The 72,089-nt window shown below is 38.6% G+C and overlaps 1 long non-coding RNA gene across 1 annotated transcript; it reads right to left on the bottom strand.

Annotated features, from left to right (window-relative positions):
- Positions 1-42,870: 42,870 nt before the first annotated feature.
- On the bottom strand, positions 42,871-61,743 carry LOC139828362 (uncharacterized). The gene is made up of 4 exons (XR_011739876.1): positions 61,697-61,743; positions 48,665-48,797; positions 44,137-44,264; positions 42,871-43,121 (listed from the first exon to the last, which is right to left on the bottom strand). It is a non-coding gene; the product is annotated as an uncharacterized lncRNA (long non-coding RNA).
- Between the last annotated feature and the right edge of the window lie 10,346 nt (positions 61,744-72,089).

Here is a 72,089-nt window from a genome sequence, read left to right as displayed (position 1 = left end):
CCCATTCCCCACTTACTGTTTATTTTAAAGAATTTTTATAGTCTACAAAAGACTTTTTGCTGGTGTTCAGATATTTTTTTTTTCCTGTTTCTACAAACAAATGTGAGATTTTACAGCTCTTTTATCACGTTACAGAAGTCCCCCATGCTGTGCATCATGATCATGCAGACACAAGGAAATGAAGCTTACCAGGTTACCCAAGCACAGCTGAAAGAACTAAAAATACATGTAGACACTCTACAGTTACATACATGTACACGATATTATGTTGTTTTGCAAGATGGAAAAGAAAAATCTTTTCACCAAATGAAAACACTGAAAATGAAATGACAACAGCAACAGATGCTAAAGCAAATCATCTAATTAAGATGATTTCATCAACCATTTAAAAAGACATTTTAAAAAGCAATATAATCCCAAGTCACCAGAAGAAATGTTGATTATGCTTGCATATACAGGCACAATAGTACTCTATCTGAAGCTGCCCTTTCAAGCATGAAAACAAATGATACTTTCAAAACGGTTTTTTAGGTTTTGTTTTTGGTTTTTTTTTTTTTTTTTTATAATTCAGCTGTGCTTCACATCCTGCCAAGGAAAAGTATACACATTAAAAAAATTCTTAACAACTGTAACCCACAGCCAGTAAGACACAATTCAAATCAACAGAAGTTTTGCCTGGATCAGGACTACAGAATGTCTCCCATGCAGCTTGGAGAAAGCTTCATTCTGGCAGCAGGAAGAATTTTCAAACCAATTTGTAAACACGTGGAACCTCATTTTCACCTTGTATTCCTTGCATGGATGGGCCAAATTCTGTATCAACAAAATCTGGATCAAAAAGCCAGGATGAAGGCTGAACAATACAGTAAGAGTCTGCATTTTTAGTCTAATGTTGACTGAAAATCAAAATCAAAAGGCAGAACATTGTCCTGATCCCTTAGCATAAGTTTATTCTGACATATCTTCCCCACGTCTTACGTTTGCTCTTCCTTTCATATACACTGTAGAGCGCAGTATTGGGTGTTTACTGTTCAGTGCCATTCTTACTATAAACCACTTAGTGTGGGAGAGGTGCACGGGCTGCCTCCATACTGCACCATCACACATATTCAGCTTTCCCTTTCAACTGAAATTTACAGCAAGGAGCACTCATGCCATCACACCACTTGTTGAAATTTTGTTCCCTGCTGTTTCATTCTTTATTTTAAAATGGCTTCTGGATAAAACAGTGGGCATTCAGTAAAAAAGTTGAATACATACCTTCACTCTCTCCTTTCTGTCCTCCACGAGATCCTGCTCCTGCTGGACTTCATACTGGGCAGTTTCATTTCTCAAAGCCCTCTCCTTCCTCTTGTTTTCACTGCTTACTGTAATTGCTTCTTAAGAATGTATCTTTACTGCTTCTAAAGAGGTCTACAAAAGCATATTATGCTCTGGAAGAAAAGAAAGAAAATGTTTAATGTAGATGTTACATTGAAGGGTAATAACTCTGAGTGTTCTCTGTTTTCTTTTACCCCACCTTCATGCCCTGTTTGTCAGTTTTTCTTTTATTTAGATCCTCCTTCCCAAAGCAGGACATTACAACTCATCCCTCTAGAGGAAGATGACTAGACTCTTTCTAGCACTGGAGTCTTTTCTAAAGATTTCAGAAGGAGGGTTTTCTCTTTCATCTTGATCTCTGTGTTTGACTACTGGCACAAAAGACTTCTTTTTCTTCATCTTTGTAGAATAGCTAGTCATAGCATAAGCAGGTAAGCAGGCTCTTCCTAACACCCTCCATAGGTGGTAGTTTACAGACAGTGCTGTGGAAGAAGAGCAGGGACAGAATTAACTGAATTAACTGGAGTAATGAAAGAAATGCGATGCTTAATGTTATAGAGTAAAGCCGGGCTTCAGGAACAGAAATAGGTTTTCACGAATGGTATTCTCTGACCGTAAAACTCCTCTGGAAGAAGCTCCAACTGAGCTTCTCAACAGGTTTGCCACGTGGTCAGGGCTCACTTGCATGATTTTGTATGGATGTATTTAGATGGAAATAAAACCATGTTACGAAAGTTTTTATTTATCCCTCTTCCTTCCTGAATCAGTTTGACAGCAAATGTGTTAGGCACTAATAATCCTTGAATGGAAAGACACTAAAATGATGTTGCAACAGTGGATGCTACTTAGAAGCGTTACTAATATCAGTTATTTTCAGAGGGTACCTCAGCAACCATGTGGAACCAACAAGCAGATGCTGACAACATTAGAGCTCAAGCTACATGTTTCCTCTTCCTGTAGACAAATAGTCGCTTTGACACTTTCATGCCCAGTGACACTACAGTAGCTTTTTCTTAAGAGCCTGAGGGCAGTCACTGGACTTACAAGGACTGGCAAACCTGAAAACATCCTGTAAATCAGAAAAGCTTACAGAGATAAGTTCTTAGACCAACTTCACCACTCTTTGGTGAAGGTGGTTAGATTTTGTCAGAGGAAGCCATCTCCAAAGCTATTCTCGTTTCCATCAACAGGGAAGTGGAAAATACAGTAAACCCTCTTGGTGCTGAGAATGACAAGGACTATAACTGTTATCAAATACTTAAATTGGTGTTCAAGGCTACCATAAAAAAAAAAAAAAAAAAAATCACTAAATAGTTGTTTTGTCCTTAGGAAAACACAAGTAGATCAAGGGTCAAGATAAGTTATTTCCTTCAAAATAAATCAGAGGCAAGGAACACCTGAATATTTAAATAGCCTGAGTCAATTCACTTGAAACAGCGACATCAAAAGTACTAAATATTTCTATCAGATGGAGGGAAAGAAGTTGTGACTGGGGGTTTGTACACAATAGACGCGTCGTGGCAGAGCGTCACAGATGTGTGGCAGGGCTTCTTCTCTGACTCAGGGCTCCCTTGCATTTTTCAGCTGATTAACAAAAGCCAGTCTACAGTAGAAAAACATAAGAACCAGATGCTGTGTCTGCCATTTATTGTGAGTGGGTATTTTAGTATGCTGGTGCGCAGCAGTGGTGGATGGCTTCTCACAGAGAGGAAGAACCCTTGTCTAAAAGTAGGTGTTGGTAGATGTTGTGAGGGGAATTTCCTAGGTCAGGAGGAGAGTTAAAAGCTTTCTCTACTATTGTAAGAGAGCATACTAACAACATCCCTAACTGCAATTAATTTGTTTCAGTAAGGAAAAATTCAGCTGCTAATACTGAAATTGAAATTTTGACAAAGCATTGTGTTTCAGATAAGCTATGTTTTTCATTGTTTCTTCTTCATATTTCAGCCAAGCCCTGTCATTTATATTAAAATTCAAAATTAACATTTGAAAATCCTGTTTTCATCCACATATTATCTCAGAATTTCTTAAACAAACCCTACGCCTTCTACAGAAAAAAAAAATGCAGTCCTGTATCTTCATGGTGAATAGATGTTTTGCTGTTAATTTTGAGCTACTGTCATTAAGTTGGAGTTTCTGGATGACTGTGCTAGTCCTCATTTAAATGGATTGTGAGGTCACAGCACAAAAATGAAACTGGTTAAAATGACTAAAATCTCTGAGTGATTAGCATATTTCTCACAGAAATGGTCTATCAGACCTTCAGATTGCCTCAATGCCAGTTGATACAAGCTACCTTTTTACAGGCTTGAAAAACCCAGCAAAGCAGAACTGTTGCGGTGTAACCTTTAGTGCTGATCTGAAAGGTGAGAGGGTGAAACTTGTCCCCTGTGCTTTGTTCTTCACAAGTGTCTTCAAAGCGCCTGACATCTCATAGACCTTTCATTGTATGTCAGCTGGATCACAGACCAGGCCTGCTCAGGCATTTACAGCCAGAAAGAGGAATCTCTTCAGTAATTACAATGACTTCATGACTTGGTTGGTCAGTAGCTTGGCAGTATCTATTGTGGGTCCTACAGCATTAGGAGTTTATGTTGAACTCTCCATGAGAACCTGAAGCTGAGCACAAAATAAGGGTGAGATGTTAGAGGAGGAAAAACTAGTCTGGAAAGAGAAGAGATAATGTGCTAAAGCTCCTTTTTCATTTAGTGGTGAAGGAGGTGTTTGTGGTCTGTGGTGAGAAGTGTTTTGGCGTTGTGTGCGCATGTAGCAAGGTTTTTTATCTCTATGAACACATGCGACAGTCGAAGCCCTGTGTATTTGTTGCAGCAGAGGTAGAAAGGCACAAGCCTTACCATTTCCTCTCCTATAGTGCTGGCATTTGTGTGGTTTTGTCTGATGGAGGCACTTGAGTGGGGACAGTCTGCTGTAAAGATGCTCACGGCACTGCTGAAAGGTCAAAAGAAAGTTTGTTCTCCTTTTTGCTCACATATGCTGCTTCCCATAAAATGTCCTATAAAAGTTTTCTTAAACATCTTTCACCCAGAAATACAAAGACCTGTTGCCTGCTTGCCCTCTTTGTATAAGATTGCATGAAGGTAATCTTTGCTTTCTCTGTTAGCCAACTGTAGATCTGCTGTGGTTAACATTATGCCACACCTCAACTGAAAGGTTCTGTTGAGAGGCAGGCTGTTTTGCCATGTGTCCATGGTTTGCTACCAGTTGCTTGGAGCTCTGGTAGTGTACACATAGTCTGAGAAAAACTGCAGCGAAAAGGTAAAGAAGAAAATGTTGCAGGGGTCACCCACAACTACAGAGCAAAATGAGCTGGAAGTCATCTTTGTCATTCCACAAGCTGTTAGCACACTGAGACTTTCTCACAGCCCTCAGGAGCTTCTACATCTCTTGTCCAACTCACTGGAGAATGACACCACTGAAATTGCATAGCCTGGTTCCTGTAAAGCTTTTCTTAAACAGGACAATTTTGGCACTGAAGTTGTAGAATTAGAAAACAAAGCCAATTTGCTTTATATATTTAAGACAATGTATCCAAACCTGGCTTGCATATTTTACCTTTTTCTCAATCATTCCTCTCCTACCTATACCTTTTGGCTCAAATAAATCCATAAGCCATGGAGTGCAAACTGCATGCTGATAGACAGATGGACATTCTGAGTCCTCTAGGACCCAATGAGGGGTGACTAATGTATGAGATGCAGGGAAGACATGCTGACCCTTTTGCAGACTCTTTCAGCATTCATAGAGGTAGTGGGTACTTAGCAATGCAGCCTTAGCAGGCTCAGGATTACAACTGGGTGAATAAAGACTAAAAGTTCAAAAGTCTGCCCAAACATCACATGAGGCAGCCATGTTCCTCTCCATTATATTATAAGACTTTCCATAAGACTTGCATAAATGTCAGCAGAAAGTCTACTTGTCTAACATGTGCTCAAATACTTATCTACTGAGAACGAAGTACTACTTCTCTAACTGCGCTGTTTCTCAAACTGAATGAAGTACCTTCATTCACTATTTTTGTGGACCACAGCAAATGGACAGGAGTCTTTAAGCCTCAAGCATGTCAGAAATTTCTCATAAACTTTCAGTGTAATTTAGATTTGGTCTGTCTTTGCAGTTTGACATATTAAAACTCAAACAATTCCCACCAAGATTCTGAGATGAAAGTGATGTTTGGCAAATTTGCTTATTGTGGAAGAAGTAAAGGTTGAAATAATAATTTCTATATAATTCATCTGCAAATGAAATTATCTTCCCTAGGTATAGACCTCTTATTTACTGCTTCAAGTGCACGCTGATTTTTTTATTGTCTCTATCAGAAGAAACACCTAGCAACAAAACATACCAGCTTGCGCTCTGTAATGCTCAAGAAAAAACAAATTCATCAAACACAAACCTTTTCAAAACAAGTAGCTCTATAAAACACACCTCCCTCTAGTGAGAATATGGGACAAGAAAGCAAACTGAGAGATGTTATTCACATCACTTAATGTTTTGCTAGAAGTGGCTGCTAAGGTGGTCACGGGAGATCTATACAGAATATGGTTTTGGTATCCACAATGTATTGTTTGAAAACATCTGCCTAATGTGTTTAACTAGTGAATAAGTTTGAGGAAACAATACGAAGAGGCCAAAATAATCTACTAGGTTAAGTGAAAAATGATTCATTTAGCAACATGTAAAAGCTGGTCACAGTTAACATTCTTGTTAAATCCTCCTAACCTATATGGCTACGTAGTAATCTAACACAAAGGATATATGTACTTTAAGTTAAGATCATCTTGGTATTGTTAAACACAACATAGGATGGGTTCAGGGAATTCAAGCACATAAGAAAAATATTAATTAAAACCAGTTTTAGTCATGTCCAAAAGCCAAAGCTATTTTATTAAAATTGAGCAACTTCTTCAAATGCACCCGGAACCTTGTGTGTCTTCCCTGAGTTTCAGTGGGTAACTTCACTTAACCACAGCTGCCCTGAAGAGGGGGCAATAAAGATTTCAGTCTTATTCTTTGTAATGCAATGGTAACATAAACTAGTCCTGCCACAACATATTTGCACCACTAAGAAGAGCTGTTTGACAGCTGCAGGCCAGTAAATCTACTGATTCATGTTTTAGGACAGTGTGTGACCTCTTGGAGTGCCAGATTCCAGACACAGGGCAGTGCTTCCCACAAAAGTGTGTTAGTAGATCAACTACAACCTCAGAAAGGATTCAGCTCACATGATTTCTTCAAAACTTTCCAAAACCAGAGAAAATAAGTCAGTCAGTTATGGTCAGCACTGAAATAATAGCTGCAGTCTTCACCTCAGAAGGCATTTCTTGATGTTACTATTCAGAGATCCTATTTCTTCCAAGGTATTCTCACTTTCCATTTTCAATTATATCCACGTGGCCCCCATTTCCCTCAGCATGGAGTAACCCAATTTGTCTTTGTAATACCAAAGTCAATTATCTCAACTCAAGGCACTTGAAACACACTGTACCTATTCGGAAATGTAATTGAACAAAATCAGACCAATATAAAGCCTCAACTTGAGGCTGGAGATAAATTCTGGTATCATAGGACACAAGTCAATTTTACTGATTATACTAAATGAAAAGGAGAGGGTGATTTACCACAATACTTGCAGTGAGTCAGTGGTAAGGAAAGAAATATTTCTGCACTTGGCATTTGATTTAAATTCCTATAAATAATAGCTGCAATGTTGACAACTTATTCTCGAGACTGAAGACAAAAAAGAAAGGAGGAAAGAAAACAAATGTTGCTGTTTCCTGATGAATATCCATTCTCAGTAGTCTAACTATACCATCTGCAACACTGGCACAAAAAGCTTCAGTCTTTCCAAGCTCCCGGGGACTGCTGGGATTCTTTCTTGGCTCTCTGTACCGATCAAGTAACTGTGATACCTTAAGCACCTCTTCAGGCTCTGATTCATTTTCACTCTGATTTTCATTTGACAAAGCATGATTGGCTGATACGAAGTTATTTTCTACTCGGGTTATTAACCGCATTAGAGACATGGCTAAACCTATATTACCCTGCTAGGTCAGGTTGAAATTTTTGTTTCACTTCACTTTACGTCTGCTGTAGCTCAGCACATGGCAGCTGTGTGCTAGTAGTGAAACTTGGGCTTGGGAGTGGAAAATCCCTCAAGAAAGATAAAAGTGACCAGCAGCCACCTGGTTCAGGCCAGATCATCCAGACTCCTCCATAAGCGTCCCTGAGACCTGTCCCCAGCCCCCTGTTTCTTTCCACGTAATCAGAACACATCAAACCTGGCAAAAGCAACACAAGGTGAGATGCAAAGCTGTCCTCTCATTTTTGGAGGACTTCTGTGTACATCATATCAGGTTTTCCCCACTTCGTGTGGGTGAGCACCACTGCTTTGCCTGCTGAATCAGAGCTGGCACTGAGCTCTCCACTGTGCAGTCGCAGGGTGGGAGATGGTCACTGCCAGGCCTGCTCTGCAGTGCAGGGAGGGGAAACAGGGAGGCCTTGCTTTTCTCAGCCTTTGGGTCACTGCCACGAGGCAGAATCAGATAGAGATGTGGCACAAGGCAGTCATCAAATACTCAGAAAGTGACAGCACAGCATTAGGGACAGAAATTAAATTTTTGCGTGGTCCTAAGTCACCATGGGCATATCATAGCGACTATTTGTTTTCCCAGGAAGACATCACACCTTTGTGTGGCTGGGAAAAAGTATTGTGTGAAACCTCTGCCTGTGCACATACACCTAACAGCCAGCTAGCTTGGCTTCACAACGCTACTTCCAGCAAGTCTTTTGCATTAACATGAAATTCTGGCTACATTTTACACTTGCATTTCACACATGCCTCAAGGCACAAGCACATTGGATCTGCAGAAATTGTCCACGGTTTCTTGACTCGGTACCATTTTTCTGCCATTTCATTTGCCTAGCAGCTCTGATGTGATTCACCTCACCAGGATTTCAGGGAAGGAATAGGTGAGCTCTAACCATGATGGCCAGAGCATTTATCGCACCCCACTGTCCCAGCCCAATAGCTGCAGCTGAACATGAGCTAGGGAACTGATCCTCACACTTCTTGCTACATGTAGCCTTTAGGTGGATATCCCATCCCCTCTCATTGCGACCTCTGCTGCAGCCAGCAGCATGGTTGCTCAGAGTGCTTGATGCAGTTGCTGGGGAGCTTATGGGTAATTTACTTTACTGGTATTATATTTTAAGATGTTTGTCAGCCTGACTTTATTCTCTGCTGAATAAGGTGTGCACAAAGCTGGCATAAGGCAGAAGAGCTCACAGCTACAGTGTGGATGCAACAATTTTAGGTCACACACATGAGCAAATTCTCATCTGGAGCAGGTCACTGCTTCCACAGTAGGTGTATGTGGCTGCTGCAGGATTTGATGACCTGCACATTTAAGGATGCCCAGTCCTTGTTAGCACTACCCCACACTCTCAGAAACACCTTGATTTGTTTCTGGGGGGATCCAAAACCTCTTATTTTCCCATCAAAAAGAGCAAGAGGTTATGAAATTGACAGTGTGCTTTGGCTTTGACAGTCTATGTTGTAACTATATATTGCTGTCGCCTTCTTAAAGCAACTTCTTAGGAGTATTTAATTTTTTTTATAATTAGATATGCAATAGAAACTAAACTGAAGTGGAGCAGTGTTTCCTAGAAACAAGTTACGCAGAAATCGGTGCAGTGGGATTGCTGCCTTACACAGCTGAAACATGACAACATGTTTTTTCTTCCTCTCCAATGCACTGCCCAGTGTGTCTTATCTTCATTACTGGCTACATAAACTGCCACAAAATGTTCAAGCCTCTACTCCTTTAAGGCTGGATTTTTTTTTATCACCTTGATGAGAGTTTATTCTTATAAGACTTTAAATATATTTTAATTCATTATGAGAGGGAATGTATTACTTTTTTTCTTTCCAATGAAAAACGTTAGAGGCACCAACTGGCTGCCTAGAGATATTTTACAATCCTTCCACCATTTTTTTTTTCCAGAGACAAAGCCATGGGGCTTGCTTCAGAACTTATTTTTGTAGGAGAGAAGGTATTTGAGACATTCCTCTTTGGACTGTTGTGGCGTAACTTCTAAGTTGTGTGATTTGGTGACTTTTTGGCTCACTTAAGCTCAGTCGTGGTCACAGAGGGATCAAAGGGATGCAGTGCCCTAGGACAGATGAGGCAGATTGCAATCGTGGAGCTCTTGGGTTTACATGGCAGCTGTGGCAGACATACGGAAAATCTACTGATGTGCTGCAAAGTGACTGGTAATTGTAAACTGTTTGGTGGGTCATCTGTCTGCTTCAGTCTGCAAACACAGGAGTTACACAGGGAAAATAAACCCAGTAACATCTCAGTGAAACACTACTCACTGCAACATAAGGGGTGGGGGGGTGGGGGTTTCTTCTTCCTGCAACTCAACTTTCACAGACATTGATATGATTAACTGTTTGTGACTGACAGTGATATCACTCCTAATTTGGGAAAACTGAGAGCTGTCTCAGATGAGTGCCAAACCATATGCATCTCAGGAAGAACTAATGAAGGATTTAATTGTACTTTGTCCAAGAATGGCCTCATGTGGGTGCTGGGTTCTCCCCATCCTGCTGTCCTTGGCTGCCAGGCTCCCACAGGCAGAATTCACACCTACAGACTATGTCTGTGTTTTACAGTCTTCAAACAAACTAACAGGAAGGACCTAATTGCTGCTGAAAACCTTGGTCTGCTTTTTCTCTACCATGTCTCCCTTGTGAACAGAAGGCAGCCTTGATTCAAAACTACCGGATTCACTAGATGTGAAAGAAGGGCAGGCAGCTTGTGTGCTGTGTGCTGCTGCTGCCATGTACAGCACACTCCGTCTTTGGTTGGTGGTGTTTGTGGCTTACCTGTAGGACTCCTGCTGAGGAGTAGATCCCAAGCCAGAGTTGTCCTCACCTTGCTGCACCTTCTCCAGCTCTGTCTCAGGGCATGAAAAGCTGTGATCTCCTCCCCAAACTGGAGGTGTTCCCTGATGTTAAACTGAGATAGAAACAGATTTGCACTGGTATAAAGTGTAGTTGTCCTCTGGGATGTGGGCATGCCAGTTGCCTTTCCTCCTGCCCCTGGCTGCTCTGCCACGCAGAGGATATCAGTGCCCACTTGGAGGAATTAAATCCTTTGGGAGCCTTGAGTAGTCCCCCATGACTGGGACTCATGCTCAGCACTGGTGAGCCTGTGACCACGCCGCTTCCAGCCCCAAGTGCTGCTTACAGCACTGAGAGCACCCCATGTGCATGGGCACTGAGAGTCCTTGCGCGCTCTGGGCAGCTCACTTGGTACCCTGGGAATGGGCAGTGGGAGAATGGACAGCACACCAACAACATCAGAAGAACCAGCAAAGGTGCCTCTGTGGATTTAGGCCCTGAGGGTTTGGTCTGCATGTTACAATGTGAATGGTCAAAGGCCCTGATATAAAACACTCCCTCATGGGCACTGTGCTGTGCTTAGCAGGGAAGCTCTCTTTAACAGCATGAACCAGTGACTGATTCCACTTTTAATCATACATTACATAGAATATATATGTAAAAAAAATTTAAAACATATGTATATAAGATACATGTATACATATGTAGATAGAAATACATATAATATGTATATATATGTACTTATACACATATAACGTACACACTTTTAATACATATCTACTGACTTTTAATTATATATTTACTTACAGAAGCTACTGTAGGAAGCCATCCTATGGGAATCGGCCTGGCATTTTTCACCTTATCATTCAGAGGTAAATGCATGTGGGCTCCCTCTACACAGACTTGCAGTAAAAATAGTTTCAAGGAAAAGAATTCTGAAGCAAAATGACTTCAACATCCCTTATCAGGCCCAAAACCCTTTTAGCAGTTGGCTAACAGTTGCAGATATTGACAGAATAGTTTGATGCCACACAAGAGGTAACACAAGACTTCTGATAATGACATTATCCTGACAAAAAGGGGGCTATAAATGCAATTTGTGGTACTGTTGTTCAGGGGACTAGAATTGCGCATCCTAGACCACAGGGCACATGTGTATTAGAATGAAAGGGTGAAGCATCTGGAGGAAAGAACAAAGAACTGTTGTCATTTAACCTGATTATAAATCAGGGGCATGGCAATTCTTTAGCCTGCTTTTCTTAATGTAGCTAAAAATACTGGAGGCTGGATTACGCTCCCCCCTCTCTATTCCCCTTGCCATGCAGGAGAGGGGTCTGCGGGCTCACTCTTTGCACAGCCCACCTGAGGGCGGTCCCCAACATCTGTCCTCACTTGTAGGGAGCACAGAGGCTGCAGTCAAGTTGTCCATTTGGACCAGTGGTGTGAAAAACAGGGTCAGACTGAAGAGGATGACAAGGTAGCTAACAAGAAGGACTTCACACCCCATCAGGCTTTCCAGCAGTTGACTCTACCCAACCCAACCCAAACCGATGAATCAAGTAACCTCTAGAGTTAAAAGCACTGAGTTACCCCATGAGCCGTCAGCCTCATTTGAATGTGCTATGCTATTGAAATTTAAGTGTGAACTATAGTATATCTCATTAAGTTAAAAGTGCTGTTTTAATATTAGCATGTGGGTTGGGTTGGAGGAGAATTTTCAGGATTTTTGGCAGGGGGGATTATTTTGAGGTTTTTACTTCTAAAACTTGTTTGGGGGAAAATTTGGCTCTGAAACCAAAGTGTTTGATTTTAGAAATATTGAAGTAAACCACATGAATGTCATCACAGGAGAAGCCCTGTGGACCTAAAGCTAAGTGTGTGCAAAAGTGTGTCCAGCCCCTGCATTAAGTCTTTCTCTCAAAGCTATCCAACTAGCAAAACTTCACAGTGAAAATCTTCTGTGACAATAAAATCATCAAATGGTCCTTCCCCTGCTTTTTCTTTCTCCCACATCTGTAGGAAACACTTTATGCTATTTATTCTAGGGAGGCTTCTTCCTCCATCCTCTCCATAGCAGGAACCTTAAGTCATACTTTTCTTGTTGGAATTCTTGGAATCATCTGTCCAATGATTCAGGAATAGATCTGAACACAAGTCTTTGTATGACTGGTTTTTTATTGTTGTTGTGATTTCTGGAAACAATTTTTTCCTGGGAAAGAATTGTCGTGAATCCATATCCCACTCAAGATTTTTTCAAAAGAGCTTCAGAGAGCCCTAATGCCATTTCACTATGTTTGAAATATCTGAAGTTTTCATTTTAAAATTAATTTTTAAAAGTAATTTAATCCTTCCTTCCCCACATTCCCAGTCCAGTTGTTCAGATTTGACTGTTGATTCAAATGCTGAAAATCTTTCTCTAGGGAAAATGCTGTTTAATCTGACCAATGCCACTTACAAAGTAAAATTCAGACTTGGAAACTTGCTTGACTTCCAAAAAGATCAGCTTTTCATAATATGGCAATGGCTTGCATAAATAATGTACATACTATTATATATAAGAAAATAAAGATAACACTATATAAGGGTAATGCTTGTTCTTACATGATACAGGTCTTAGATTTATCTTTTTTGACTCTGATAAGCATCCTCAGGCTGAGGTTCCTATAATAAAAGGATGAACACAAAAATATCTGCATGAAATTTGAAATCCTGAAACAGGCAGGAAGTTGAAAACAAACAATACATATATGACTTGGTCTCAAATTCATGAAGTTTTGAGGAACTGTAAAGGCCACATATAAAAGTCAATGTTCCATGGCATATCACAGGTTCAGAGTTTACAGCTGTGGCTCCAGCAGCACATTTTCTTAATCCCACTCCACCTTTATCAATAATTCTTTCTGAACTACAAGTACAAGCACAACATTCTTTGAAGTCTGAAAACAAAGTTCAGCCAAATTGTCTCTGGGCAAATTTCTGTCATCAGAAAGCCCTGTGGAACTGATTTGAAGTCAATGGGAGCTTTTAATGAACAAGAGAATTGGAGTGGCAGAGGGGTCACGCAGGAGCAGTCTGCACTACCCTTGTTTCTCATTGCACGTTACACAATACTGGGTTTGTGCAGTGGGCAGGAAGGAAAAGAAGCAGGTAACAAAGAACACCCACCAAATGAAGGTTGGCAGAAGAGGAAGAAGTGAGAAAACTGCTTGTCCAACTCTGGTTGTGGATAGGACTGTAACATGAGAGCAGACATGCTGGGTTAGACCAGCATCCATTTTGCCTCTTACATTCTTCAATATTAGTCATTCATGGGTGTTAATGTAAGAAGTATATGAAAGAGGCATATACTGAAGGCAGTTTCATGGATGTGAAATGAAAACGACCAAAACAGTCCACCACCTTCATTCCTAAATGTGTTGAGCAGAATATTGCACATGCTGCTGGCATACTCAGGCAGGCTGAATAATAATGATGCCTTTGCTTTCTCTGAGCTTCTGTTTGTGTTTCTTTTCTGTCACAACTGAAACTGAGCTAACAGTGCTGCGGCAGACTGGGAGGATATTGTGTCCACAACAGAAGTAGTAATGGTGATATAATAGCCTAGAACTTCTCATGCAATGACATAAGCATATTATAGGCTGTATATGGCAGAGACAACATCTATCACACAATTGTGATTACCTCTATGGCAGAAGAGAGGAGAGGAGACATTTAAAGAGACATAACACTACCCAAAGACTGAGGACAAAAAGCTAAGATTATCTACCAAACTGAAATTATGCAGGAACTGTTGGGTGTATAATGGTTTCTAATTTCATTTTACTTCCACTAAAGTTGGTTTGACTATTTCAATATGGGCAGAATTAGGCCTGCTGTAATTGTTCAATGGAAGTTTGATTAAGGTGTGACAGCTAATATCCCAACGATAACGAAGAGTACTGCAGGAGCAGTAGAGACTACAAGCTGTCAAGATCTTGCAACGGGAAGTTCTATTTACCAGCCCTTGCTGAGAGGCAGCTGTGGGGTGTGAGTCTCGTATGCTGGATCTCCACAACCTGCTCTGTGTCAGGTTTCTTGGAATTTGCCCATCCAAGTACTGATTAGGCCTGACCTTTCTTGAGATCTGAAATCCGTAAAAAATGGTACTAGAGTATCTATAAGGCAACCTTTGAGCACATAAATTTGTAGAGATCTGACCTGTCTCAGGAAAAAGAAGGATTACTCCTTCGCAATTTGTCACTGAAAATTGTAACTTTTAAACCTATTATTTGTTGAATATACTTACAGAGTGACCAATAAGCTCCAAATTACAGCTGAAAATTCTGTAATGAAGTGTTGATAAAAAAAATATACTTCTTTCTCCAAAGATGTTGAGTCACTGAAACCAAAACTTCTGCTAGACAGTGTCATTTTCCATGGATTAGACAGGGCATGTATTCGTTCCAAACAATCCAAACTCAAGTCTCAGACTGAATCAGAAAAAGATTCCAACCTGACATTTTCCCATAGATATGTGTGCAATCACTAGTTGCTTGCTTCTTGTATCTTACTGAGTAAGTCTTTAGGTCTTGCATCCAAGCAATTATTCACCACTTTGACATGAAAATTTTTGGAGATATCTATCAACCAATACCACTTTTCAAGCTTTTCCTTAAAAGCTTCCTTTCTTGCAAAGACTATCAAGCATTTGAGAGTAGGCAGTCAGCTGCCAGATTTTGTACTGGATATTTGTGTATAGAGAGGTTCCTGGCTGGCCCACACTGCCATGCAAACAAACTAGCAGGAAAACCATACCTGAGTAGGTAGAGTTTACTTCCATTTTAAGCAGTTGTGCCTCCTCAAAGCAAATCAATGTTTGTTCTGTCTGCATTATTAGTTTTCAGTGTTTCGTTTAAGCCACAATACAGCTGAGACACATCAATAGAACAGACCACAGTTTCTTATCACTGGAATGGTTTTGGTTTTTTATGCTACTCTTTAAGGCAACCAAGGCCTGCTGGAGAGGTCTTAATTGCTGCATCTCAAAAGAGATCCTACTGAGGGAAGGGTAGCAAATTAAATAGCTGTTTCCACTGCTTTATCACTAAATCCCTTGATATAGTTGTCCTGTGTCCTAGTCGTCAGCTAGTTAAATATCAGAGTGCCACCTGAAAAATCAATAGGTAAGAAAACAGCTTGCAGACAAAAAACCTACCAGAAATCTGCTTTCCTGACATTTCCAGCTCACTTCTGAGGCCAAAAGCTGCAGAATATATGTCGGCTTTTGGCTGCCTCTCTGAACCCAATAATAACTATTAATATCTTAGCAAGTTTGCTTTCAGTAGTGTGCCTGAGTGCCTGCAAGTTAAAATAATACTAGGTATGTATTCACATAAATTCTGCAGTTCCTTGCTTTGTATGTTTTTTCTTATATTCTCCTCTACAATTCAAGCCATCAAGTCTCAGACATGGCTGAAACCAGGCTGTAGGACAGCTATTACAGGTTATACTACTTACAGAAACATTTTATCTGATGCAGCCCTCTTCCCATTTTCACAACAGCCTAAATTTTTCAGTTGTTTGGAGTGCCAAACGCCCATTCAGAGCACATATCTACTCATATGGTATTCCTCAACTGTTAATTCCACTATATCTTTGCCTATTCACAACTCGTTATATAAGATTAGTGACCTAAATCACATGGCACTGTTCCTACTCCTTGACTGGATGATGGTGAGTGCCCTGTTGGGGCACCAATACCTTATTTGCAAATAAAATAAGTTGTCACTTAGTGAAGAGCCAAACATTTGTGTGGGCAGATGTCCATTAGCACAAATGTTCATGGATTAATCACCAAAAGGGGTGTGAACACTTTTGAATAGAAAAGCAATTTAGAATTCATGCAAACATTTGTGAATAATTTCCCTAGCTTTTCTTTAGCTTGGCAAAGGCCTAATGTTTTGATGTGAGACTTGCTGATTATTTCAGTGCAAAATGAAGTATTAGAACTGAGATATGAATTCAAGTTTCACTGAGACATTTACAAGTAAATTTGCTTCTCTGTACATGTAGGTTGCACTTACTATTGTATTGACTGTAAGAAGAAAGCATTTTACAAAGCATGGCCATACACTGTACAGCACTGTTGCAGCTCAGTGCAGAAATTAAGGACTGTTCTGGGACTCCTGAAACTGATCAAACAACTTCTGTTTTCAAATCAGCCTGTTCCTTCAAATACTGTATGTTTTAGTGGTATATTCCCATTACTTATTATCTGCAGATGGTTGTATTCTCCATGGTGCTTCATAAGATGATCACCATTTTCAGCTACTCTTAGCATGCTTATCAAGCATGTATTGCCTCAAAGATATAATCTGTATATCATTAAATGCAGCTTTCTTACAGAAGTGGAGACCTCTACCTTTGATTTATGGACTAAATAAAATGTTTCCTAAAGATGCAGCCTTGTGGAAACAGGACATTCACACTTGCAAGACATAAAATGTGACAAGGACCCTGCAAATTTTAACTGTTGTATTAGTTGTTTGGTTTTGATTAAATAGCTTCTCAGAGGTGGTTGTCTCCCTGCTGCAGCCAGAGCAAGTTAGAAAGATAAAACTTACTGCACATAATTTTGACAAAAACAGATGAGTAGAAAAGCTGCTTGATTGATTGTGAACATCAATAAAGGAGCTTTGGAAAAGCCTAGATTTGTATGAGGGCCTGTGAGTTGCAGAAAACCATTTACTTGGATTCTGACACTAATATTTTGAAAGGCAGTTTGTGAGTATTAAGTGCTTGATCTTTGAAACAGCAAAGATTTACTTAGAACTGAAGGTATGGAATTAGATCCCTAGCACTGGAGATGTACTTTTAAAGAAAAACTACTGCAGTTACATTTTAAGCACATATCTTACTATAATAAAATATCCATTAGTTATAAACACCAACTGCTGTTCAAGCACAGCTGTTTGCAATGATGACATATGACCTGAAGTTTGTAACAAATCCATGTAACTTCATGAAGACTTGATGCTACAAACACAAAATATAAATGAGAAAAGGAATCATGAGGTCTGTCAGATACTAGGAATGTCTCTTTTTTTTAGCATATTACTCTCTCTTTCTCTCTCCCTCTGTTTTTTTTTGTCTGTTTGTTGTTTTGTTTTGTTTTCTGTTGCATTATCTTAATGATTAAAAAAGAGAGCAGAAGTATTTTTATAAAGTTCCTGAAGTCTTGTGTTTTGTGCATGTCTTTCCCTTGCTCGTGGGTATCATCAGCATGAACTTGAATTTTCTCAGCAATAAAATGCATTACATCCTGTCAGTACCATTTCCTATGATAACAATTTCTGTTGCAGTGAATAAATTGTGGTCCTTTCTTAAGAAAAAACTGACTCCTGCTAAATCATAGGCAGGAAACCACGAGTGAGAAAAACCCACAGCCAAACACACACTTCTTGGATCATGTAGCTGAGGCGATCATCCTGCACCATGATCAGAATCTAGGGACAACTGCCCTGTGGAGAAAACAGAGGGAACAGCCACGTGGCAAAAACCTTTGTTACTGATTAAAACCAGAGAAACAAACAACCTCTCCACACCATGAAGGTGCAGTTCATGGGCAGAAACAAATGAGAGTGAGATAAGGCACACCAGAGTTGCTTTGAGAGATGCAGCCCTGACAGCTGGCCAAAAACACATTAAAGAAGAAATCAGGTTGTGGGATGTGACTGACATCCCCATCTTCCACCCTCATGTTAGTTCTGGCATAATGGTTTTGTTTCTTACTGGTGAAGCCCATTTATGATAAGATATACCTAGCAGTTATCACTTCCCCTTGTGTTCACCCCTCCTTCCCCCACCAAATCCCACTGTCAGCAAAGAAATAACCACGAGCTTCTTCACATCTGACCTTCCCCTGTGAGATACTTTCCTTGGTAGGAAAAGGGCTAAAAGGAGGGAAAATAATGCACTCTCAGGAAATAAAAAATACAAAGCCATCTTGGGCTGGATGAAACAACTTCCTATTCCTACAAACAACGAGAACAGAAAAAAGTTGGACCTGCAGAGGAATGAGGGATGGGAGAGAACAGAAGGTAAAACGGGTTAAGTATATATGGCCTTTTAAAGCCTTACTGAATTGAAATATCACACCCTAGTTTATCTAATTAGCTAGTCGGACTCATTTTAATAACCTAACAGGCAGAGATGCAGCTTTCCCTTTTGTTCCCTGTAGCAGCAGCTAGCTTAGCTGATGCTAGTAAGAGCCAGGAGTTTCTGGGTTACCAACTGCCAGGTAAGAGCAGAGCGGCAGTGCTGTGCTTTCTACTGAAAGCACTGGGGACATTTTTACCTCCTGAGGACAGGATTAGCAGGAGCCTCCCAGAGCCATGTTCTGCAAACCAACAGCTGCAGTCTCTCACGAAGGATCAGAGTGCTCACAGCCAGCCAGCTCCTGCAGGCAGCGGTACCTCCAAGGGTCCCCAGCACCAGCCAGCTGGAACCAGTTATGTTAAGATGGGAGCTTGTGCTTAGCAGAGCTGTCGGGTTAGGGCACAGGCACTGAATGAAACACAATCTGACTCTGAATGATTACTGAAAACACATGGTACTGGGAATGAAATGAGCTAAGGAAATATTCTGAGTGGAAAATCAGAGGAGATAAGAGCAGATAAAATGCTATAGTTGAAACTGTTGAGGAACATTGAGGATAACTGGGGGTGGTTTGGTTTAAACCATCCTGTGTGCTGAATCTGCTTGTAATGAATAGAGTCTAGGTAACTTTGATAAAAACTGCTTCTGAAGCTTATTTTTTGCAACAGTTTTAAAGCCACAAATGGGAAGGGGTACAAGGACTTTTCAAGAATGAAATTGTCCTCATTTAGTTGCATGAATGAGGAGCATGAGAATGTAATTTTGCCAAATTATCTGGTGGATATGGGAGGAAAATTTTAACACATTTGAAGGATCTCACAGTATTAAAAAGCAGGTCCTTTTACAAGATGCAATCAAAGGGCAGAATTATATTGTTCACAGGCAGTTCCTTCACTCTTCCTAATTTTAAGACAACTATATTTACTAAGTCTTCTTCAAATCACAGAAAAGCAGAAGGATACATTAGGGTTGCAGACAGCAGGGAAGGCGGCTTTGCTGTGCTCCTGTGGTAGATATACTTCTTCTATCCAGCTTGCGCATTTCTTTAAAATAGCAAACTGCACAGAGAACAACACTCAAAAGAGTTGGTTGTAGGTCTACAGAGAGCTACACAGAACACCACATAAATGGGTTAATCTGCCAGCTGGAGTCTTTTGAGATGAAATTATTTTAGAGACTCACGAGTGAGCTTTTATCTTGTGAATCAGGAAACAAAATATTGATCCCTTCTGTATCCATGGGAGAAGATGTCCCCCTAGAAGCTGTGCAGTGAATAACGAGAGGACGCTTTGGCATGAGTTGGGAGAGACAGCGTGTACACAAGCAGCCACAGCCCAGACTCTGAAAGGAAACTCTATCCCTAATTTTCAAGCTGGCCTCTGTGTTTCTCTGACCTGTCATATTTTATAAAGCTTTGGGATTTTGAGAAGTGTTTATTAAGTATTTGTCTTGAGTGATACTCCAGTAGTGAAAAAGGTTTGCTCTGTTTTTTCTCTTTTTTGGTATTTTACTGTTGCTATATTTCTCATAAAGAAAGTGTTTAAAGGGGGTTTTAACCTACTAAATACTATAACGCTTCATACATTCTCCAATTCATGTCTATGACTGTGTATAAAATGAATTATCATCTAATGCAAGTAACACGTAACAAATAAATCCTTTAGTAGAGACGGATGCTTAAGAGGCCTCAGGTTCACTATTTCAGCTCTGGAACTGGATTTTCTGCAGTAAGACTGTAGCATAACAACCGAATTTTGAAAACTCTTTAGATGCCTAATTGATCTAATACTACTGGGATTTAGGTGTCTAACTAACTTTATTGGCCTGAGTCTACACAGTCAGGCTCTTGCCATAGCACAGAAATACTTGACTCGGCATTTCTCAAAATGCATGAAAACTAGTAGTTGCTTTCCTAAAGAGATGCTATCCCTGTCATGCTCTTAGAATGTGGAGGGAGGAAGCATATTAAATATTTAATTCAATGTGCTCTTTTGGAGAAAGAAAAAAAAAAGGGTTCTCAGGATCTTTTGTGCAAGGACATGGTGGTTAAGGTTACACTCCCACAGTTTATAGGAAACTTGTGGGCGTAAATCATACAGTTGTTTTCTGGCTTACTGCCACAGTCAGACAGGTGGTTCTTTGCAGCCCTAAAAGACATAAGGAAATGGGCTTACAATGCTAAGTATAGCTCATAGCTTTGTTAGCATTCCTTCAGAAACTGCTAGGTAAGGACCTGCATAAAAGTCTATTTATATATATGTATTTAATGCTTGACTTTCTCATGAGGCAGCTGTGAAAATGGTGCTGAGGATTCTAAAATTTTTAGATAACACAGAAGATGAGACAACCTATTTATATCTTGCAAGAAAATAAGAGTTTAATTTGGGAGATAGAGTTTAGAACCCTGATGCTTTATGATCTGAAATCTCAGTCTCAAATGATGGATTATGAAAGGGTTAAATGAGTGCTAACCAAATTTTGTCTCTCCAATATTTCTGGGATTATATTCTGCTCCGTTCATTCTTGCTTTCCCCAGGGGAGTTATCTGTCCTTCTGCTGCTTCAGCCAAAGATTTTCCCCAAGCTGTTTCCTCAGTGTGGTAATGGTAGAAGGCATGACTGGGACTGTCCAAAATACACCCACTTGGCTGCACATTCCCATCCTCGGGTCCCGCTGTGCCGCCCCCTCAAATGGTGTCACAGAGCTTCCCTTCCCGGGATTTTACACTGGCAGGAAAGTATGTGCCGGCAGCTCTTCTAGTAGCCAGCTGAAAATATTAACCACAATTTGAAGCTTCTCATTTGTTTCTGCCTAGGTGTATTGGCTTTCACTTGGTTCTCTAGATTATATATCTGTGTTATGTATTTACAATGACAAATATACAAGAGTAAAAATCAGAATGTGTGTGATTAGCTGACCAGGAGTCAAAACTGTTATGGTACTGAAAGGTCAGTGTTTCACTCAGAGAGATAAACATGATCTATTTTTCACAAGTTACAATTCTGATGACTATGAATTTATTATTTAGTGGTTAATTTGGTGAGAATCAAGAGGGGAAAAAAGTTGTTTAATAAATAACATAATTTGCTACTAATAGCAACAATACTAGGTGGAAGGAAGCTAGCTAACAGTATGTCTTTCTCAAAATGTAAAGCCTACTGCTGACATTTCAGTATTTAAGATCTTTATAATCTGCGCATGTACATTCTGTCAATATTTACACCGTAAGATATGTCTTAACTTTAGAATGTGTTCTTTGCCTGATCAACTGATTCAAATACTATCATTTTATTAGATATTGTACACTTGGATACTTCAGTGTTGCCTAAGTCTGTTCGCTTGATTTTTAGTGCACCAAAGCAGGAAGCACTGATTATTTAATATTATTCTGAGTGTTTACTGCCAAGGAGTTAATTTTCTCTGAACCTGAACAATAGTAACAGGAACGACACCAAGCTAATAATTTGTAAAGTAAATCTTGATACTTACAATGTGAAAGAATCCAATAATCCTTTATGTCCAGGAAAATGTATTTGTGTAAGAGGGAAGAGAAACAGATTGTAAAGAGCATTAGATCTATACACTTCAGATCTGGCTTGCCATTGAGACTGCTTCAAATACTCATTAATTACACTGGAATCAGAAGTTTAATATTAATCCACCGAACATCAGGCATGAGCACTGGCTGACTGTGTAGCCTTGCCAGAATTCCTGAACTCCTGACATATGGAAACTACTTCCCAGATTTAGAAGGCAGGACATACATGTTGTCTATGCTGCTCTTAACCGCCCTTCAGAGACATTGCCAGGATAATTACGATGCAAGGAAAAATATTGTTTCTTGTTAGGCTTATGATGCTTACACCTAAAACCTGGAGCAGTGAATAATACCTAATAAGAAGTATAGCATGGAAATATAGAAGTAATATTAATAATGAACCAGACCAGAGCTGTTTCAAACCTATTTTTATGATATTATTTTTCCTGACTGTGTAACTATTCATTTTTTCTTTTTACATTTCATATTTTGTAATGTCTCAAGAAACAATTCTCAATTTGCTGCCAATCATCCCTTAGTATCACACGGAACAACTGAGACACATAGAAAGGAGGATGCTGCTCTCATTAAATGCAAGAAGAATTTCCGAGGTGCTGTTCATTGACAGTGGATAGTCCGTGGTCCCACCGATGCCAATGCAGGTGTTGCAGTATGAGCACTGCGTGTTGAAAAGAGACTCCTTCAACTGTGATGAATGTGCAGAGCAAGGTTTGCCTTTCCTTGACTCGCATGTACTTGAAGGAAAAATAGCTGATTAACAGAAGATGAAATATTAGCAGTGATATTCCTTTGGTGCAAGTTATTCAATGTGAGGTGAGAGGATCAGATTGCCTTGGGAGAATTTTTCCTGCTATATTTTTTTTCCCCTCATTTGCTCATTACTGCACAGACAACTGTTAGGAGAAGCTTTATTACAGGAGCTTCAGTATCTTCTGTCACTGCTCTTTTGAACTGAGTCTCCACTGAGCTCTTCCCCACATGTAGCAGATCAGCAGAAGCAACTGTCAGTCAGTCCTGAAGACAAGAAAAATATTTTTGCTGGGGGATTTACCATTTACCAGGAAACAGCACAATAGGCCATAGAATTCCACTGTTGTAAAGAGCTAAATAATGGATGAAATAACAGGAAAAATACTAAAAGTGTGTTTTTTAACAGAAACTGTGCGGAAAAAAAGCAGTTACTGAATCGGTCCTTTTACATGTGAGGTTCCATAACAATATATGTAGAAAACTGTATTCAGAGGCATTGGGAAATTCTCAGGTTTAATAATACTCTGAGAGCTTTCAGCATTTTTGTTCTTGTCAGCATTGCGTGTCAATGCCGCTTCTTACAATATTATTAGCAAACTAAAATCTGGCGGGTTTTTGTATTTCTGCAACAGTAAAGAATCTATGACTTCATGCAGAATCTTTCTGTGATGTTTCTCACAGCCAAAAGGAGGCACAGAAAAAACTCCCTTTCCAACAAGAAGTCTTTCCCCAGAAATAAAGGTCTAATTACTTGTTGCCCAGAAGACAGCCAAGAAGAGTACATCTTTCTGCTAAGTGTTAAACAACGAGCACAACAATAGTGTCATTTTAAAAGAGCTCACAACCTAAGTAAAAGGTCAAAGGGCTGGATCCAGAGCTGTGGAAGGTCCAAGGGAACTACAGAACCAGTATTGAACCATGTGAGGAGCAAGAGGTCTCAGTATCAGCTGTCTCTAAAGATTTCAAGACCTTGGTCTTAAATTAGGAACTCTCCACTGCTAATGAGATCCATCACTCTAATTTTGAGCCACCCGTTAGGCCTCAGATATTTTTTTCAACTTTAATACTGTTACTGAACTCAGTCTACATGATTGTATCTTATTTACAATATCAAGAGGTAAATTTAAAAAAAAAAAAAAGGAAAGAATTGGCTTGTTTAAACATTCTTTAATGGTAACTATTTTTGCAGAAAAGAGGACATTAAAATGTGTTGCATAAGACGTTAAATAATCTAATTTGTTAAATATTAGGTCAATTGCATTAGCAAGTACAAAACTTTGTTTGCATGCCAGTTAAAGACCATTTAGGGATACTTGTTCTTCAGTTTGACAGTGGAGGTACCCAAAAAATGCAAAACACTACATCAAATTTTGTCAGTGATTTACAGAGGGGCCAGGAGTTTGCTATCTTCCACCATGCTCAGTGAACACTAGTGGTTACAAGCTACATCTTTGTTAATATTTTATCAAACTCTGACAAACATCTTAAAAATAAATTATGTGGAGGAAACTAATTTAAGCAGTGTAAAGTACTTTTTTTGCTTACTCTTTAAGAAAATCTCTGAAAACAAAATGTGATTTGATTGACTGATTACCTAAATAATTCCCAGAGTAATTTTTGCAGTTAAATTCTGCTTTTGAGTAGAACACTGCAAATGGTGCAAACAAGTATTTCAATATATATATTTTTTTTTTTAATTTTTTTTTTTTTCTGGAATACAATTATTTTATATCATGAAAACCTATTAATGAAATTTCAAAATTGTTTTCAATGAGTGTGTCCAGCGATATAGTGGATTGCAAAGTGTTTTAGTCATTGCCTCTGTTCCAGTGCAGTACTAAAGGACACTGTCAGTAAACTAGTATGCTGAAATAATTTCAGGCAAGAGATATCCTATGCCAATAAGCTATACGAAAATCTAAATATTAGAATAAAGTATTTTTTCTCTATTTATCATGCTGCATACAAGATTAATATTGGACAGTCTGAAATTATTGCTTGCATTGTACTTCAGAAGAAAGGCTGACAAGATCTTGTTGAATAGCCTGAGAACCTGTATTCTCAGAGGGGCTTAGTAAGACTTCTATTCATCATTTTACACTGAGTTTCTTCAGTGTAAAATGAGCAATCCTCAGAGGGCCTCAATTGTATTTGGGATTTATAAACTATACCCTCAACAATGTGAATATTACTATTTAAAGAACTGAGATTGCATTACACTTGGACAATAGTTTCCCAGAGTTTGCAAAATGTGGACTTACAATAGAGAATGTATTTTTCTCATTTATTAACATCTGGACAAACCAGTATGCTGTCTAGATCCCACAGCAAATTAGGGTCTGATTTTTAATTAAGTTTGGCATGCATCAGAGGGATACATATGTTCAGCACATGTTTTTACCTTATACATCTTTTGCTCCATTACCTACATATTGTTCGAAATGAGTGCTGCTGATGAATACAAACCATCCAAATTGCTTTACTGAAAAAATTCACAAAATTGAAAGTAGTTCACAGCTTTGACAAAATAGAGCTATGATTTTTCTGAAAGAAAATTCATGGGTTGGTGAAAAAAATGACTGAACTTGTAAGATGATTATAATTACTTGCCAAACCACATGCACTTTCCAGATTTTGAAACCTCACACTCAAGCTAAGTTCACCAAGAAGGTGTTAATTTCTCCATAAGTGTTTCAGGATCTATGCAACTCTTCTCTGGTGAAATTGGAATAATTCTATTGTACTGAATTTAAAAACAACAATAACAACAAATCTTGTTTTCATATAGTTCTGAGATGAGAAGGACTCAAAATTTAAACCCTGGAGCTCGTCAGCTCTGAGAATGTGATCGTAGATACAGTTATAGTGATCTGCTTTTCAGGAGAACTTTTGGAAATGAGCTTTATGACTTCAAGTTACAAAAGGATGGGGTAAATCACAAGTCTTTAAGCCTAAAATCACTGCTGCACAAATCCTGGCCTGGCTCTGTTTCCCAACACACCTGGAGCTACAGGACAGTACATCCCAGAAAACTCTGCTTAGCCCCTTGCACCAAGGCAGATGGGACAACAATTCCAGGACTGCTAAACCTTTCATCCTTACAAAAGTAAATACAGATTTGTCTGTGACCATGCAAGTCCAGAAAGGCAGGACTGTTCCTGCTATTGGGTGTGTGGGCTGTCCCTGCCACTAACAGTAAGAGGAGGAAACTAAGACCGTGAAAATGAGTACCTGCTAGCCTCTTGCACTTCAATAATCTAGACTTGCAATGGTCTTATCTTGGGGAAGAAAATACACAGTAATTTATCTATTTAATCCGTCGGGCCTCTCAGAATAATACTGCATGAGTGAGGGAGAAGCCAGTTTGTCAGAGTCGCCATGGAGACTGGAGGGGGCCCCAAAAGTAGGTGTTCTATTTTTGCCCTCCTCAGCTCTGCTGCCAGATACATTGCAACCCCAAGGACAGGGATGCTGCCCAGCACATGATGCCCTGAGCAAGAAGAGAAAAAAGACTGGGGATTTCCTGTTTGGTGAGCCCTTAGAGCTGCACAGAAGACTGGGAGTTCTGCTTATGGAGAAAGAAGAAAGAGACACCACAGAACACAGAAGTGACATACATGTCTTTGTGCTAATGGAGTGCACACTTAGGAACATGCACACAAAAGAGGAGCTTTGCCAGAGAACTTATCATTGTGAGGTTTTTTTGCCCAGCTTCTTGGTCTTAACCACATATCTACACTCACAGAACAGCTATGTTTGCGAGCTGGAGGCTTCTCCTTTGCCAGAAAGCAGCTTTTTTTACCCAGTTATAGCACTTGCCCACTCAAGCCCCAGGGAAAGTGAAAACAGTAGATTCAGTAGATTCTCACCCCCAGTCACATCCCATAACCTGAAGTGATAGTTCCTTGTTACTAGGGGAAACTACCAAGGAGACATCACATAACTGCATGTTTTTGATTGGCACAGCACAAACATAAAACCAGGCAACACTTAAAGGCACACATCTCACATTGCTGTATTTTTCCTATATGATAGTCCAGTGAACTTACTTTCCTGAGACTTTCACTTATTTGGGTTAGCTATTTTCTGCCACTACATATGCATGTATTACATGTACTACAATACATACTATAATGAATGTACATATTGTACATATAGGGATGTACTGCAATTTGTACTAAATGTACATGTCAGGTGGTTAAGTGACACATTTTATCAGAAACAGAGTGGGGTGATGTTGAAAAGAACCTGATCCACTAAGAAAGCTCTGGTTTGGGGGAGCTGTGTCCCCTCTGATCCAAGGGAGAGGCCAGGAAGTAGGGAAGGAAAGATCTGGAGGTTTGAACATAAGCAGGGAGAAGGGGTCACTTGCAGAACTCAGCAGATTTGTGAAGCTTTATGATTTTTTGGAAAGGATAGATGACAAAATGGATTAAATATTTCTGCAGATAGTTAACATTCCATTTAGAAACTCGCTTTTCTACCAACGTTGTGTCTTCAACACAATTTGAACTGATGCAGCTATTCAGTGATGAACTCTCTATTTTTATAACCTTACTTTACATTCATTTGTAGCATGAAAGCTAGTAGCTTGAACAGAGCATGAACAGTCTCTGTAGAAACAGAATGCCAAGTAAATATACCATTTCACTGCGTTTCCCAAGAATGATATTATTCGTTTTTAGCTTTTTAATCCGCTAAATGAACCTATTTTCACCTCAAGGTAACAGTAATCTGCTTTATGTGAAACAAAAAAGAAGCTACTTGTTTAACTTTCCTCTTCTGCCCATGAGTAAAGTGAAAATCTGAGAAACTACCACAGAGCAAAACTGAGTCCCCATTTAATAGTTTCTCAACCTGTTCTTTTTTCATTTGGAAAAGTGCAGAGCTGCCTATCAGGGAGACTTTCCGAGACAAAGAGGGTCTATAAACCATGAAGTCACGCTGCATTTTTGCCTGGCATGAATCAGCTGAGACCCATCTCCTTCAGTGGATCTATTCCAATTTACACACACAATAGGGAGCAGGGAGTCATGAGCAGTTGTAGTTCTCTGCAATTCTGTATCTTTTACTGTAACTCCTCCATGTTACATACCAACCAGAAAGATTTTAAGATACCATGTGTTTTGAAGTAACCTGTGTTATGAATTAGGGATAGAATTCTTTCTCTCTCTTTCTTTCTTTCTTTCTTTCTTTCTTTCTTTCTTTCTTTCTTTCTTTCTTTCTTTCTTTCTTTCTTTCTTTCTCTCTTTCTCTCTTTCTCTCTTTCTCTCTTTCTCTCTTTCTCTCTTTCTCTCTTTCTCTCTTTCTCTCTTTCTCTCTTTCTTTCTCTCTTTCTTTCTCTCTTTCTTTCTCTCTTTCTTTCTCTCTTTCTCTCTTTCTCTCTTTCTCTCTTTCTCTCTTTCTCTCTTTCTCTCTTTCTCTCTCTCTTTCTCTCTCTCTTTCTCTCTCTCTCTTTCTCTCTCTCTTTCTCTCTTTCTCTCTCTCTTTCTCTCTTTCTCTCTTTCTCTCTCTCTTTCTCTCTTTCTCTCTCTTCCTTCCTTCCTTCCTTCTTGCTTTCTTTCTTTCTCCACAGAATGAATGATAAACTGGTTATAAAAGAAATTACAGGCAATATTTAATGTATTCTTGTAGCTGCTTTGGGAAACACAGCTGTTTTAGAGTCTCACAGGACCACTGCATTTATGCTCCCAGCACTCATCTGATAAATAGATAGTTGATAGATACTTTCAAATATTCTATTGATATTTCAGGAATCTATAACAGGAAAACATAATTGATGCTCTCACTAATTGGTAAAATATTAAATAATTGTGTAATTGTTTAAAAATTCATGTATGTAATATTTTTTATGATGACAATGAATTAAAATAATAAGGTTTACTTTACCTTATGTTTCATTCATGAGGTTATGATGCATACGTATTTACTTTTAGACGATGCAAGAATTACTGGAACAGAAGTGTTCCCAAGACACAGCACATTTTCTCGTGCAGTGGTCTGCAGTAAACACTCATCTACTCAGGGAGGGGAGAGTTTGTTGCTTTTTATTTTTTTTCCTTAATGAATGCTTCAAAACTGGTATGAAAATCCGTAACTCACAAGACTGTTGTGAGGATTAATTAGTGACTGTAAGATGCTTTGAAGATAAAAGGTGTGATGTAAATGCTAATTATTTATTATTACTATCTTCCTAATCTTGAACAAATTTGGTTGATGTGGAAGTGAGTGATTGATCTTGCTACACAGAGCTACACACAGTGGAGAAGAGCCTTCGCAAGATTCACATTAATAATTGTCCCCATGAATCTCAGCTCGATTCTGAATCTCTCCACCTACCCTAGTGCTCTGGTTCAGCATGGCTGTGATGGTGCCTTTCTGACTAAATTGCTGCGCTGCTGCAGTGTCCAAACTGGATCCAACAACCCATGAAATCAAAGATTTTTCCATCACTTTCAATGAACTGGGCAAAAGGTCAAAAACCAGGCTTTTATGCCGTATTTTGGAAAATAACTAAACAACAAAAACCTGTTTTCTGAAACCTGACCAAATTTGCTCTACGCTTGATTAGCTTGATACATACTGTCAGGTTTTGTCAGTTGTGTCAGATCATATTCATATCATACAGTTTCCTCTGTGCACAATAATACGATTCTTTGCAGATCTGTTCAGCTGTGAATCTGTAGCTACCTACTGCATTATATTATGTGCAACTTTAGCATCAGTATATTGTATCACATAAGGCAAGACATCTTGGTGCTCAGGGCATGAGAGGAGTTTGGTTCCCACCCATACAGCATATGAAAAAGTAATCTTTCTCTGCATGGTGAAGGCTCTCAGCTCTCACTGCCTTCACAACCCAGCAGAACCTGCAAGACACAGCCAGCTACTTGACATATGCTTGTCTTTCTCAGCTGTACCTCAGAAATGTCCCTATACTGGAAGCTGCTCTCCTCAACTTTCTGATTGTGAGGATCCACCATGAGGATGCACCACCATAATGACTGGGAAATTGGAGGTTTCCTTAGAATTGGTCTCTCTTTGACTTTACAGACCATTTTAGCACAGAAAAAGGGGCTAGTGCCTTAACCTGATTGAGGATATGATTGCTTAAATAAAAGTGAATGGGTATATGACAACATTTGTCAGATACAGCAGAGTGGGAAAGTATTAAGAAAGACGAAACTTAGGAATTTCTGTTCACATTTGTACATGTTGTCAGTGTGCTATAGGCAAGTATCAAGTAGGAGGTAACAGATTCAGATAGCTGACATTAAAGCTAGAACAGCTCAGACTAAAATAAAACCTGTGTTGTTACCAGCAATGGCAGTTATCCAAGGACTGTGATATATTCTCTGTCACTCGCCATTTTAAAAGCCAGTTTAAGCAGTCTCTGTGTTCATCCAAATAAAAAAGTGAATCTCGGACATCCCTATAGCTGGTGGGAAGTGAGGAGTCAGGGTCCCTTCACCATCAAAGCATCCAGGAGGGCACACAGTGAAGTGTAACACAATGAGTATACTCATTATTCATAATGCCTACCAAGCAGGGTGACATTTATCAGGGCACAGCTCAATAAATACCAGTCTTCATGGACTATCACAGCATGGCATGCTGCCAAAATCTGAGATACAAACAAAATAATTTCTGTGGCAATTGGTTAATTGGCTCAACTGTGAGCCAATGTTGTTTTCCTCCCAGTTTGACATGAGTTAGGTAGCTCTCTTATGTAAGGAAATATCACTTGAGCTGCGAAGACAAAATAAACCAATAGAGACTGTTCTGCATCTACAGGTATAACAGGTTGCATCCAGATAGAGCTGCACTGGTACTCTGGGAAGCAGAGAACATGTAGATCCAGACCTAGAAAAGGGTTTTCATCCTCAAAGCAAGTGTGCCTTTTTGTTTGTTTGTTTGTTTGTTTGTTTGTTTGTTTGTTTGTGACTCCCAAATGTCATGGAAAATCTTTTGGGATGTTCTAGAGCTGTTGTTCTCAGACAGTGGAGTATTAATAGTTACAAATTAAGCAGTGTGGTGTGGAGCCACCGTGTGCTCATATACTAAGAGGTCTTAAAAGAGAAAAACTTGCATTCACAGTTTTGTTGGTCTCTCTGTAAATCTAATGTGAGCTGTGGGGGCTTTACATCATTAGACCAGGAAGTAATGTAAATATTTTCAGTTTGTTTTGTGTTGGTTATTTGTTTTTAATGCTTCTGTCATTAAAGGTACATAGCTAAATCACAACAATCATTGAGATGTTTAAAAAAATGTGTAACGAATACACTGGTAATGTTAGACTTGATGCTGCACTGGGAAAGCTAGTATGCATCCACAAAGTTACTTGAAAACTCCCATCTATCTCAGCAAAGGTCTAAGTGATGAAATGGTGGTAGAAGGCACTTAAAGCACCTCCATACCCCCACAGATCTGGGCCTTAATTTATAACTACAACACACAGTGAAACAGGATTAGCCTCTTTATGAGCTTCTTTTAACCTGCTACTTTAACCTGCTACTGGAGGGCACAGCACAGTGCCCTCCAAGAACAGACACAAAAGAGCCACTCACAGGGTCTCCAAACTCTGGCTGGCTGTGCTCACTGCCAGCTTGCCCTGATTGTGTATCAGGTTTTAAATGTAGCCCTTATTGGTTTGATCAGAAAGATTGCTGTCTGTCATTAATAGAAATGTCACTGGCATTGTGAGGCAAGTTTGTAATCAAGTTATAACCATTATCTCACAGAATATCTGTCACCATTATATTTTTAGTTTAAAGATACAACAGCTGAGGGAAACAATGCTGCAAGAACAGACATATTTGTCTTCAATGCTCCTTAACCTAGTAATGTATTATCCTGAAGTGCTGAGTAGCCACATGAATATCAAAGCTTGAGCTTCTGTGTACTTAAGTTTGAATTACTGCCAATTTGGAAAAGATGAATTATTTGAATGTAGAGAGGGACAGCTTTGCTGAACCTATCTGAGTACATTACATGTAACCTATTTTACGGCTGTCATAGGAGAGCCCAGACGGACCTTTCTCAGTCTGTTTGGATTCTAAATAAGATTTCTGAGATTAAAGGCCAGTGTCAAGGAAAATAATTACTAAATAAACACCAATAATATTGACAAGGCTACAAGGCATCATCTCAAAAATAGCTACCATTCTCAAAAATCATAAAAAAGGCCTTCTTAACCAAAGGAGTTAAGCATTGGGAGTTAAGTACAATAACATACAGTTGATCCTTATCTGTGCCCAAAATCCTAATTATGATAGGATAAATATAGCCTCATAGACCAAACCAACCCTTCAGACCACAAAAATTATGCCACTCCAGTCTAGTAACAGTTCTTAGAAAAATTAATAACTACTTTCTGATGATTTAGTGAGTACAATTCCTGAAATTTTTAGAAGTCCTAGTAAAGATACCATAAGATGTTTTAAAGGAAAATAATAATGCAATAGAAGCAATATTGTGCTGTGGATTAAAACCTGTTTCAATCTACACACATGGACATGCTGTGCATGGGAGAAGCTCTGTGTGGGAGGATGTGGAGGAAGGAAAAAGCAAAACATCAAGGGAGCACATGCAGAAAGGGACTGTTGCCATTTTCCTGTGTAAGCATGCAACTAATTCACCTCAGAGGCTCTGTGTCTGCAAAACAGTCTCTAAATCTTTCACAGAACATCTGTGCTAGAGATGGGTGGACACGGCCATTCTGAATCAGTTCTGCATCTACTAATTTATTACCACCTGCAACAAGTTTATCACACATTACTTTTCCCAGAAGGTTAATTATGAGGGCAAAACACGTAAGATGTGGCAACTGCATGTGAAGAAGTGTCATTATATTTTATTGTATTGCTGGCAAAGCTTCTGGTGAATTCAACTTGTGTTTATTCAATTTATGTGTTGTACATTGGTTTGGATGAAGGATAGATCCTCCTACAGAGTCCTACAGAAAACACAAACAAAATAGTTCACCAAGTATGGAACTGAATTTCACAGGGATTACATGAATAAAAGGAAAGAAGATGCAAGTTCACATCTTTTGCTTGAATATTATAGAATGAACTCATCAAATCTCTTTTTTCCCCAGTGCCTGACTGACTTTATCCCATGTGCTATAGATAAATACTGCAAAACAGGTCAAATGAAGGTACAAAGAGGTACAGGCCATGAGTTTACATCTTTACTATGCAAAAATACATGCTTCAAAGAAAAATGTAAACAACCGGTATATGTTGTGATAATAATTGAAAAAAACCTCAGAAGTCTCTGTAAAGAAGTCTCTCTTCAAATTGGACTATTAATTATAGTTATAATTTTTATGTGTTTTTTTTTTTTTCCTAGCAGTTATATTAAAAGACCACACTGCTCCAAAAGGCTTTGTCCAGTCTAGCCTTCCCTGGTACTTTAAGTAAAATAATTTCCTGAAGAAGCAGACAGATTTCATGAAATAATATTTATCCACGTGTTTTCTTCTCACTGTTTTCTCTCTGAAATGTGTTTTTACTTTTCTTATTTGCTTCTGTTCTATATCCCTGAGACTGATCAAGGACTACAATCTTCCATATTTGAAGACTAGAGTAAGCTATATGCCACCAACAAAATTTATCATACAGAGAGAAGAATAAAATATGAAATGGAGAAAAGGGAAAATAGCAGTTTGATCAAAGAATATGCCTTTATTCATATCCTTCACTCTGAGCTATATTCAGAAAGGAGATTGCAGCATTCAGCTGATAACAAGAAATCTTCACAAAATAATTTTATTACTTATGTCCAACAAGGATCTTGACAGAAATTCTGCTGGGGATCATGGGGGGGAAAAGGATGTTTTGTTGACTTTTTTCTCCCAGGGATCTATTTTTATAATAGCAGGGACTTAATTTAAAATTTTCTTAATTACTTTTTTAAAAGTTTTTACTGGATTCACCTCCTTGAGTAATTTTAACATTTCTTTTTTTACATATTTTTATTGAAGAAATTTAAAGTATCCAGCCTGTTCCTGCTTCTGCTCATGGAAACAAAGAAAATCTCATTCATATGAATGCAAACATAGTGATGTATTGGTGTGAAACATATTCTTTTATTCTTGTCAAGGATACATTATGAATTTCTGTTATTGATACATTTAAACTGATTTCAGTGATTGCTTACAGACTTGTTTCATAGAAACACTCTCTGACCTTCTCTCCAGCCAAGATCTTCTTCTCTTTTCTGTGCTTTGGCAGCACTTACAATTAGAATTATGTATTGTATCTTTTTAGTTACAAGTGATTTTTTTTTTTTCACCAAAAGCCTACGGTAAAGACAGTTTTAGCAAAATTTCAGGCATAGCGAGGACATTTGAAGGACAGTAGTCAAAATATGTGTGTGCCACTAACATAACTACATTTTTCAAGAAGTGTGAACCTAAAACTTCGGGCAAAACAGAAATTAAATCTGATTGTAGTGACATGACACCATTAAATGTAAATGAGGCATCTTTAATTCAGGAAAATTGCCTGTGATCAGAACAGTCTCTTCCTAAACCAAAGAGTTCACAAAATGCAGCAGAAGCGAAGTATCTGGAAATGGTATCAGCAGGTGCTCCAGGAGAAGCAAATATTCTGACCAGTGAATGTGTTGCATCCTTCTCACTGCTCATAAAATGATGCAAATTACGTATTTGATTTTGGAATTCATATATGAAGTTTCACATTCGGAAATTCCCAATCAGACATGGGGTTTGTAGTAGCACATTTGTTGAAGTATTTTTCTCTGTATCTTCATGGAATTTATCTATTTGATTTCACCCCATAAAAATCCTTTTAAACATGTCTTCTTATTGATTTACCAATGAGGTAAACTTTGCTGCTCGATAAACTTCCACCAAAGTCAACACTTTCTACTTGCTCTTAGAAGAAGTGAGACTGGGGGTTTCAGGAGGACGTTTTTTAGGCATTTGGAATACTGTTAACACTTTAGAAACCATCTGGGTTTTTTTGACAATCTGATCTTGCTCTGTTTTTAAATATCTTTGCTGCTTTTGTTGCTGTGGAAAAAAAAAAAAAGGTAAAAAAAAAAAAAACAGACGAAACATTTAACTATAAAGAAGGGAAACAGCTGAAACAAAATAAAGGCTAAGTACTGTCAAGTGGATAATGCAGGGAAAATGCTTCTCTCCAATTTCCATGAGATAATATTTTACTTGGGAAAGTGAAAGACAAGACAAAACAAAAATAAACAGAAAAAAGATGTTTTAGTTGGTATCCCATGAAGTTACTCTATTACAAATAAACCTTAACCATCTGAACCCTGGGAAGAACCTTAGAATTTGCAATTTGAACTCTTGAGCTTTCATAAGCGGCGCAGATCCACCAAAAAACAGTGCACATCCAAACTCACTTCATGTAACCCATTTTTTCTTTTGAGAAGGTAGGTGATGATTATTATCAAAATGTTCTGATCCAAGGATCTGAATAAAAGTTTACTAAACCTAAGGGAAACTATTTAAAAGAGCTCAGCTCAAGCCCTCTACTTCTTGGCTTGGGTGAGAATGGCAAACCGAGTAACGTGTTACAAATGACAATCTCTTTGTTTGCTTAGAAAAAATTATTAGTCCATTTTATACATTAATATCACATACAATGGCACATCAAATTTGTATAATAAACTAAGAATCAACTGAAGTATTTACTATCTGATTCAAATAACTTTATAGATATTTCTTCATATCTTCTAAAAGTTGTCCCTGATTATAGGAATATATATTACTTTAAAATATTTTTTTTCCCAAATGTGATTTTAATAATGACACTTGCCATTTAAACTCAATTTTCTACAAAAATGATGATAGTAAATACTAGTTGTTACACTAGGTGTACCTTTTCCTCTTTTGTTAGTATAAGACAGAAATGCTGAGAACATCAACTGTCTTCTGGCATCAATAGTGACATCACATCTTTTTCTTGTACAAATATTTCACACTTGATTTAATGATCTACCAGATGGAAGAAAACATACAAACTTTTGAAATAATTAATGAGTCTTTTTTTTGGGTAGAAGCTAAAAACTCTTTTCTTTTTAGAATAAGAGTGGTTTCATATAAAGGGGCCCAGATGCTAGTGCAAAGGAGAGCAGACAGAGTATAATGTAAGGGGACCAAATTAGGGGAGGGCAGGGACTCATAGAACCAAAACATCATCTGAGACTTTCCTTCAATTTGGTGGCAGAATTTAAATATATTTTTCTCAGGAGCCCCACAACTGCTTCCAGCACGTAATTTCTTCACTGTAAAACAAATAAATGCAAAATAAGCTCAGTGTGTAACATGTATTTAGGCCAGTACCGTCAATGAAGGAATACATATGTGGCTGTGAAGTCCCTTGTGCTTTTTTATTGAAACCAGGAGCGGTGGCACCTATATTTCTAAGAAAGCAAGCGCTGCTTTTTTTTTTTAATCTTTTTATCTGGGAGTCTCATATTTATTGGTCTCCATCATGTTCCTGCCCCTTCTTCCTGTTCAGTTAAACCACACCCAGCCAATTCATCCCTTTTCAGTTTCTAGGCCATTCTTGGACTTCTAAATATTAAACGGAAGGCAGCTTTTAACTCTCACCACAGTAGCCTGGCTGACTATGCTGAAACTCTCCTCTCCTTTTCTCCCCATAATGAATGTGTGACAGAGACCATGGTTACTCTGCTTTGAAATGACAGGCAGGGAATGGTGTGCTTCATGATGCTAAAATACACTTGTTCCCCTCTTTTCAATTTTTAGTAGGAATTGGATCATGGCAGGAGCTTAGTGATGAAATAAGTGGCAGATATAAACCTTGTATCACTGCCTTTAGATAAATCAGCATAAGCAAACCAGAGGGTAAATCAGATTATTTCTTATGTGGAGATGTCATTTATTTATTTCTATCAGATATGGCGCATACGCTCCCCCTGTGCACTTCAGCACTGACCTGGGGAGGCTGCCTCCAAGGAGGGGGCGGCTACGGTCAGTTACCCGGGTGCCAACTGGTAAAATTGTCTCTTAAAAAGTAATTGACTATGACGTTAGAGTGCAACTAACCTCTTCAAGTTTCTGGATGTCAAATAGGCAAGCAAGGTGTTATTTTGCAAGAGGGACTTCACAGTAGCATTCAGCTAAGCCAAAAGAACTCCACTGAGACAATAAAAATCACAGTGAAGATGCATTTTCTGTATTAAGTTGTACGACACAAAAGTTAGCTGTGGAAGTTGCTCCCACGGAATTATTCTGCAGCACCCACTTTTCCCTGATGGCTATGTGATACAAGTTAAATGTAAGGGGAAAAACAGCTTTTTATGTTAAAATGAGAGAAACTTAGCCCCTGTACTTTTATCATAGCTCTCTCGCTCCCCTGCTGTACTGTGGAGATTAGAAAGCAGTTCCCCAAGACTCACATTTAAAGAGCCCCATAGTGGTTTTTGTTTAATTTTGTGGAAGTTTCAAGCAAAGAAACATGGTGCTGTGGGAAAGGTCCTCAGGGAGCCCCATCCGTGGAAAAATTCTATCTGGTGATAGCTGGGTTACAGTGAATATAGAATGAGCAATTCACTTTGCCTCAGCAACAAGAATTATTTGCTAGAGAAAACCATTCATTTAAGCAATTGGGATGGACTTTTTCTTTTCTCTGTTTCAGAGTCCTCAAATCTTATATGAGTACCCAGAGTGGCATTTGTGCTTCTGATTCATGTCTGAGCTTGAGCTGTCCTGGTTTGCTGGGCTGAAATACTGTCAACGCAAGCATTGTGTTTTAATCCTCCAGCCTGAACAGCCTTGAAACCAATTTGAAATGCGCTGAGATGACTGCGTAATCTCTGGGAGCATAATTTTAAAAGCATGCTAAGACCTGGTAAAGATGCAAACTCCTGACTTTGTACAGATCATTAATAGCACATCTCAAGCAAAATTGCATCTGTGTCCCCTAAGTTTGCTTTTCACAGTTAAAGGTCATTAGCTAAAATTACGCCAAAAGAAGAGCACTTGCAAGCAACAAAACATACCAGATATCATATAAATTCTTCTTAAAAACAGGTCAAGTGTTCCAAGTACTTCAAAGTCCTAATTAATGACTGGTGTAAATTTGCCAGGTTTCCTTTTCCATGCTGAAATATGTCTCGTTTCATTGATGTAACCAAAGAAAAAAATTAATGCCGTGTCATCAGGAACAAGATTTTAAAACAAAATTAATATCCTCTTGGGTTTATTTTGTTTAGTGCTGATGTTAAGCAACACACTGCCTTTCCTCAAGGAGTTCTGGATAGGAAAAAAGAAAGCATTTTGGGCACAGGATTTCTTTTCCCCAGAAATGTTTTAGCTGCAGTTTGTCAGCTGCACAGCCCTGTTGCATTAGCCACTGTAGTTTCCCCTTCCCCAGGTGAAGCAGTCTGCATTCCCTGCAAAGAGGCGCTGCCAGAGACTTTGTAAGTGTGAGGGCTTAATTGCTGGTAACTCCAAAGCCAAAGCAACAATAAGGAATCTGACACTGATCCCACAACACTGTTCATCGTACTACCTTCTGGCAACATCAGAAGAGACACAGGACCAGGGAGAGAAAAATCAACTCCCAAAAGAGGCATACAGTATTTTTATTCTAAATTTTCTAATATTTTCCTTCTAAATGATCTAGTGATGAGCAGGTTTTTGTTTGTTTTTTTTTTTAAAATCCATTCAAATGAAATTTTCAGGGACACTGAATTTTAAATATTATTACAAGTAACCAAACCCACAACATTTGAGGAGATTCCCAAAAGTCTTCCTTGATTTCATAATCAGGCTGAATTAAGATCATTAGGACTTACCACAGGTGTGGTTGAAAGTGTCCTTAAAAGACTGTGTCAGTAGTTGCATGTCTCACTACAATTTATTTCAAAAAAATCACTTAAGCAGAAGAGTATCTTACATACATTGTCCCAAGTGTTGTGGCATGTTCTTTCTCATATAAAGTCATTCATCTGCTTAAGTCTTTCACGAGTAGGATTTAAATGCCTATGACAATGCTGCAATGAATTTGACTTTTTGCAATAATTGAATTATTTGCATCTTGTCAAAGTATTAATTGATTTTTTCATTTTATAAGTATTAATTAAAGATCATTGGCTTTGTGTTAACATCTGTTATTGGCTGCTGGTAGTTGATGTGACAGGTGGGTATGCCATTGTATGTTGCTCTTGTATATTAATAGCTTACAAAGTCATCATTCATGTTGGAAAATGCATAGACTTAAAAACAATTGCTATTTCAACCCTAGTCTAGATTCCATGAATACCCTACATTTAGCAGTCAGCTAATAAACTCAGTGTATCAGTTAGTGATTATAAATAACTGAGAATGGAAGATCATGAATTAGTGTTGATCTGGATTCACTCTGTCAAATACAGTGATTTTAAGACGATGTGAAACTGCTGACAATGCATAATCAGGCTCTTAGCTTGCAGATCAAACTATTGATATTGCAAATATTACTAAGAATGTCTGTGAAATAAATAAAAATAAATACTAAAAAATCTTATGAAGCATCGAAATTGCTGTCTTTCATACAGTTCAGCAGAGATTTTTAGCTTTTTTTTATCCTCCCTTTTTCGTGTGTTTACCAAACTGTTACAAAACATATGCGCTACTTTTGAGGAAAAATAACACAAGCCAAGCAGAAGTATCTATTCATGATCAGAATGCAATGGCCTTCATTATATTCCAGTTTGCTTATAAGTGACTGATTGAGAGTTAGCAGATGGTGTTTTCTTTCACCCCTTTGCCTTCCTCTTATTTAATTACTCCAACTTAGTTTATGTGCTGGCTCTATAATGTCTACTAAGCATATATATTTGCAAGATTGTTGCTCTATGATCTCCAAATTCAGCAATGCTTAATCTAGCTCCACTCATCTATCTTAGACAAGGTATTTAAGCTATATGCCTGAGATCAGCCCAATCTCTTACACTTTATGCTGCTCTTGGATGTCTTTCCATCAAATGAACAACCTGGGACACTGTAGCACCCGTGGAAAATCTGTCTGGTGAGAAATATATTATACTTAAGTGTCCTTCTTAGCAGCAACAGCTGCCGTTAGTAGTGGCACAGAGGGGCTCTGCAGGTTGCCTTGCTAGGCTGGGGCGGCTCCTTGGTCTGAGAGGGCAGTTTGCTACAGCTGATACATGGGCAGGCAGGAAGAAAGCTTTCAATACAATGCTCTGGGGCCGTACGGAGATAACAGTGCCTCCATTTGACAGGGTAATTAAAACACACACTGTTATTCATAAATTGTAACAACCTCATTGCTATTTGTGTAACAATCCTCTCTTTTTTCTCAGTTTCTAATTTTATCCCACCTTCAAACATTCAAAATGTGCCCATACAAGATGTATGGTGGGCACTGACTTTTGTATGTTGACGGTTCTTTCCCTCCAAAGTCAGTTCTGTTTCAAAACCAAGTATTTCGCACAGCCAGTACTTCACCAGCAACCCTTTCTACCAGGAACTTGAGGTCCAGATTTGGTGGATTTACACAAAGTCATGAGTCCTAAAAGCCCTCCCTGGTCTGGAGCCTGATGGGAGACAGCTCAGGTGGCATCCCAGAGTAGGGGACCCCCTTTAACAGAAAACCATGACAAAACAATTCACTTGTGGTTGAGAAGATTGAAACTGGGAGGACATGAAGGATGTGGGATGAACAGAGTCCCCTTCCTTCTGCCTTTTTCTCGATAAAAACTCAGGAAAGGAAGACTCCTCAGGCTGGAACACATACAAGTCCTAGGGTGTGTGTGGGCTGGAGACACAGTCACATCTCCTTTCTGCCCAGACCACTGCCTCCAGTGCAGTCTGGCAGATCTGGCTGTGCAGCAGTTAGATGAAGAGATTTTGCCTCCCCAGACTGCTTTGATTTTACCATTCTGTTCTTTTAACAGAAGTTTTTCAGAATCAGAAATTCAAATACAAATTTATTTTAAAGCAATCAGCAAACATCATACTGACATAACTGGGTTTTTTTCCTATTACTAGGGAGAATTCAGAGGTAACACACCCACAGCACCTAAATTCTGAAGAAATGATATTATTTGCTGAGTGATCTACTGGAGGACATCAAAGACACAACTAAGCTGCAAGCCTTTGTATTAAATCAAAGTCAATAGATAATTTTATTTTCTTCTTACATCTGTTTTAGCACTGATCTAAGTAGCCCAAGTGAATTTAGCACAATAGAAACTGTGGAAAGATTTAATTGGCTAAACCTAATGCAAATATTTCTTTATAAATGGTATGCATTATTCACATCCATTACAAATGTCCAGCAGATGAGTTTTGCTTGTTTCCACTTAAGGTCCAGATTACTGGAATTAGACAAGTTCCTTCAGCAGCAATGTTTTAATCTGTTCTAGGACATCTGATATTCTGGAATATCTAGAAATTTATCCTTCTGACTTGCAACTTAGAAGGCTGAGCATGACACTAGTTTATTTTTCTCTTAAGGGAGCTTTGAGATCTGATGATTAGCAGACAGAAAGTCCAGGTTTTTTTTCTTCTTCTGTCTCCACATTACTTCTGAGCTAAAGAAAAGAACTATAAATGTGGTACTTTAGAAATGGCTAATACAAGACCCTGTGAAACCCCTAGATGGGCTTCTGGGTTGTTTGCACCTCAACAGGAGTATCATTGGCCCCAAATAGTATCCATGATCTGGTTCATGGTGGTTAAAGATGGGCTTTTAGGTTTCTTGCCTGGTTTATTCATGATGAAGTCACTACAAGCCCTTTGGATAAGCACTTCACACAGTAGGTGTGAGGTTTAGCTCTAAGGACAGCATTACACTGCATTAATCCAATGACTTTAGTACCTTTACTCCAACTATCTTACAGCGATGTAGCTGAGAGTGAATCAGGCTGAAGATTTTGCATGTAGGTGATTCCATTATTTTTATGAGGCCCTGCAGGCTCTAATTCTTTGCACCATGTGGGAGCCTTCCATGAATACAGAGTGCCATCTGTGCTTGGGTCTCATTCCTTAAAGAAACATTTAGCTTTCTATTCATCCTTTCTGCATTCCTGGGGCTGAGCAGTGTGTGAGTGCGTTACCCCTTCCTCCCTTGTGTAACCAGAGTTTATTGATCAGCCTCAGGACTGAAAACACAGCAGAGAGCCCTGCTGCTTCCAGTAGTGGTTGCCTATCTTTTGAAGCAGAGATGAATGTTTGAGCCATAATGTATTCTTCCAACATGACAGCATTAACCTATTGTGAAAAATAAATGCAAGAGATTCTCAAACTGGGAGGAGAAAAGGCATTGGAGCATCAGAAAGCTTGCACACCGAGCATTTTGCTTCATCTCTTGCAGCTTGAGCCTCTTGTATCTCTGACTAATTCTCTCCCTGTTCACCACAGGAATACTAATTGCCAGATGAAGCTCTTTGTTCAGTTAATGCTCTAATTGTTGCTTAGAAGAGGAATTGTCTCTCACAATCATTCAGTCCTAAGAAAACTCGAAACCTGATTTCTGTGGTTGAGTCTAGACAGTGCACAGTTATAAAGCTACTGAAATTACCAGACCAGAGTCACCAGGTCAAAAAAAAAACCCAATTTCATTTTGAAATGGGTTGTTCAAATCCAGATACTTAACGTTTTGCCTTACACCACAGGTGAGCTGAAACAACACTAAGTGCCTTGCAACGTTCTACTGTGACACAAAACCCACAAGACATCTGGAGTTTCAGTATGAATGAGAATCCAGAAGTTCAGATATGCATCGAAGTCACATTTGACTTACTAGGACTAGACCGTGGGAGCCTATAAAAGCTACCTGAAAACAAGAAACATTGAAACAGAAAAGCACAATCTTAATGTAGGTAACCTTTGAACAGAATAGGTATTTGTGTTGCCAGTGTTTTGATCATCATCCATCTAGCTTGTACTTGAATCTAGAAATTTCAAAAAGCTCTTAGAGGTGCATAGATGCGTATGTATTCTGCAGCACACTAAAGACAAGAGCACTTTTTTGGGCATAAATTCAGCTTCTTCAGCTTTTTCAGTGATGAGGATTTGTGACACTCTACCTGAACCCAAGAACACACATTAGCAGAAACACACACAAAAATGTATGCCTGGAGTAAAAAAAAAAAAAAGTCCAGTTTCTCATGAGAAAAAACACACATAAGTATGTAAGAGCAAACAACATAAAAGTAGAAGAGATATGTACAGATACAAACAGGTCAATAAAATGGTGCCATATTATATGTAAGGATAAAACCAGTACAGGAGAAAGTCACATACGTAATTAAGAATTCAGAGATTTTTTTTTTTATTGCTTGGAGGTACTTCCTGGGCATCTTTCATACATCGCAGAGGACTCAGCATGCTCTGCTGCAAGCCATCCTAGGTGTGGGAGCTACCAGATGTCAGCCATCCATTGAGACGGAAGCGGTCTAATGAAAAACAAGATTTCTTATGTTAGTAGTATAAAATAAAACAAGAGAAAATATATAAAAATATCATGCTAAGGTATTGGATAGTGCATTTTACTGCTAGTTATAAATTATATATTTTATATAATAAAAATCCTACCTCTTTCTTTACAAAAATGTTTCTTCCTCCCTGACCTACCAAACCTTTGAGCATTAGACTGATATGATTTCCTTTTTCTTGAATTTTCAAAGCTTAGTGATACCTTTAAGTTTCTTTTATGTGGTCAGGTTTCTTACAATGTCATGTAACTCCTGTGGTCTCATCCCAGATTTGCGCAGGGTATGACTAACTGTTATCAGTTTGTGGCCCTACTGCCTTTCCGTCTCAGTGAACCAGCGTGAGTATTGACTTCTGCAACCATTCATTTCCAAACATAAAACTGTGTACTCTCCCTGTTCTGTTGGGATGGAGGAGGGGCTGTGAAGAAGCCCTGTAGGGGCAGCAATCATTCTGTTTGTTTGTGACGGCTGTCCGTGACCAAGAATGGTAGAGAATTCATTACCTTTAACACTAATTCTCTTCTGTATGAAGGATGAGTTACTGATTAACGAAGACCAAATCTGTTCCAAGTACATCCTACACCCCATATGGCATATAAAAAGCCCTCTTAAAAATAAAGTTATAAAAAGAGGTCTACTAAGTCATAGCCCAACCCATAACCAAAGTAGGCCTTTTATCTATGATCTCATGACTTATTACATTATTTAAAATAATTTTAAAAATGACTAACAAGGATTCAGACACTTCTTTGGGAGACCACCTCATTCCCCAAAAATGACGTTATCAAATTTTCCCAGATATTAGGGCAATTATTTTTGCCTTTATAGCAGAGATTGGTATTGAGTCTAGCAAGAAGAACAATAGATAAGATACACAAAAAATGTTCTGTATAAGCCCCAAATTCCCTGTACTTAAAGTATATTTTAATGAATAAGAAGAATGGTGTTCTCTTAATACTTACTCTTAATTACTTACCAGTGATGATGGGACTATGTTAGATGTACTTTCAGTAATGCAGCTATGTCTCTGATAGCTTAAAGAACAACTTTTTTCCATTTAATGTCTTCTTTCTCTGCAATGCCGAGAACAACGTGGTTGGCAGTCTATGGCATGTGAGTAAAGAACAGCTGTTAGCAAGAGCATTTCTACCTCAGCTATGCAAAAAGGAGGCAGGGAATCAAAGTAGCTAGGAGGTGTCTAAAGACCTAGAGCAAGCTACTAGGCACATATGGAATGAGATACAGCTCTCCTGAGCCATGTCTATATGGTCCACAGCCCCAAGGACACCAGCTGCCCTGTGCTCCTGATTGTCCAGCTTGAGAACCTGGTGGCTGTGGGCTGCTGCCCTTCACTCATCTGCCTTCCAGGGCCCTGCTGAAGAAGACAGGGCATGGTGAGACGCAGGTTGGCTGTTAAAACTTCTAACCTCATGATGGAGTCCAAATGAGGCATGAACCTCTGTAGGAACTCACAGCTTTTCTAGCTTTGCCAGTTCAGACATAGCCTTGATGTTTTGCCTCCATCATTATGCTTGTTTCTTTAAGTTTATGAGGGATGGGGCTTTAAAACACTCAGGCAAATAATTTTGGCACCAAGTATAACAAAAAGCTGGGTGTTCATGCAGTAAATCAAATGCTACACAATAGTTACACTTATTTTCAGTGAAGAGGAACAAATGTGGCTATTAGCAGAGACTAAGTCAGTTTTGCATAAAATATATCTAAAGCAGATTAAATCAACATGTAAACAAGTACAGATTATAAAGAATGTATGCCTTCAATCTTGTTCATGCCAAACTCCAGTTCCAAAAAAATGGAAAGTTAGTAGAAATTCACAGCCAAAGATTTTTGAATGTTATGACCTGAATAAAGGGTAGAGTCTTATGGGGTAGAATTCACCTATTTATAAATAAGGACTTACATTGTGATTTACAGGCTGATTTTTTTTTTCTGATTTTTTCGAAGAATAAACGTTTCCCTGTCATCCACAAATAGCCCTTAAAATCATAGACTGTTTTTCTCTCTTCAGGATTTATTTGGTTAAAATATATATACATATACACATATTCCATAAATGTTACTTTTTCCATAACCTGAAAGACCTTCAGGTGATATATAGATCATGTATGACTTAGCCTGGACAGGGAACATAAGGTACTTATCAAAATTCAGCCCTGTTATTGCCTCTCCTTTTATTTCTGTCCACTATAGCGAAAAGCTTTGTATGTCCTTCCAGTAAAGGAGGCAAGGCTGGCTGGCAGTCAGAGTGACAGAAGGAAAGCAGTGCAGCAGAAAATTGGATAACAGGATAAAAAACACAAGGACCACAGGAAGCCCATCAAAACTGCCTCCTCTTGTCAAAAACCAGACAAGTGACAAGTACAAATACAAAGTATTATCCACAATTCAGTATTTCTAATGATATCACAATTACAGTCTTGCTTCCTATAGGCAACCACTTAACTTTTTAGGCTTGACCTTACAATAGCAAACCAAATGTGGTGTGACAAAACAAATCTGTGGAAGAATTGTTTGCAGTCAGACATCTGACTATACAGTCCCAAACTAACTTGTTGTTGTTGTTGTTGTTGTTGTTATTTCCCTTAGAAGAAATGTATTTTAAAACTATTGCTTAGTCACTGATCTAAAAAACACGTTGACTTCAGACCTCGTACGTATTTAGTGATTAGAGATTGTGCATCAGGAAGAGGCAGGCAATTTAAATTATCTGCCAACAATTCAAGACTGTGGCTAATTCATTACTCACACATCTCTAGTTGGAGTACTAATTTAAACTCATGTGTGTCATATTAATTGTAATCTTGTTTCAAAGTGACAAGATAAATATCTCAAGGTACGTAATATATTATGGACATAGGTCAAAACAAATGAATGTCTAAAACAGATTAACACTAAATACATGCAATTTGTCATGTTTGTAAATTAAGAAAGGATAAATTACATTAACATTTAACAGACTGTTCATTATACTTCATCTACACTTAAGCTTAAATACACTACCAGCCACTTTTCCTGTGTATAAGGTCTCCTTAAACAACTGGTACAGAATATTTAGAATTGCATGCTTGGGATACAGAAACAGCAGTTCCCAGATGCTATAAAGAGCAGTACACAGTCCTATAGGATAAACGAACCTGGCATCCTATTGTAGTTTCCTAGATTTATTCTTGTTGTTAGTAGGAGTGTAAAAGAAAAATTCAAACATATTCCCAGCTTTTCTCGTTCCTTCCTGTTACAGGATTAGTTAAACAACCAATGATAGGACAAGGAGTAATGGGTTCAAACTGGAACACAAGAGGTTCCACTTAAATTTGAGAAGGAACTTCTTCTCAGTGAGGGTGACAGAACACCGGAACAGGCTGCTCGGGGAGGTTGTGGAGTCTCCTACTCTGGAGACATTCAAAACTCGCCTGGACACCTTCCTGTGTAACCTCATCTGGGTGTTCCTGCTCTGGCAGGGGGATTGGACTGGATGAGCTTTTGAGGTCCCTTCCAAGCCCTAACATTCTGTGATTCTGTAATTCTATGTTGGAGATGAGGGTTTAATTTAAAAGCAGTCTTGGAGCTTTTCCTAACAAGGAAAGCTTTGAGCTGCTTCCTCAGTTCAGTCACCTGAGCACTACACTGTCCTTACTGCACTTCCAGAGCTGTGTCCCACTTCAACCCAGCCAGGGCCATGGGGGGCAGTCAGCCCCCAGGACACGCACTGCTGCAAGTCCCTCTAAGGGCAAACCCTGTGCTGCATCCAGCAGCTCCCAGGAATGGCTTTGAGAGTGCTCCTAGGTAAAAACTCATGAAAGTGTATAGGAAATGAATATAGTTGCTCCTGTGACTGTAGAATTTGACCTGTCAAAGAGAGGTTATTCATATTTCTATTTTTGCAAACGTGTTAAAAAGAAAGCAAGCATCTCAATATTCACCAGTATTCAGAAATGGGACCTTTTGAAAAAATCTGCACATATCATACATGTATATCTGATATATGGATTCATCCTTTTTGATGCCTGCATAAGAAACGTATTTTGCATTCACAACTTCAACTGCTACCCAGTTTCCTGGTTTGATATTATCAGTTAAATACTCTTTAAAATACATTTCCTTTTTCTAGGGACTATTCTCCCAAATGCATTATTCAGTTACAAAGTTAATTCTAAAGCAACCTGGATTAGGAGCCTAGCTTCCACAGAATTTATTAGACAAAAATAGAAAGAAGAATACTTATTATAGTATCACAGTAAATAAGTATTTCATATAATTCTAACTAAATCTGCACTAAAATTTCTACCTGTGCTAGTTGTATTTCTCACCAAAATCTACATATAGACCAGCTCTTGTACACTTTTGATTCACTGAATCTGTCCATACAGCTAAAAATAAGAAAGCAGAAAGTCTTAACACAACACGTTTGAGGTAATTTGCTGAAAACTATAATAATTTCAGGTTGAAATCACCTCTCATGCTGATTTTATCAGGTGAACTGTCTTTTCCCCTCATAATGTAAGGATTCCATTGATAGAATGAATAATAATTAAAGGATTGACTTAATTCCAGATGACATTCTAATTCATTCCATTTTAGTCACTCTGATGATAAAGCTATAACACTGGTTTCAGATAAAGAAAATCTGATGAGAATTATATACTGAATGGAGGCTTTTCCGTCACTGACTCATGCTATTCTATCTCTATCTATTTCTAGAAAATACTGCTGCAGCCTCATACTCTTTAATTACTGCCATTTAAAGACACTAATTTAAATTCTATTGCTTTTGCCATATAAGAATAATTCTTTACATAAATATGGTCAGCCGTTTAGATGTATTTGTTTTGATATGTATGACATCTATATTTCATTTCACTGTATTTCATCTCTCTCTTAAGGCATCATGATGCTTCTCACTCTGCTCTGCTATCCACCCTGCCATTTGTCAGTTGTTGTCATCTCTTGCTATTTCCAAACTCCTTTTTGAAAAAAATCTACCAATTTTCCTGGAGATGTACAAATGCTAATAGGAACCAGCAACCATTCTAAGTGTGAGATAAAGGAAGAAGCGATTAGAAATAGGTGGGTTAAATCAGACTTCAGTGCCTACTGATGCAGATGTCAGCACATGTGCATGAACAACTTTTCTCTACTTGCAGACCTCCAGTGGTAAAAACAGAAGCAAAACTGAAGCCTTTGCTGCTGCTATATGCCAAACGTAAGCCACTGGTGTTCAATGAAATGGGCAGTTACCTCAGTGTTAACAAGGCTGATGGAACAGTGTATCATTTCTTACGTTTGAAACCCCCGGTAACTCGGCTGTGGGGATTATTCTGATTGGAAATACGTTTGTCAAATTTTGAATGTAAGTAGTCTTTGTAGACATATCATTGTCTGATTCATGTGAAATCTCATCTGGCTCCCACAGGAGCAACTCACTAACACAGCTGCCTTTAACTGTTTTGGTAGTTTATGGTTAGATTACCTCGTGCTAGTATTACCTGTCAGATGCCGGCTGATACTTTCAGGAAAGCTGTACCTGGGCCACTTTTCCTCATCCAAGCAGGCAATATCAGACTGACAGCACAGAGTGCCAGAAACACAAGCTGGAAGATCACATTTGGAATCAGTAACCTGCAAGGCAGAGGGAGGATCAGCACACACAGGAAGGAGACTATGGGATATAAGATGCAATAATTTTAAAACTTTCTAAAACTCAGAACAGAGTTAAAGCAATCAGCAAAACTGTGAAAAAAATATATTGCAGACTAGAGCTATTTTGTTTCTCAGAGTATTCCTTTCAACTTCTTTTATCTGAACTAAAATATTGTGGCATTACTTTTTGTATTTATTCAATGAACTAAAACTTATAGATAGATTCAGTCTGACAAAACAGTCTAAAACTTGCATGAAAAAAGGTGAATTTATGAATATAACACACAGCAGAAGCATTCATGTGCCAGGCAGGCATAGATCTGAGATGCTACCAGGTTATGATCAGTGAGATAAATTTCTTTTATGAACATAGTAAGTGAGTAGATTAATGAGGTGGAGCTGTTGAATGCCCTCCAAAGGTCCCTTCCAACTTGAATTATTTCATGAATATTGATATCAAATGACTTTTGTGAAATGTCCTGCAGAAGGAGTAAACCTAAGGGCAAAAGCATAATCCAAAGAGTCGTCTCCAGGGAGTCTTAGTAGAAGTGACAGGAAAATTCAGTGTTTTCAGGTTTTTAAGCTGAAGCAAAAACATTTGCTTTTCATGTCTGGGGAAACTAGAACACAATTGAATGGGGTATTGCCAGCAAGTGCTCAGAGAAAGGGGAAGATGGCCAGCAGAAGTCTTTCATGAACAACTCCTTCCATGTTCTCCCATTGGATAGTGAGATACATGGAAACAAAACCAGTATAGATTGATTTATTACTTCAAAAATATGTTTTCCATCAAATGTTTCATGTTATAAGTGATGCTTCATTTTGAGGACATAGTCTGCTCCCCCATTACTGCTGTAAGGGCTTCAAAGAAAGTGCAACAAAAGGTGCAGGACAAATTTTTGCACTTTAAAAAAATCATTTCTGTTTGGAAACATCAAAATTTTCAGTCAAGTACCTTTCTCAAACCTGCCGAAATAAACTGGGATTGCATACTGTATTTAAACAAGCAGAGAGATCGGGTATCAGAGACACTTTTTTCAGCAATGATGACAACATGTGCAACCTTTTTTCCCCAGGAAATTCTTAGATCTTGACATTTTGAAAGAAATGAAGCCATTTCACTTATTTGTTGGTTTTAGCCAGATATTGAACTACACTGAGCAGATGCTAAAACAGATGGACACTGTCTTTTGGAAAAGCAGGGAAAATATCTGATTAGAAAATGTCATGCTATTGTTTCTTTTTTTCCAGTTCAATAAGCTATGAAAGGACTTTTCCTCCTGTCATAATTTAAGGAAAATATAAATGCTTACACTGCCTCAGTCAATACTACAGAAGTAGCTAGGTCCTGGCCATGGTCCACTCCTCTCTTGCCAGAATGATCTCATGCTGGGTAGCCCCCATCTCTGTTTTCCCCTGAAGAAGAGCATTTCAGAGTGGCAAGAATCCCAATGGACTGTAGCTGGAGTCAGAGCAACCTCAGGCAGGCAGGAGCCCCTATGGAGACCGTGAACCCTGCCCTGACTGGGGATAATGGCAGCAACTTGGCAGGCTGAGGTGTTTGCTGTATTTTGTTCTTTCACCACCAGGGCTAAATGCCCTTGTGGGAACTCAGCAGGACTGGGAGAAAGGCGAAAGAAGAGAAGCTACTTCTCACCTCCTGATGGTATCTTTCCTGACTACTGCTTGCCCAGGGGATGGAGATGCTCTTTCTCTTCATAAAAGCCTCCCTAAAGATCCCTTGGATCCTTCCTCTGAGCCCTGCATCAGCCAAACCGTTTGCCATTCAAAATTGGTGCATGGAGACATCTCTGTTGCTTGCATATAGCTGTTTCAACTCCAGATTCAATCAGCTTGAAAACAAATGTATGTTGGTGACTGATCTAATTTGTATCATAGCCAAAAGATTTTCTTTTTGCCCTAATATTGGATTTGTACGACAGAGATCTGCCCATGGAAGGGGCATTGTGAACAGAGCACAGGGGGAGGAAAAAGGGGATTTGGCAACTAGTTCTGATTTTTCCTCTTCCATAGATGATTCATCTGTCCATGTTTTGTCTGTAAATTAGATAATAGACTGCTCAACAAACCAGGCAATTTTTCTCAGGCTCTTCACTAGCATTTGCTGATGTATCAGCTGACGAGAGAATTCTTGGGCCTTCCTCCATCACACCAACCTGCCTTTTCCTTTCAATAACTGTTCTTCTGTCGTGTTCTGTTCCTCTGCACTTTGATTTCTACCCCTGGCTTCCAAACTACTTGAGAAACAGTTGCAAACAGTTAGAATAAGAGCCCTATGAATAACTGAATATGTGCGTGATTGACTGAATTGGAAAAAGATTCATTTTTAAGACAAGCTGGAATAAAAACCTTCTTACGGTCAATTCTTATCACAGAATTGTTAATGAAGACCTGATGTTGCTGGAGAAATACTTATTATAAAAAAAGGATATTTCACTGCTGATTGGTAGGTGACATAAGCTGTGAAGAGTTCTGTCTCTTATCTGAGTCCTACTGAAAAGTTAATTTTATATCTCCATGTTCTTGCGATCCATTGAGATGAACAAACAAGAACCTTTGTATATAATTATTTGGTTTATGAAATCTTTTAAAATAATTACAGTAAAGCAGATAAAACAACATTAATTCACATTTTGAAAATTTAAGACTCTAATAAATAATTAAAAATACAAATATTCATTATATCGGAAAAGCAAAACAACAAGAACAAGAACAACAAAAACAATCCCCCAGGTCCCCCCAACAACAACAAAAATACCAAAAAAACCACCTTAAACAATTCTGGAACAATACTATTGAATCACCAAATACTGGTAAATTAAATGAGTGGTAAATGTCTAAATTAATTCTAAGCATCCTTGAAAAACTCCTTTCCCCAAAGGGCTAAAGTTCTGTGTTCAGCAGCAGAGTAGGCACAAGGTCAAAAGTCAGTGAATTTTAAAATTTTATACAAGATCAGTGCGAACCCTGCAGGATTGAAAAAGTGAAAATATGGGACTTTAATTCTGTGCTCTTGTGAATGGTTAGTAGCAAAGTATATTCTCTTTGGTCAGCGCCTTACGTTGCATTATGAAATTCTGCTGGAATTAGACACGGGTAATGATGTCTCCTCTAAGGCAGCAAAGAAGGAAATAAAAGTGAAGTGAAAAGTGCTTCCCATGAAAAACATGTAGTGTCAATTATTTATAAACACAAGAAAGCCTCCCAAGCCAATCCCAAACCTCCTCATTCTAGTCTATCATTTAGAAGGTGTATAGGGAAGGGAGGGGAAAAAAAAAAAAAAAAAAAAAAAGAGGTACAGTTTCTCTTCCAGTGCACAAAGAGTTTCCAATTCTACTGTGCAGATCAAAAAAATGCATCACATTCTGATAGCTTGTGGTACTGAGTCATGAGAAAGTATATAAACATTCATACATGTTAGACATTGCTAGACAAGAGATACTGTCAATGAGATATATCCCAGCTGGGACACACACAGCATCAGGTATTAATGTTTAAAATCTTACGTTTTGTATTAAAACTCAATGAAAGAATGAAAATACATCAGGTCTGTACTAGCCTAAAACACAAAGTTGCTTTTTCAAGTCTCAGCATCAACTTAACCAACCACAAGAGCCAATCTGGAGCCATGTGTGTATAAATACACACATGGGTCCTTGTTAGGAAAAGGAGAGGCTTTAGTCCTCATTCGCAATTTCGCAATTTTCTTAGCTACAAGAAATCAGAGAGCCATGGCTTTTGAATGGTAGAATAAACAGCCTTTACAAAATCATCTGTTTCAGTACACAGGACCTATTTTGCTGTAACAAACAGAGCATGTCAAATGTTGCAAGTGGAAGAAGGTTTTAAGCTTTGTCTGGGACAAATTTTGCCAAGCAGTAAAAGCTGGCTTTAGCATTTCATTTGTGCCAGTGTAGTTGGTATCTGATCCAATTTGGATGGATAGTGTCTATTCCAAATGTTCAGCAGATGGAAGGGTGGTGAGTAGTCACAAGAAACAGGTTATTTCTATTACAATAAATTGCTTGGAACCCCAGGTATGCCTCCACTGCCACTGACAGATACCATTATAGTACAGGGAGTCTATAAATCAGGTAGATTACTGTCAGCCCAGATGTGAGGTCTCTCACTCTGGGTGGTGCTTCTTTGTAAAAACCAGTGGCTTTCCAAATGCTCTGCTCATCACTCACGCTCAGGGCTGCAGTTCCACTGTAAGGAGTTTGCCTGGCACATTCTGCCATCCCTTCAGGGTAAAGCTCATCGATTTGAACTGGACTATACATTCAGGCCCTTCTCTGTTTCACTGTTACCTTGGAAATTTCCTACATGAAGGAAGTGTTTCATAGCACTGTTGCTGCTGGTTTTGCTTTTAAAAATTAAACAAAAACGGAACAGAATCAGTATCTCTTTCTATACCACCACTTGTAATTGTCTTGGCACGAGAGCTGCCAGACACTTTGACTCATGCAGTCAGAGCTAATATACCAGTGTAAAAATAAGAGCTACTGACACAGCAGGAAGTGTTCCAGAAAAGCAGTCTGATCTTCACACAGCTTCTTTTCTCCGTTCTTCTACTTGGCATGCTGTATTTTGCAGCTCATTAGTTATCATATGTTCACTTTACTTTCTGATTCTCATGATAAATACCTCTGGTAAAGAAGAGCACAGCTCAGAAACTCTGCCTCCCTATTTTGGGTACACTGAAGAAACTACATTTAACCCCATTATGCTCAGTCTCAGATTATAGTCGTGTCCTTGAGATCCTCATCTCATATTCCATTTGCTGTTGCTTATTAAAACAAGCAAACAAACAACTATAATATAATCAACTAAAGCTGGCAAGCATGACCCCATTTCTTGGGTCTAGGGCATATCCCTAGCATTGTTTTATGCAGGCAGTGACAAACGTAGCAAAGGTTATAAGGCTGGAATATTGATTTAACCCTGAACTTCTTCAGTATCTGTAGAGTGCTCAGTTTCATGTCTCTTCCTTTGGCCAGTTGTAAATAGAGGAAATTCTCAAGCTTCATTCAGAAACATCAGATTCAAATTATTGATTTCTTCTCAATTGAACAGGAAGAAGTTTTATAATTTTTCATTTTTATAACAATCAAATACTAATTTTATGTGGTATTTGAGTGGAGCTCTGTATTACCATTGTATAAGTCTAGCATGGTGCTCTCTGTAACAGCAGGAAGATTTGTAGCCTAGCACATATCAGACATTTAAGGCTTTCTGCTAATGAAAGCACAGTTGCCACCCTGATTCCATCAAAATAAAGCTGAGGAGGGATGTAAGCGTGGCATAGAGGGCAGCACTGAAGGTCCAGTCATTACAAAGGTTTCTTCCTGCTTCTGTCTCCAGAAAATCATCACTGGATGACAGAATTATACTACAGGCTTAGATGGTAACAAGAACATGTTTTGAAGGGCAAAATGAGCACTATGGCCATTTCTCTGCCTGCTGGCTGTCTTATGCATAGCTTCTGATCTCATTAGTTTTGCTTCTTCTTCAGGACTTGGTGGGGAGTTTCACAGCATTTATATAAATCTACAGTAGCATCCAGCATTGTAATTCCATGGATTTCATATGTGGAAACCAGCTGCAGAAGAGCAAGTTTGAACCCTCCAAGATTTATATTCTGATTGCAGTGAGGGACAGAAGAGTGGGTTTTGATCTCCTGTGGTGCACCTTCTTTTTCTATGTGTGCATATTCGTCTTAATATGTAGTCACAAATATATCTGTATTTAAGCCAGTTCTTTAAATAACATGGGAATCATATTGAGAACAGTTCCCACAGTCTCAATAGAAATGGGAAGTTAGGAACTGGGAAGAAATCCAATGTATATGAATTATGCTGCTTCACTTCCACCGGTTTCCATTTACAAAGAGCCAGAGCTGACAATGCCCGTCTGAAGACTGAAGTCTAGTACTCCAGTGAAACTATCTTATCTTCTGTCTCTACATAATTACCATGGCTAGTTCTTACAAAATTTTACAATAGCAATGTAATACAAATAATTACATAAAATAACATTAATTTCAATTTTCCAATAACACTTGTTTTAGGAAAGTATACAGGAAAACTTGCCGTTCTCATGAAGTAGTCCAGGAACATTTTGCCTGTTGTTGTTGTTCAGCAGTACACAAGGATTTATATTCCTGCCAAAATTCTTGAATACTATGATTCTTTACATTACAATTTTAGGTATCCATAGAAATTGCTTAACTCAAACCTTGTCCATCTCCTCATGTTCATGACATCATATGTAGACAAGAACCATTAACCAATGCTGTTTTGCACAAGAACATTTCTCAAACATGCAATGGTTTGTAGGCTGCCAGAATCTGTTTCTGTTGATAACACACAGCCCCAGGGGCAGCTCACAAGGTGCAGGTGAGCGTGATCCAGGCTTTGAACAGGCTCAGCAGCCCAGAGCACCTTCTGCGTCAGTGTTTACCCTTCTCACTTCCAGGCAAAGGGCTGTATTCCTCTTCAGAGCAGGCTGAAAAAGACACTGTACTTTCAAAGCTATCTGACCAATAAAATTGTTCAAAGGTACAAAAACCTTCTGAAACTTCTTCTCCTGCGATGGTAAAATATTACAATAATCTTTTAACTGTAAGTTGAAAGATAACATACCTAAGTGTCTAACAACTGCTTTTATCCAAAAACCTGTTTTCCATTTTCAAAGAGCCAAGAGCAATCAGAAATCTGCTTTTATAATCTCATTATTTTTAGAAAACTTTTAAATAGAGGGTATATTATAATGACTGAATGAAAGAAAACATGCATATTGTCTGTCTGAGCAAAACATCTAAATCTTAGTATTAATCATCTGTTAGTCATCCTTGTGATTCTCTAGATGTTTAAGCCTAAAAGTCTACCAGCAGCTGTGACACTTTTAGGATACCCCAAGGCTCATACCTGGGCATGAAGCTCTGTGTTAATGGGAACACCAAGGAAAAATGTCTGCATGATCTGCTACCACTGAATCTGACTCTATGTAGGTTCTCTATGATATGTCTCATTTTAACTTGAACCAAGAATGAAAATAAATTTTCATATGATTTCTTAGTAACATACTTAGTTCTTGTACAAATGCCCAATGTTTTAACAAGTTTCCTCATGTTTATGAGCCTTTTTACTTCTTATTCTGAAGCTTTGTTGAGACAAACCTCAGAACAATGAAAAAAATCCTTAGTCTCAAACATCTTAACATAAACTGAATGACTGCTGTTAAAGCTTTTGTAACTACAGATCCTATGAAGGATAGTTTTTCCATGATCTGATGGCGACATAGAATCTGTGGGGCCTGTACTACAACAGCAGTGCAATCTTGGAGGTGCAATATCTGAGCATAATTACTGACAACCTTTCATCTGAAACATGACTGATGTCAGAATTCCACATCACTCTCCTATTTTTGGTGTGGGTGTTTACATTAAGTAAATTAAAACACATCATCAAAACCTCCAGGCATTGTATGTTTTCATAATAGCAGATAACTATTATAAAGGATTTGCTGTTGTAGTCTGAAGGTCTTCCTACACTTTCTTAGAGAATTTCCCTAGAATCACTCATACCTTCAGAAAACAAACAAACAAACAAACCCAAACTACGCAAAATATACAGAAGATCTGTAAATTGCCTTCAAGGTTTTAGCCAAAACACAGCTGTGTCTTTGTTAAAGCAGCTACTGAACCAGTATTTTGGAAGATACTGATCTGTAGCAGAAGTAGGATCATAATAGAAGATCATTGTTCAACTTTTACCTTACCTGGAAACCCTATGAAATGTTTCACAAATAAGGGAACATAGTCTTCATCTATTTCCTACATATGTTACTAGCAAGTAAACACAGCAGTTTATGCAACAAAAAAATTTTAATACTCTGTCTTTGCAGCATCAGCAGAGTCCAGGAATTTACACTCATGCTTACAGAAGCCTAGTATAAGACCCCTAGCTGAGAAGACAACAAGTACCTTCCAGCACAGATCAAAATAATCACCATGAAATGGGTTTCAGACAGTAGCCAAGGGTTCACCAAGATCCTGTGTAACAGTGTACAGACATTCTTCTGCTCTCACTTGTTCATGTGTGTTTGTGACTGGGTCGGGTCGTTGAATAGTTCAGAGACACCACCCAGCAACACAAAGTGGCATCAGAGAAAAGTGAGAGAAATCCCTGTCCTCTTCTGCCACTGAAAGCACTGGAGCTGGCTAGAAAATTAATTGTATTTCTAACGATCTATTTCTTGCTACAAAAAGGCCTTTTTTTTCCACTGAGCTCCTGTTTCTATGAACTCCAGGAATTAAAAACAAATAAAAAAAAAATTAAACAAAATGGAAGAAAAAAAGGAAAGGAAAGGAAAGGAAAGGAAAGGAAAGGAAAGAAAAGAAAAGAAAAGAAAAGAAAAGAAAAGAAAAGAAAAGAAAAGAAAAGAAAAGAAAAGAAAAGAAAAGAAAAGAAAAGAAAAGAAAAGAAAAGAAAAGAAAAGAAAAGAAAAGAAAAGAAAAGAGCAGGGGGGAATTGAATGTCCTGCAGGAAGAAAAAGAAGAGGCTACTGGGGATCCTGGAAGCAGAAGGAAAAGGGTTCAAAAACAACACAACAAAAAAGAGAAATCAATTTAATTTGAGAAGACAAAACTGTACGCAGGCAACAGCAACATGAAATGACTGTAGAAAGAGTCTGTCAAAGCTTTCAGGGTAACCTTTGGAAAGTGTCCACAACAGCAGGCTCCAAGATGGGCTTTTAAACCTTTTGATGTTTTTTTAATCACTAGTCATAAGAGTTTCCCAGTATTTACTTCATGAAATCCTTCTTTATAGTGGTAGGAGAGGATTGGTCAGGATGTGTTAAACCAAGAAGTGAAAATGCTCCTGAATTTAACCATGTCAGTGGCAGATTAAGAGCTCTCATGTTGTGAAAACAACCCTTGCTGCTGAGGCAGAAGATATGATAATTCAAGCTCCAAAGACTGGTCAAATAAGGAGTATAAACATGTTTTAGGCATGTCTCTTACTTCTGCTCATCTCTCCGCCGATGCATCCTTTTCCAGGAATATGAAATTGTGATCTTCCAAATTTGGCTTTGCATGTTTTTAGCAGCTTTTTACAACTGGATCTGACATCCAAACTGATACCATGGCTCTGTTTTTCTTCACTGGGTTACTGCAGATTGATGACAGATTGAAAAACAGCTTTATATGGAAAGAGTTTCAAAAAGCCTCACAAACTGTTAGCAATTTACTTATTTTTCTCCTCACGGTGGAAATGTTTTGGCTCAGTATTGCAAGGTAGCATCTTTAACTGGCATCACTCGGGCAGTTTCAGGCCATTTGGTTCCCCAGGGAAGCTCTCACAGCCCGCGCAGCCCAGCAATCGCCCCTTGAACTTGCAAACATTCACATCTTCACAGAGTCCACGTTATTTTCTCAGTAGAATCAAGACTTAGACACTTCAAATCACCTGACAAGAATCAGACAGGAAAGAAATACAGAGTAGGGTAATACCGCTGTGATCGAAAGCAGCCTCATGAAACCCAGTCATTGTCCGTGCTCTTGGTGAACCAGAGCCCATTCCTGCTCTGCCTGCAATGTAACCTCTTTTTACCTCTTTTTGACTGGATTCATCCCCATGGCACCTGATAGAACACTGGCCCTGAGCAAGAGGAAGAGCAGTTGGGTGGGAGAGTTCCCCCTCCAGGAAGCTCTATGAGATCCTTAACTTGAAAGCCATGTAGCTGGTGGGTGCGCAGGTCCTGCCCTGGAGCCAGATCAGAGCCAGAAGAAGGAACAGTTATTGTTTCATTTCTTCTGAAAAAAACAAGAGGTGAGCCCAGATCCCTGTGTGCAAAACGCTGCGCAAACAAAATACTGCTTCTCACCCTTAATAGCAGGGTATGAGTGAGGATTATTGTGTACGTTTTGACAAGGCAAATGTAATAAACAAAATAAGAAGGCACAGACTAACTTATTCTTGCATGATTGTCCCTTCATAGCTCTCTAATGATGCATGAACATGGTTATCTGAGGTAGATGAAAGAACGTACAGCTAAGCAATCATCTCCACAAAGAGGATCATGGTTCAGCTCATGGTTCCCTAAATGTACTCATTCACTGCCTGCGCCTTGAAATTCTATTAACCTGCACATGGCAAACAGGCAGGTGGAGCTGAGATTAACTTCTGCTTAGGGCACAGGGCACTTATGCACGTGACCTAAAGGGCAACTCATCCTGTCCCCTGGGACGTATCACAGGAGGAACTGCTGGCTCAGAGGAGCCAGGTTGTGCTATCAGCCACGTTCCAGCCTCAGAAAACACTGATCACACATCAGATTTGCAAGTAAACAAGTAACTGTCATTCAACTGTCATTCTTCAGATGAACCACACGTGCATGTGCTGAGAGTACCCCACTGAATAAGATAAACTCCAGCATGTCCTTATTCAAAAAACATATTTTCAATTATTTCAAGTGAAGAGTGTTCCAGATAAACTTATATTTTTAGATCTCTTAGCATCCAACATACAAATTTAGCTGGTTTTACCACATAATTATGATTAAAATAATGAATTCTTTTGAGGGGTCATTTCCATGTACTGGTTCACATAAAAGGGCTTAAAAACTTCTGAGCAAAACTACCCCTTTTCAGCAAGTCCTCAGCTTGCTCTGTTTCCTCAATAGCACCGAACACTTGATTTGGAAGGTACATATGAGCAAGGGAAAAACACTTCCATGCTGAAATACTGCTTTCACTGGTGTAAAAACTTGGAAATTAAGCAGAGTGCCAGAAGGTAGGGGTAGATTCTAAAGCTAAATGCTTTCCAGTACTTTCAAACATATATATCTGTTAGATGAAAGCACAAGACAAGAAAAAGGAAAGACCATATGTTTTCAATGCTGTCCATATGAAAACAATGCCACTCTTAAAAATAGTTAACTGATGATCTTTCTGAATGAGATCAGACATCTTCCTGTCACTGAGGGGGAGAACACATGATAGTGCATGCAACACAGTGTGTATTAGAGCAAAAAAATCCTTGGATGTAGCATCTTATATAAGTTCATAAGTTATTTTACTGGTTCTGACAGCTATTTTTATATGCATTTCTGTGTCTTATTGGTTGCTTGGGAAGAGGAAAAAATGAGATAGAAGAACTATAGATATAGATATTTAATGTTCACCAAATTGATTTCCCACAAGCTATGTAAACTTCTTACACTTAAATGGATTTTAAAAGTTTTAAATGTTAATTTTTCAACAGAACATTTACAAGCTTTTTCTGGTTTTGGCTCCCATGATATCCAACAAGATATTAACAAATCTCTGCTGCCTGTCTCTGAGTTTGACATGTTAAAAAACATTGATTGATTTCAGATTACCTGCCTAATGCAAATATTCCCAAATGGAAACATCAACTAGATTACAGATAGAAAAGCACTAGACAAGGTTTCTGGGGCAGCCAGACAAGATTGCACCAGATAAGGATTTTTCAAATTTTAGAAAGTGACGGTGACCTGCTTTTGGGTCATCATTGTGTCCCGGGTATGACATCTCTGGATCAGCTGAGCTCTTGTGGGGGGAGGGAAGAAAACCTCTGCCTGACTGAGAGTGTTTTCTCCTAGTCCCCTGCAGCCGTGGACTTGTCTGCAGGAACTGCTCAGCCTTCAGCAGTTGCCCCATTGGCTTGACTGGAGGTGCTGGAGTCGCTTGCAACAACTTTCAGTCTTCTACCTTGGGAAAACTGGTCTGCTGCTAAATCACTCTGGTAAAAAATACCGTGTGACCCTCTATGAAGCCTTTTCTTATCACCTTGGGCATCACAATCCACAGTATGACAATCTCTGACCTTATCAAGCGTCCTGATGTGATCTCCCTATGTTTTACACTGTGTACAGGATTGTGCCAGAGGTTTGGAGCTTGACTTTCCAACCACAACCAATATATAGCTGAACCAGATGAAACCACTGCAGATGTTCAATTCATACCTGAGGACAGTGCAAGGGCTCAGGTACACACTGCTGCTTGACTGCAGTTTGGCAGAGACAGTGCTGCTGCCATCAGCCTTCTCAGGCCGTTCACTCTCCAACATCATTCACACCTTTTTTCCTGAAATGCTAAACAGCAAATAAAACTGCATCCATCAAACATAAGCACTGTGGGTTTGCTTTGCACAGTTCTCCATCAAACTTTTTGGCTGCCCTAAGTCATTTTAAGGAAAATATGGAATTCCCAACATTTGGTGTTCAAAAAGGTTCCACAGCACTCTTTAGTGGGGAAAGGGGAAGCAAAAAAACCCCAACCAACCAAAGAAAAAAGACTGTAAAATCCCAGAGGCACCAGCATAGTGTCTGGGCCACATTTCTGGATCCAATTTTTCCTTGAGAAACTAGGTTTACGTGTTATCTACATTCACGCTATTTACAGTATCAACTGGTGACACACGTCCACTGTTATAGCAGAGTGTGCAGCTGTGCACACTGCTGAGAGGACAGAAATAAAGGGGTTGCAAATGCAACGTAATCCTTAGTAGTTTGTTGTGTTAGGGTTACATGGCAAGGCTGGGAAGTGGGGAGGAACATAAAAACTTTTATTTCCACATGCAACTCACTGTTTACCTTATGCAGTTATAGCTATTGTTTTTCATTTCTTATGGATTAGTCAATAATATCCCAAAGGGTAGTAAACCACCGCAAAATCAACTTAGTACTACAAACTGGACTCCTAATGAGCTGAATATTTACTTTGGAGTTTCCTTATACAAGTTATTCTTTCATAACAGGAAGTCCCATGTTAAAAAAGGAAAATGTTTACTGAAAAAATACAGGCTACTTGCTGTTTCGAGAAAGACCTTGAAGTCCTTGTAGAGTAGCAAGAGGATGTGGCTTTAGTTTCTTCCCATATCTGAATGTGGGAACTATAGTGAGTAAACTGAAGTTAATTTAAAAATAAATAAATAAAAGTCATGCAAGAATAGCACATGATCAGGAAATGAAAAGGAATTTTACATCTTTACACACTCAGTCCTGTCTAGGGGAGCTGCCTTGATCATTGAGCAAAGATCAGAACCAAGACATATAAAAGCAAAAGCTAAATTGTTCTCATTATTACCATAACACTTTTTTTTTTTTCTCTGAGTTATATTTACTTCTTCCCTGAATGTATTTAAAATTGCTTTATGGAAAACTAATGTAAGTTTTCGTCAAGAACCTGAGGTTTTCAACTCATAGAGTCTCTGTGGGTCTTTTAAGATGGACTTAACAGGAAAACGTCCCCTGATCAAAACAGAGCAATGTCAAGAATGACACAACCCCAAACAGCTTGTGGGAGGTGAAAACATAAACCATATTTCTCTGTTGCTTTCTTAAACATAGCAGCTAGGTGAGCTCAGTCTGTTCTCAGAATGATGTGAAAACTGAAATGTTGGATACTTTTAGGAAATGACCACTGGACTCTGAAAAATGTTTTCCATGTCCTCTGTGTATACAATATGAAAGTAACACCCCTTGCATTTCTGTGTTTTGCCTGTATTTTGCTCTTGAACTAGTTCATTCTTTTACCCGTATTTTGAAACACTCTCCATTTCTTCATGTTGAATTTTTATAGTTCTGCTTTTTTTTTTCCTTCCTCTCCTGTCCTTTTAGATATAAACCCAAAACATTATACTTCAGGTATTTAAACCCAAAGTAATAAAGTTAATGAAGATTTACATAATGCTAAGGGCTTGCATTCTGTTTTAACTTTCTTGTCCTCTGAAGTGCATGCCTTTTCCACCGTGCTGATCATCTGTGAATTTCTAAAGGACCCATGACAAAGGCAGCCCTGAGTCAAAGGAAAGTGGCCTTCTCCTTTTTACAGGGTGCTATCCGAATGAAGAAGACACTTTGAAACGTGAGCACTGCAGAAGTTTGCCCTAACAGCTCTTCAGGAAAGGGATTGATATCCATGGCCTCGTACTGAAAAGATTGTGCAAATGCTGCCATTAAAAATAGTAATCCTTCCTAGCAGCTGAATTTATATAGGGAAACAGCCTCTGTGGTAGCAGAATCTCTTACAGAGCTCACTCTTAGGTGAGGAATGCTGACAGGGGGTTTCATTCTCACTGCAGTGCCTCTGCGGTGGAAGATCATGGTGTAAGGTAAAAGGCATTCCACTATATGCAGAATAAGTTGGATTTCTTCCTCTTTCTTCTGGTCTGTCTGGATATTGAGGTGAAGACAGACATGTTCATTCTAGCTGGCTCTTACTCCAAGAAGACAGCGTTTCTTGGTGACTTAAGGAAAACCAAGGAAAAATCCAGGGTATTAAAAAACTCACTCATATAGTGGCAAATTAGTTGGATTTGAGCACATGCATTTACCTGACTCCTTTGAAAACCTCGGTTAAACTCATGGAGTGATATGCAATGTAAGAATATGTACAAGAAATTAAACAGAGTAAAGATGAATCCAAAACACTGAAAGACTGAGAGGAAGAATCAGACTGTCATTTAGAGGACAGTAGTTCTGTGCTGACTACTAAGTCACACCCCATGTGGTTTGTTCCCGTTTAACCAGAATTTCTTGCTGACATGGACCTGATAACTTTTTTTTGTATTTATAGGCAACAAGCAGAGCACATGAATATGGATTACATTAGATTAAGACACTGAATAAAGGCCATAAGATATTGGTCAATTATCTACTTTATTTTCATTCTAATGGAGCAGAAGAAAACCTACACTGTTCTAATAACAGCTATTTGCTCACTGAGTTTACTTAATGGAATGATAAGAATTAAGAGAGAAAGTCCTCCTGTCTTAGCCCAGCAAGAAATAATTCCCATGGCTTGAAAAAGGAACTGAGAGGATAAGACTGCTAAATATGTCAATTTACTCAAATACAAGTTCCTAGAAAATCCATATATCATCAGCTGAAGGCACTGAAGATACAATTACCAATTAAGATGTCAGATGCTTATAAACTAACTTCAGGGAGAGAACTTGCATCATGACACAAAAATAAAAACTGTGATGTTTGCTTTTTCCTCATCATAATGAGTATTTATCAGTACACACAGTTCTCTTTTATTTTCATGAAGACAACAGCTAAAAAGAGTTGCATATAATTAGTAGTCAGTATTTGTGAATTAATTACGGAAGTATAAACTTATAAATGTTTTAGTACTTATATTCAAACTTACAAGGAATCCAGAGCTTAATTTTGCACTTATTCTAGGGGGAAAACAACAGGAATAATTTAATGAGATTTTTGGTTGTTCAGGTCCCCTGTTCCCTTAATAACCCCTATCCACAATAAACAATGTGATACTTTGTCCATACATTTTAAGTAAAGTGTATGGTTCTCCAGTATGAGAGTTTTGTTATGTATGTACCTGTTAGTCTACAGTATAACTTTGGAGAGTATTATTCATAGCCTTCTTTAACTCCCTGCTGAAATGAAACTTCAGGACAGTGTGTCCATGATTTCTGTGCACTTTCACTGAAAGCTAATTACAGTAGATATAAGACTGCATTCTGGTTTATCACAGGAAGTACTGTGCCCCAGAACAAAAAATAAACTGTAAAATATTAAAAATATTTACATTGTTGATGCAACTCACAGGCACACGCTAAAGTGTCTAGGGCAAATGGTGCTAATGTTGGAGCCAGTGCATTTGAACTATGGAGACCGGAAAGACAAAGAAGATGCCAACAGTGAAATCTGCAGCTCGAGCATGCACCCACAAGCACAAATAATCTAAATCCCAAACCAATGCTGTGTGGGAGCTGAGCTGCTGCCTCCCTTCAAGACACAACAGGGATTCTTTGGCCAGAACACCTTGGTGTCTCCTGTTACACCCAGGCACGAGGACCTGAGCTGTCATCACCCAGTCAAATGAGCACTCCTCAGGAACTGCAGAGAAGCAGAAATTTTACATGAAAAAAATGAATGTCAATATCCAATGATGTATGCAAACCCAAGAAATTAATGTCATTGTTTGCCTGCAAAACCCAGGACTTCTAATCCTTTCCCTGCAATCATTACAGTGAAGGTCAATGTAACTGATATCTTAGTGTAGGCAGAAAACGCTCTGCAGTGTATCAGGAAAAATCCCGTAGGAACAGATTAGCAGCTGTTCTAGAAAACCAAACAAGCCTCTAAATTAAATGCAGCTTCACTTTGATGCTCGTGAAAAAAGCACTTTTGGTGCCCTTGAGATGCCTTTCTCTAAACAGAGGTTCCCATTGTGACATTCCTGTACAGACCAATAACAACGTGGTTTTACTTTCTGTTTGATAAAGTCGTATGCTTTAAGTCTGACAACATTCATGATGCCTTGCTGCCTATCAGCACTTTGAACAAAGCTCTTTTTTTCACTAGAAAACAGTGCTGATATATTATTAATTTAGGAATAAAATTGCAGGTTATCAAATGACATTTTAGGTGTACACAAACATTCATTTTCAGGATCCAAAATTGAGATTTTGTAACAGTTAATAACCTAGTTAAACATTAAACATCATTAGCACAGTACCGCTATTGAGCAGTTGGTCACAAAACAGTCTAAAGAATATCTAAATGAAAATTCTAATATCTCTGCTAGGCGTTTCTCATTATTATACTTACTACTTCACTCTAATTTGTGGACCAAAGATCCAGCAATTTTACCTAACAAATATTAGCCAACAACGTAAGATTTTCTCTGCAGGAGAGTGTGATAATGACTGACAGAGAGTATAATAATGGAAAAATCATCTGTTGAATAGTCCATTCAAAATATTTTTCAAATTATTACTAGAGCTTAACTGAGCCCTCTTATTGCAAATTTTCAGTGGTGTTGAAGCTGTCATCCTTGGCTGATAAAAGACATCACATATAAAACACTGACTTCAATGAGATTTTGTAAAAAGAACAGAAGAAAAAATTGAAAATGTACTTAGGAACTTGATTTTACATACCTTTTTTTTTTTTTTTTTTTTTAATCTTGGCTTTTTTGTGACCTACACGAATTCAATTTTGCTGAAAATTAGAGTTTCTTAGATCTGCATTAGCTAATTTGATAGATTAACTAAATCACACCCTGGACATGCCTCTCTCATCTATTAGCAATACAGAGAGCCAAGGGCAACTCAAATCCTCATTGAAGTGCTTCCTGTAAAAGCCAGATGCTGCGTGGGATCGATCCCTGCCCCCATCCATGGTGAGGTGGGCCTTCCAGGAGATGCACAGCCAGGGTAACTGTGCTGCTGCTTCTTGACAACAGGCAGCCTCTGCCTCCCCTCTCAACTTCACAGCAATCATCCCTACAGCAGAGATAAGGAAATGTTGGCAAGGTCCCCACTGACCCCAGTGAGAGCAGCAGGCAGGTTAATGGCAGCAGCTGACAAGATCCAGGTTTGCTTTCGGCTGCAAATACATTCTGTAATACCTCAAAGACCATAACACAGAAAAGGAAATGCAGTCTCATGGAAATTAGTGAAGTGCTGACTGTTGGCTTCACCAAGTCTCCACTTCATCCACCTCTACAGCCCAGTTTTCCTGCCAGCTGAGATATCTCCACACCTCAGAGAATTGCTCGGTGTAGATATAACATCTCGCTTCAGAGCCTCACCTTGAACCAACCCCAGCACTTATCAAGCTGCTGCCACAGTCTGGGAAACAGCAGGGAGCCAGGGCTTTGATGCACACCAGTTGTGGCAAAAAACATTTCTTTCCCCTTGTTTGATTTTTTAATACCCCACTGGAACTTGTTCCCAGATTAACATATTTCACTATGTCCACATCCCTGAACAGAAGCTGCAGTGGTTAGTCAGCCTTGTGAGAGAGACATCAGTGTTGCCCTCTGACTTTGTGTCACTCAGTGGACTGAGTGAGAGCTGCTCAATTCTCTACAAATGTAGTGATTATGTGCTATCATATATTACAGGTTTTATTATGCACCTTTTTTATAGAAAGTGCTGAAAATATAGAAATCAGGTCACTTGAAATTGGTGCATGTCTTGTCTTTTCTGAAAGCACTTACCTTGTTAAAATAACAATTTACTGCTGGTGGTTAAATGAAGCCCTCGTGTTATCTGTCAGCTCTACAGGCTGCTGCAAATAAACACAACACCCCATCCTTCTGGAATTTGCTGTCTATATTTTTGATCTTGGCAAAATTGGACACTTCTATATCTATTAAGCAAAGTTCCAGATGTGTTTGCTGACACTTAAAAACTCATAAGTAGAAAATATTTTGCTCATAATAATGTTTACATGATTAGATACATTTTTAATTAAAAGTAGCAGAAGACATTAGATCATAGAAATGAAATAACTGCCTCATTACCTGATTTGTTGGAAAGATTTAACAAGAACATTTTACTCCAATAATGGTGATAGCACCAGTTTCCTGTTTAATGTATTTTTTCAGAAACATTTAGTGCACAAATATTTCAGAGCTATCTCAAACATAATATCAAGTTATTATGGAAGAGCTGAAATAATCAGAAATACCAGATTTGAATTACAAATACATCTTTTTCCCCTTTGAATCTAGGTTAGGAAAGTTAAAAGAACTTTCATTTTATTAAATGTTAAACATAAATTGGAAAATGCATAGATTGAACAAATGAAATGGTTTTAAAGCAAAGGTGTTATAAATAAATGTAATAAACAGAATAACAGCCTTAAGATATTACTTATGATTTAAAGTCAGCTGCAGCTCATGTCATCATAATTTTTAAAGTAAAGACATATTTGAAGTGTTAACAACAAATTCCAAGAAGAAAGGTTTTCAGTAAATATCAAGAATAGGCTACTACTTCACAACTGACTTCCATATCAGTTTTCTGCATGTATTTTATTCAGGCAAATTATTTAAGTAGCGAAACATACTAAGCAGAATCAAGTTTCTGTCATGATCAAAAGACTCATTAATGTATAAACTAATGCATTACGCGAGTTGAAGAGTTTTATTTTTAAAGGCTTTGTCCTTGTGATAATAGTTCCTGCTTTAACCTCCTGAATGGTGAATCCTTCAGCAATTACAAGCAGATTGTCCCCAGATGCCATGTAACTTTGTTAGGTTTATCTCAGTTTGCTTCATTTAACCTGACCCACACATCATCATCTGATTCTGATCATTGATATTTAAAAAAAAAAAAAAAGGTTAAAAAGAGTGAAATCTTTCTCCCTGCCTTTGAATCACAAACTGACATGAATTCTAAGGTGCTTTGTTGCATTTCTCAGCAGACCCTGTAAAGCAATGATGATCTTAATGCCAAATGGTTCTGTAACCAGCAGAATGTTGTACAGTCAGTGAATGAAATCACTTGGGCATTACTCATGCTTGTATTACCAGGGCTATTATCTCTTTGCAAGCATTCATTACTGCAGTGCTTCAAAAATAGAACCAACTTCACAGCCTTTTTTTAATTTAAAAGAGATTAAATAACTATCTGTATGAGGAACATGGCCTAGCTCCGTAGCTATTTGTGCATACAAAACCAATTTAAAAGCAATAGAGCAAGCTGGCAGTGGTACGATATAATAGCCCTCATTTTATAATACTACCCAGAAGTCTTGCTCAGGCAAACTAAACCTTCTGCAATGACTGTCAAGTGTTTGATTTTACCTGAACTATGAGAAATTTTGATTCAATATCTCCAGTAGACACTGCAGAGAAGATGGAATAGTTTGTAGTGCATGACAGCTCTATTCTGAGCCAATTCTTTTGACATTTCTACAGTTCCAGTGTGGACCTGACAAATTAATACCCAAGGCAGGTTGTAACTTTGAAGTTAAATGTGCAATTATTCCAGTTGAATGTAAAATGTTTTCATAACATGAAGTGCCTGTGAGGCAGCAATTCATTTACAAGACTACAAGATAGAAGATTTAACATCAGTTGTGCAAATGGCATTTTAATCTTTTCCCATCCTGAACAGAAATACTTTCAGGGCCTCCTGGAAATCAGTAATATGGCCATTCCCAAATGCTTTGCTTTTTTATAATTAGAAAATCTGATTCTCTTGCTTGGTTTAGGAATCCCCTAGTGACAATTTCCCTAGTGCTCAAGAAGAGAATAAATCTCTGTTTTAGGGGGTGTGTAGAATAAATAAAATGAATGTCATTTGTAGGCAAAGGGCTACATGTGAATGATGTGTGAATCCAGTAGAGCTGGACTTCAGTGCACACAGACTTGACTGTTCTATTTTGCATGTAATATTACATTTGCACAGTTACAGACAACAGCAACAAAAGAGCTCAGCAAATACAGAGATCTCTCAGCAAACAGAGCAGCTCACAGAAGAAAGCTAATGATTGAGGCTGAGATTATGTACCAGGAATTTTTGGCACGAATGTGAAGCTGATCACATTATGTCAGTGCCTGTATGTTTGTATACACACTGCATATAACTATATACCAATATATGAAACTATGAGCAGACGGATAACCCATCCATGCATTAGAGTCACACACACGGTAAGCAGAGCTAGCCCAAGAACTCTGTCATTCTTTCTGGTAAAAACAGCCTGAAATCTTTTCCTCAAAGAAAAGGGTTGGAGACATGTTCTGCTCAAAGAGGTTGTTTGCTTCACTGGGAGCCAGGACTATCTTATTCTCCATCACTATTTTCATAGTAGCATATCTAAATGGATGTTTCTGATTGTTTGGGATTTGCTAAATTTAGACATTCAATAAAAATGAATTAGTTGTGCTGTTCTGCATATATTGTGACTCTCTTGCAAAATAATTCTTTACACCCATATTTCTTTGCACAACATGAAATAGAGTTCTGATCCATTGAAATGAGAGGGAAGTTCCCAATATATACAGAATTTCACTAATAGTGCTAAAAACAGTGTGAAAGACATCTCAGTGAAGAACACTACTCAGATGTAAGGAATAAATATAAATGAAGCAAAAGCTCTTCTATTTCCTACTGTCAACAACAGTGTAGTTGTGCAAGTATGTCCGGGAGTAATAGATTTCAGTTCAAGTTCCCTGAAAGCCTTGCGTATAATTGTCACGTGTATATGTATGTGGCTTCTGATTGACAATATCATCTATTTTATTTATTAACAAATTGGGCCTTTTATTACCTTAACATTCTAATTTTGAATTGACAAGGAACAGCAAACCATGCAATTCAACTCTTGAGTCACAAACTTCACGTGTATCACAATTCTGTGGCCACAGATTTGTTCTTCAGTCAAGCAATATTTAGTATTGCCTGAAAACTCCCTGTGAGCCTCCTGGCTGCTGGTACCAGAGCCCTTTCCCAGGCTGCCGATCGAGAAACACGGGGAGGAGGAAACCCTCACATCAGCCACCCTGTTCAAGAGTAACGCCAGATGTGAGGCTCTCATCGAGACCCTGGCCCTGAGGAAATCAATGACCCCAAACAGATACAGTCCCTGAGACATGGTTTTAGCGCCAGTATGCTGCTAAACATGTTAGCTTTAGTGTACATCTAGGGAACTGAAAGTCTACACCTATCAAGACAGTATAGACAAAGTATAGACGAGGGGTGTCAAACTCATTTTCACTGGGGGGCACATCAGCCTTGCGGTTGCCTTCAAAGGGACAAATGTAATTTTAGAACTATATAAATGTAACTACTTCTACAGTGAAAATGAGTTTGACACCCCTGGTTTAGACAATACAGTATAGCAAGACAGTAAACTGCATCTTAAAACATATTTGAATCAATTGCTAATATGAATTAATGTAAATCAGTCCATAATCTGTTGTCAGTTAAGTCACTGTCTTGAAAATGTTTGGCTGGGTATAGTAAATCAGACTGGCCCTAAATTTCTATTTTAAGTAAATATGTTGTGATCAATCCTATAGAATAATTTTAGGGCAATCTCTCCTTTTGCATGTAGAGTTATTTTTGGAGTTATTTTTTCTCTTTCGTATTAATGAAGCAGATGAAAGTAATATTGAAGCAGATGGTTGTGGCAGAACACTGATTTCAGATAGGAAAACATGAGTCAGCCTGTATCGAAATGCAGACAGGGTAGATTAGGAAAGAACAGTGACCCTCCGAGCAAGAATTTGAAACTCACATGACAGGGGAGCCTGTGAATGCTTGTGGATATTTTGGACAAAGTGGGAACAGGTGAGGTTGCCCCTGGAAGCCCGAGTGGGCAGCGCTACCCAGAGGAAAGGAAACAGCCCATTTTTCTGGTGCTGTAGAGAGGCTGCAGCGCTGCCCCTGTCTCACTTCCCCTATTCCTCACAAGGAAGGGCACAGGTAAATCATGTCATTTTGTAAGAATAAGTATTGCAGCACCTGAAATGTGGAATGCAATAAATAATTTTGTTAAAATTCACAGATTTCAGAAGTAATACATAAATGCAGATAAGGGCTGCAACTCGAGGAAGAGTCTAGAATGAATCAATGAGAATTCCTTACCATCTAGAGGTGTGTCTGTATGTATGGCAAACCAGAAAAATGCAGAATTAATCACTACAAAGTCCCACTTCCTGTATCGTTCCTCTGTAAAGAACTTGCAATGAAGTCTGGATCTGGACGTTTGAGATTTTTTTTGTGTGCTTACACGTTTGTAATATATTCAGGTTCCTGCATACTACTGTGTCACTGTCGAATATAATTTGGCCAGGTCAGTTAAGACACTCTGGGGAAAACACTTTAAAATGAAGACTTTTAAAAGCAAGACTCTGTGTTCAACTTTGTGCCTATATTCATGGAGTTCAAAGCAGAAAGGACCACAACATACTGCTGTCTCATGACCTGCTAAACACCTGTTAACCCAATGTTTTGGGACTTCCTAATATATGACTTGCATTTAATTAGAGCCTATCCTACTGAAGCTCATAGATTCTTTATTTGAAGGAAATGTGTGACTGTAAGTACATGACCTCCAAAAACACCTCATTCTAATAACATCCAATGTTAATCTAAGGTTCATCTAGCATGCCTCATTTTTATTTTTCTGGCTTCGGCTTCCAGGCACTGGTTCTTTTTACAGCTTTTTCCACCAGTTTAAAGAATCTGCAATATGTATTTCTTCTTTTTATGTGGTGGCTATTTGAGTATGGTAGTCAAATCACCTCTTTCCAGTGAATAGACTGAATTCTTTGTCTTCCTCATTCAGAAACATTTCCTTTTTACATCCACTCATGTGGGGATTTTGCACTTTCAATACCCCTTTAAAATGTGGATACTGTAATGGAATTAATTGTTTCCATATCAGCCTTGTCAATGAGAGATTCAATTAAAATTGTTTCTCTTTTTCACCCTACACATG

Source organism: Patagioenas fasciata, chromosome 7 (genome assembly GCF_037038585.1).
Source record: "Patagioenas fasciata isolate bPatFas1 chromosome 7, bPatFas1.hap1, whole genome shotgun sequence".
In the NCBI taxonomy this organism is placed as follows: Eukaryota; Metazoa; Chordata; class Aves; order Columbiformes; family Columbidae; genus Patagioenas; species Patagioenas fasciata.
The sequence above is the reverse complement of the archived record's forward strand: the minus strand, read 5'-3'. Positions and strand labels throughout refer to the sequence as shown.